This window comes from Eurosta solidaginis, chromosome 2, assembly GCF_040869045.1.
Source record: "Eurosta solidaginis isolate ZX-2024a chromosome 2, ASM4086904v1, whole genome shotgun sequence".
NCBI classification, from domain to species: Eukaryota; Metazoa; Arthropoda; class Insecta; order Diptera; family Tephritidae; genus Eurosta; species Eurosta solidaginis.
Window position 1 is genome coordinate 274,966,640 of NC_090320.1, and position 72,089 is coordinate 275,038,728.

Below are 72,089 nucleotides of genomic sequence, written 5' to 3' on the forward strand. Positions count from 1 at the left end.
TAACCGAACTTTACATACTAAGATGAGAGCTGTGGAGACAAAGTAAGGGAAAATCACTATGTTGTAAAAAGAACCTAGGGAAACCCTGGAATGTGTTTGTATGACATATGTATCAAATGGAAGGTATTAAAGAGTATTTTAAGAGGAAGTGGGCCATAGTTCTATAGGTGGACGCCATTTAGGGATATAGCCATAAAGGTGGATCAGGGTTGACTCTAGAATGCGTTTGTACGATATGGGTATCAAATGAAAGGTATTAATGAGTATTTTAAAAGGGAGTGGGCCTTAGTTCTATAGGTGGACGCCTTTTCGGAATATCGTAATAAAAGTGGACCAGGGTTGACTCTAGAATGCGTTTGTACTATATGGGTATCAAATGAAATGTGTTAATGAGTATTTTAAAAAGGAGTGGGCCTTAGTTCTATAGGTGGACGCCTTTTCGGAATATCGTAATAAAAGTGGACCAGGGTTGACTCTAGAATGCGTTTGTACTATATGGGTATCAAATGAAAGGTGTTAATGAGTATTTTAAAAGGGAGTGGGCCTTAGTTCTATAGGTGGACGCCTTTTCGGAATATCGTAATAAAAGTGGACCAGGGTTGACTCTAGAATGCGTTTGTACTATATGGGTATCAAATGAAATGTGTTAATGAGTATTTTAAAAAGGGGTGGGCCTTAGTTCTATATGCGGACGCCTTTTCGAGATATCGCCATAAACGTGGACCAGGGGTGACTATAGAATGTGTTTGTGCGATATGGGTATCAAATTGAAGGTATTAATGAAGGTTTTAAAAGGGAGTGACCTTTAGTTATATATGTGAAGGCGTTTTCGAGATATCGACCAAAATGTGGACCAGGGTGATCCAGAACATCATCGGGTACACGAACAGTATTCCTTCCAAGATTCCAATGGCTTTTGGTTTCGCCCTGCAAAACTTTTTCATTTTCTTTTACTCAATATGGTAGGTGTCACACCCATTTTACCAAGTTTTTTTTCCAAAGTTATATTTTGCGTCAATAGACCAATACAATTACCATGTTTCATCCCTTTTTTCGAATCTGGTATATAACTATGGCATTTTTTTCATTTTTCGTAATTTTCGATATCGAAAAAGTGGGCGTGGTCATAGTCGGATTTCGGCCATTTTTTACACCAATACAAGGTGAGTTCAGATAAGTACGTGAACTGAGTTTAGTAAAGATATATCGATTTTTGCTCCAGTTATCGTGTTAAAGGCCGAGCGGAAGGACAGACGGTCGACTGTGTATAAAAACTGGGCGTGGCTTCAACCGGTTTCGCCCTTTTTCACAGAAAACAGTTATCGTCCTAGAATCTAAGCCTCTACCAAATTTCACAAGGATTGGTAAATTTTTGTTCGACTTATGGCATTAAAAGTATCCTAGACAAATTAAATGAAAAAGGGCGGAGCCACGCCCATTTTGAAATTTTCTTTCATTTTTGTATTTTGTTGCAACATATCATTACTGGAGTTGAATGTTGACATAATTTACTTATATACTGTAAAGATATTAACTTTTCTTTTAAAATTTGAATTTAAAAAAAAAAAAAATTTAAAAAGTGGACGTGGTCGTTCTCCGATTTTGCTAATTTTTATTAAGCAGACATATAGTAATAAGAGTAACGTTCCCGCCAAATTTCATCATGATATCTTCAACAACTGCCAAATTACAGTTTGCAAAACTTCTAAATTACCTTCTTTTAAAAGTGGGCGGTGCCACGCCCATTGTCTAAAATTTTACTAGTTTTCTATTCTGCGTCATAAGTTCAACTCACCTACCAAGTTTCATCGCTTAATCCGAATTTGGTAATGAATTATCGCACTTTTTCGATTTTTGAAATTTTCGATATCGAAAAAGTGGGCGTGGTTATTATCCGATATTGTTCATTTTAAATAGCGATCTGAGATGAGTGCCCAGAAACCTACATACCAAATTTCATCAAGATACCTCAAAATTTACTCAAGTTATCGTGTTAACGGGCAGACTGACGGACGGACGGACGGACGGACATGGCTCAATCGAATTTTTTTTCGATACTCATGATTTTGATATATGGAAGTCTATATCTATCTCGATTCCTTTATACCTGTACAACCAACCGTTATCCAATCAAAGTTAATATACTCTGTGAGCTCTGCTCAACTGAGTATAATAAATGTATGGCGCGATAACCTCCGAAGAGATCTAAGGCCGAGCTTCTCTTCCAATTTGCGTCGTGCTCCTCTTGATTTTCCCTACAAATTGGCCGGACGGGACCAACATGTTTTATGCCGACTCCGAACGGCATCTGCAAGATGAGTTTTCACTGAGAGCTTTTCATGGCAAAAATACACCCGGAGCGCTTGCCAACCACTGTCGATGGGCGACCCAGCTTAGAAAAATTTTCTTCTAATTGAAAAGCCTTATTTCTAAAATTTTGGTGTTGCTCTGCCCGGGGTGTGAACCCTGGATATACGGTGTGGTAGGCGGAGTACGCTACCATCACACCACGTTGGTAGCATACAGAATTAGTATGTACCTAAATGGTGAATAAAAGGAACAGCAACAAAAAGGTAATATTTAGGGACCATCTGCAAAGCGAGCAGCGGGACATTCATTTGGTTGAGTGGTCAAAGGCCTTTACACTAGAATAAAGTATGAATGTTGGAGATTTCGAGTTCCATACTCAGCTCACGAGAAGCTAGCTGATGAAGAAGTGAAATTTAGAAACATGTCCTAGTAACCATCGCCGTTTGTAAACTTTGCAATTTTTCTCTAATATCAATGACAAAAACAATTGTATAAAGCAATATGAGCAAGTCTCGCTAATTAAATACAGATAAATAAATATTGTTTAAAATAAGCTAAAACAGACGATTTTAAATTATATCAAACTAAAAAGTTAAAAATAGTTTTCAGAATAAGTTTAAAACCATAATGAAGGAAAAATACTAGTTTTACTGTGAAAAAGCGTCAGGCGCTCGATTTCCGAAAAATATGACACGAAGCGCCAAATAAGTGATATGTTTTTTATTTTAAGAGAAGGCTTCACTCACTCACAGCTACATATATGCATACCTAGAGTTTCCAAATTAAAACCACATGGATAAATAAACGCTGCGCATTGCGAATAAAAAACAAACAAACGATTCTTCCCTTAGATCTGAGGAATAAGAATGCTTTTTAATAAAGGTTAAATGAATTGAAGTAAATGCTAAGTACTTTATTCACTCCGCCCATCATGGCTTCAGGAAGTTTTTGGGCAAATTACCTCATACAATTTCAGGCATAACAAAAATTGAACAAACAGCTTTTGTTAAATCAAACTATGTAGAGATAATTTCCTTGTAGTTGTTTATTTTTATATACGTAAGCGTTTGCATAATTGAATAGATTTATTAATTTGAGAACGATTATGTCATATGTGTACAATGACTGTATTTTTAAGTAACAAATAGAGGAAAGTACAATGCGTATAGATACTTAATTAGTTCTATCTGTTTTCAAATTGCTAATTAGTCCTATTGTATTCTCCAGCTACAAAACCTTAGTTGGGGGCAGTGCACTAAATTTTGAGCAACAACACTGCTCGAAGCTAAGTGGGTTAACATAATTAAGATCCTGTTAACGGGACGTTAATTTAATCCGATTTAACCGTCTGTTCATTTTTAACATATTCGTTAAATTTATTGAGCTTAAGACGGCATCTATAGGAATATAGTAATTGAATTTACATCGTTACAAATAAATAAATATACGTAGCTTAAAAAAAATAAAAGACACGCTTTTAAATAATATCGTACTAAAAGGGGTGTGTGTACTGATGTACGCGCGTGAGAAGTTATACTTCTTTGTCATCTTTAAAAAAATATCTTTTCATTGCATGCAAATAATTAATTTCAATAAGATAATAGGAGGACTAGGAAAAAAGTGTCAACAAACTCAATAAAGTTCAGTTTAAGTTCAAAAAATTTAATTATAAAAGTTTTGGTTTCTTAAATTAAGTGTAGCATAAATTCGCGAATTAATCAAATGTTATTATTTTTAATCATGTCCACTGCCGTAGCATATTCGAGTAATGACTGAATACTTCAGTTTTCTATTAGTGGCTTATGATAAAAAATGGCTACCAATATAACAAATTTCAGGCAAATCAAATCATGAATAGAATTTGTTGGAATAGACCGGTCCTAGGCCAATTCCCGAAAAAAAGATTGTTAGTACTTATCTAGATAAAAGGCTACCTACAACCTAAAGTTCAGGCAAATCGAACAGTGAATTGTATTTGATCTAATAGATCGGTCCCTGGTCCACTTCTCAGAAAGAAGCTTGACAGGAACATTCTCAGGGTTCGCACAATAAATGCGATTTATTAAAATAGATCAGACCCTGGTCAACTTTCCGAAAAGAAAGGAAGTGCCCCTATACCAAATATCAATCAAATCACACGATAAACTATTTTATGTAGAATAGGCCGGTCTTGGTCCATTTCCTGACTAAATTGTGAATCAAAAGCATCCTTAAGCCCCCTTTTACACACAATTTTTTTAATCAAAATCGGTCCAGTCGATTAGGAGGAGTTCAGTCACAAAAACACGTACAGAAGAAGTATAAAATATGTAGCTATGAAGTCTATGAAGGCCAAACAAATACTTAATGACACTAGTAAGCGATCTTCATCATACAATTATTGGAATAAATCTTGATGCCGTGGTGTGGTGGAACACCGCGCCCCGCCTACCACACCGAAGGTCTTGGGTTCAAATCAAGGGCATGAAAAATTTTGAAAACGTTTTTTCAATTAGGACAAATTTTTTGTCGTCCTTCATCAGCGGCACCCCTTTTGTTGTTAAGTTTTTCTACCGTCGCAGCATACCAATTTGGTATCACCATTTTTCACATTTTTTTGTTTTTAGTTTTTTTGTGTTGTTTTTTATATTTGTATAAGTTTTGTCAAAAAATGTATATTAAAAATAGTTTTTGTTTTTATTTATTTATTAAAATAACACAAAAATTTTACAAATTGTTCTCCGCTTTGAGTATGTCGGTGAGAAAAAACGGTGAAGAACGAGTTGAACGGTGAACTTCACTGTCTTCTTAGTTTCCACATAATTACTTTTACATTGCAACACTTTGGACAACCGCAAACAATGTCATGATCTTTAAAATACTTTCGGTTAGTAAAAGAAATAACTTCATAGCTCAAAATGACATTAAAAGCAAAAATTCAGATTTCCAAGAACAAAATAATGATGTCTCAATTAGAAAATCGGATGTCAAGTATCCAAGCAGAAAAACAACTTTGGCTGTATTTCGAAAGATTTAAATAAATTTAAAAACCCTCTCAACATAAGCTTCAAGTTTAGGGGCGCACTTCACTCCTTTTTTTTGTTTTTTTAATGGGGACCAACCCGATCTAATGTACATCCCATTCAAAACAGTTCTGCGCGTAGAATTCACAGCGAACATACACACAAACTCACTTTTGTGTCACACCTTTTAAAATTGCACTCTCAACAATTTTTTATAATGTGTATAAAGAAGTATAACTTCAACTTCAACGATGTAATAACTTATTAAAAATAGAAAATTCAAAAAAACTGACCACTAGCTACACAATCAATAACTTACATAGTTAGCTAAAACATTTCAGAACAAAAAATAATAAGCCCCGCTTAATTCATACAAATAGACAACATTGGTTAATTCTTTGCAGTTCTATAAATAGAACAAAAGCAAAAATACGAGTTTCTTTGAAACCGCCACAACAACAAGCATATCTTTAACTCTTGATTACATACAAAGTATGTACTGTGCAAAAAGAATAAAATATGTAAGGAAGGAATTTGGGATAAAGGTTACAACAACTAAGGCATGACGTGGCTGAAGCGTTTGTAATACTTCAACCATCGTAAGAGCGCGGGCTCAAATCCCACTCCCGGGAGAAAAGGCTTTGAAGAGATTTACAACAGCTGTCGTCCTGATGTCACGTTGTTTAAATTTTTCCCAAATTATTAAACAAATAAAAAATAATAATAACGCCAAAATGTGAATAAGCAAAAATTATAGATTATGGATATGGCTGACAACCAAAAGCTAATTAATTGGCTATGGTAAGGTTATGGCAAAGGCGGTATGCTATCTTAAACCAATAACCAGATCCCGCATTAAAAAATGAGAGAGCAAAAAAATCACAGTTAGCTGGGAAATAAATTTTATCGGCGTAACGTCACGCTTTTGACAACATGTTTCTTTGCTGACCCAGTGTTCAGACTTTATTCCAATCGGAGTATTTTGCTGCGCTATTACCTCCTACTACATTTTTTATCTCAAAGGTTTATATGGGTCGAGTTGAAAACTAAATAGTATCATTACATAAATAGTATACTACTAATACGTAGGAAAAGCTGATTGTTTATAAGTGACGATTGGATGAAATGACGTGAATTCATTGTTTGTGTCTTAAGACATATTTGTTCACATTTTACTCACAGTTTTTGTACTTTTTTCGTACGGAATGATAATAGAAGGAGTAAAATGTAAACAAAAAATATGTCTGGAAGCGATCTGTAAATCCTTCCAAAATTCAACATACAGCACTTCTTGAAGTTTTATATAAGAATGATGACTGCCGGAGCGTATTAGTTCATCCGCATAACATGACCTAGCTAGCGAAGCTTTCTGTTTTTATTCCCTGCACTATCGTCATATCCGCGAAAAGCTCATATAGTTCATCATTATACCTCCTTCGATGCCCGCCGTCGCGGATATGATTATAAATCTTCCGGAGAATCTTTCTCTCCAATATTCCAAGAGCCATCTCATCTTCTCTCGACACCTTCCATGATTCCGAGCTATACACCAGGACAGGTATGATGGGTGACTTGTAGAGCACGAATTTTGTTCGTCGAGATAGGACTTTACTTTTCAATTGCCTAAAGAAGCACTTGTTGGCAGGAGTTATTCTCCATTCGATTTCTAGGCCGACATTGTTTTTATTTTAATGCTGCTTCCCAAATTGACGAAATCCTTCACAGTCTCGAATTTATATCCGTCAACAGTGTCGTGACTACAAAGGCCACGATGACAGCAAGTAATTCGTCTTGTCCACATTTACTGCAAGACCCACTTGTTTTGCTTCTTTATTTTATACCAACTCTTCGCCTCCATGTTTGAACAGCCCGGCGGGCATCCCGTCATTACTTGGCACCTTGTGATTTTTTAGCCGTGATATTGCTATTCTCACTTCACCATAGTCGGATGTCGGAGCGTATTTTTCATCATCGGCGATCGGGGTATCGGGTTCCTCTACCCCCACACTCTGTACGTCAGTTATCATGTCGCCATTATCATTCCTACAGCAATCTGCCCCGGTCTTGAAACCGACTCCATGTGCACCTGATAAGGCAGATAACTTTTTTGCTGAGAAACATTTCATGGTAAAAACACAATCGAAGGGTTTGTCAAGCCACCAAATCAATTTGATGCTAGTTGTTCGCCCGCTTTCAAAATGGAAAAAAATATACCCCGAAAATTAAATTTTTACTCCGGCGTAGTCGTTCGTTTTAAATACTCCGAACACTGGTAGCGAAATATGAGAGAAATGTAATAAAACGAAAAACTTCAAAAACGCTACGTCACCAAACTTTTTTTCAAATTCGATTACAAATACAACAATTCCGGAATGCGGGACCTTGGCTCATTTGTTTATGGTATGCTATAATATCAATAACAAATACATATGGTTGGTTGGATCAGCTGTTTTATACCGATATGCATCGGTCAATTTGGCCTCACTTATTTCGTTATTTTCTTTTTGTCTCATATTCTATTCATAAACGAGGGAACTTTAAAGCTATGTTTAAAGTTTGATCTCACAACCTAAGGCAAAGTTTTTTTTAAATCGCAATTACATTTTTTATTATTTAATTGTAAATAACACAAAAAGAAGTATTTCCATTTGAACTGCTCAATGAAATATCACCATATCTCAGCTGCCGTTCCGAAAATAAATTCTATGTTTTGACGTGAGCTAGGGTGTTTATGAAAAAAGTTCTGAAATGGGGCGTTCAGCCGAGTTAGGTGAACTCAGCAGTCGATTTGAATTTCATTTCAATTTCATTTTCACCTTGCAATTAAATGCTTTCCGCTATAAAAGCTTGAACATTATTATGGTGGTACATGTTTATTTTACCACTTATCTATAACTAGCAGGGTACCCATCGTTGTTCGGGATGCGTATTTATATTAAAGTGGCCCTTATTTTTTTTAAATATCGATATCTTGGGTCTTTAACTTAACAAATTTTAAAACATTTCTGCTAACCTAAATCACGAAACCATGTGCAGGCTCCGTTTATATAAAAGAATATTTATTTTCAAACATTATCCCTCCTCCCCTTTTATTGCTTGGTCCATCCCACTTACTTTACTCTGTGCCTTTTTCTGGCGATCCCAATCTTCTTATCTCGCGCTTAACCTCTTTTCGGTATTTTCTTCACTCTTCCCCCCCATTTCTATTACCATATCTTATTTTCAGTTCATGCAATAAAATCAGTAAATATTGCTTCAATATAAGCCGTAACTTACATACATATATGGATATACATACACATTCAAAATATAAAACAGAAAATACTTACTGTTGATATGCCAGAGAATAAAAGAAAGTTTTTTTATACATGGGTACGTACATGTTTATTTCGCTTGCAAAATCGTTGAGTTTGACAAAAAAAAAAAACTACGTACACATTTTTAAAATTGTTGGTTTTTACAAATTAGGTTGGAAAAAATAATACTTTTTTGTTGAGTGCATAATTTTAAAAGAATTCATTTTGATAGCTTTTTACGACTTTCTAATTTGTAATTGTTGCATACATTAAGACGAATTATATACAACTGTTATAGAATAACTTATGCCCATACATAGACATATATATAGCATTATGATTGTTATAAAAGTGAATGTTTACATACTTAGCACACATAAAACAAAATTATTCCAAGCTCTTCATTGTGAATGTATGTGTATGTGTGGAGAGTTAACTTGTAATACAAAATTTAACATTTTTAATGCTTATTTAAAAAAAATAATTGTTTTATAATGCTTCCTTATAAACAACGTTTGATGTGGAAGTGTTAGGAACATAGACGATTAATTTGTCTGCTTCACTAACACGTGAGAGCGCCACGTAAAGCTGGCCATGAGAAAAGCAACGCACAGTCAGATCAACGCCCACAACACTCATCGTCTGGCCTTGTGCTTTGTTGATTGTCATAGCATAGCAAAGGCTCACCGGGAATTGAACACGTTTAAATCTAAAGGGAAAGTTGTTTGGTATAAGGGGGATACGTGCGTGGTATAAAGACTCTCCTCTCCTCTGCCACTGCTTGTCAAAATGTCTGCTTCAATTATATTTTGTTTTAGAGAAACAACTTTGAGCCTCGTTCCATTGCACAATTTTGGTGGGCTTAGGTTACGCAACAAAATAATTCGTGCGCCGATTTTCAAAATAATTTTATGGGATGGAAGTCCAGGTGCACCTAAGGCTATTTAAAAACTCCACAGGGAAATTTGTTGAGTTATCTTGCTCCAAAACTCTGTTGATTGAAAAAGTATTCGACCTCCTCTCCCTGAATATCGTTGAGGTATATACGAATTGATTTTCAAAACCTGGTCATTTCGTGGCGTCAAGATAGCCCTCTCGCAAAGCCGAAAGTTATCATGGCAGACTCCTAGATCATTATAAACAGTAGAAATTAGTTCTTGCAAAGAATGTACGGTACGGCACAAATTATCGGGCAGTGTAATTTTGCCCTCTTCTTCGGGGTATGTACCATTTCTAATCTTTAGCAAAGTTTCGGAGAAGTTCTGTGCATTTATGTTGCCTCCGATTCGAGCGCGCATATTTTCTGTTAAATGCATTCTTTTAATGTTACACCATAAATATGAGCTCTTCAAACAAGCTCGTATGTCATCTGCTCTTGTACCGCGTGGTATGACCGGTAGTATCTGCCGAAAATCTCCACAAAAGAGAAAAGTAACACCACCCATAACTTGGTCATTTTTGGCGTATATCCCTCAGCGTTCTGTCCACAGCTTCTACGGCTGTCCGGGTCGCCATGGTGAATTCATCCATATTACCAACACACAGTCACGAATAACGCTGGCTTTTTTCGCAATTTCTTGCTATGCTGCACGTTGGATATTCATTGATATCTAAGTGTATGGGGATTTTGAACATGGAAATGGGGCCGTTTTTACCACCAGGTAATAAAGTTGCAGCTATACCAGATGAAGCCACTGCCAGAGCTATTTTGCCTTGAGCTCGCACCTTTGCCAAAACAATTTTAGTTAGGAAAGTTTTTCCTGTCCCACCAGGGGCATTTAAAAATAAAATCTCACCTACTTCATTATCGACACTATAACAAACGCGTTCGAATACTCCTCTATGCTCATCCGTTAAACGTTGAATGCCATTATGTAGAGTGTCCGCAAGTTCTGTAGGATTATACGAAATTTCGCTTGCGTATTCCCTGTTCACGCGTTCACCGTCTACAGATGGTTCGGGTAAGCCGTATTGGGATAGTAAGTTCCCCCCCCCCCCCCCCCCCATTGACAAAACTGTAATTCTGAAGTTCGATTAAGCATTGATTAACAGCTCTGTCCCGCATTACGCTGTTAATTTCCCCTTCAATATAGTGTCGCATGCTTCTGAGATAGTCTTCTGACAGCTTATCCTTGTGTTTTACCCACATAGCCATAGGATTCGATAGAGAACAAAATACCATTAAAACGCAAAACAAATGTCGCAACCAGCTTGGACTGTCACGAATGCTTGCTTCGGATATAGCATCATCCCAATGCTTGTCATCGTCAAGCAAGTGGCGTTCTCGGCAAGCATCGCGGAAAGTGGGATATTCAACTCCCAAAAAAGTGCGAAGGTCCGAAAAGGAAGTAGGTCCTCGTACTGTATGCAACAACAACCGTAAGTAAAAACACTCGGCATTGTTCGGATGACCCATATATACACGTCCAATGACATGTTCCTTAGAAATGCTGGGCTCCCCATCTACAGATCTGCCCCGTTTCCTGCGGTTAAAAACACCTCTTTGCTTATCATACGTGTAATAAGAGGGAACCTCCTTATACATTAATGTCCTCGCAAACCTGTCTCTTTCGCAAAGCCGAAGGTATGCCAGTAAAGTGGTTTGCCTCGGGTTTCTACTCGATCTGTCACGTTTTCGCAATTGAAGTATATCATTTGCCCTCCTTCTAGATGAACCTCCAAATGCACTACAGGGGGATATCGCTCATGAATGGGAAAGCTTAATATTCTCCAAACGGCCTCTGAAGAGCTTATATAACGCCCTGATTGAAATCTAGTTTTTTCGTCATTCTCATTCCTTAACCCAAACGTTGCCTGGTCACTGCCCTTATTTATATACTTGCATATATATTTAATGGATGAAACACTACCGCACACTTCCACGTTTATGTGGGCCTGAAACGTTTGGGAGAGTACAGGTGAATATGGTACGACCCATCTATTGTCCAAAATTATATCTTCACCACGTAATCTTAAAGTGGCAGTAAACCGACCTTTTTTTGGGGACCGTCGCCGATAAGAGGGATATCCATCTTCTCCCGTTATGGTGTGGTCTATAAGTGCCCGTGGATAATCTTTCGAGCATCGGCCGTCCTGCATGCATGGAGAGTTGCTATTAAATATCCCGCTAGGACCATGGACCATGTGTGTACTTACTATGTCAAATAGTGTGGCATCCGTTTTGCTGCCTGGAAATTCGGCACTTATCACATTATCAATATCGTTAGGGCGTATTTTGTCTTCCAACCAGAGAAGTACATGTGCATGTGGTAGACCTCGTTTTTGCCACTCAACGCTTTACACAAAGCACAAAGCTGACCCAAACAGATTCTCCTATTAGAGCTTTAAGTTTTAAGTGGAACACTCTAGCTATTATGTCGTGCCGATCGTGTGCATTTTGACCAGGCAAAAGTTGCTGTGTAATTTCAGCACACTTCGGATTTGTTGTAATCGTTATAAAGAGATCAGGCTTTTCATATTTTCTAACGTAGCAAAAAGCATCCTGTGTACGTTCGTGCATCTATCGTGGACCTCCCGTAAAACTGGACAGAAGTATTACTAATCTGCCCAAATGTTCTTTACCTCCATCTTGTTGCATAGCATCACGTAAGTGCACATACTCCTCAGCACGCAACCGTCTTTGATTAGTCCGTATGTAAACCAAACGCCCGGTTTCAATTTTAGCATACATATCGACGATAAACTGATTAAATAGTCCAATCTTTAAGTATACAAAACTGTTTGCTCTTATCTGTAGCATGTATGCATAAAATTGTTGTGACGAAGCGCATCGTATGATCGATGTGTCTCGTATATACGATCAAGACGATCGTCATGAGTGCGCAAAACAATATCGCGCCTTTCACACTCTTGGTCAACTAAAATATAAAAGATATGGTATTTTAAAAGGGCGTGGGCCTTAGTTCTATTGGTGGACGCCTTTTCGAGATATCGCCATAAACGTGGACCAGGGGTGACTCTAGAATTTGTTTGTACGATATGGGTATCAAATGAAAGGTGTTAATGAGTATTTTGAAAAGGAGTGATCCTTAGTTCCATAGGTGGACGCCGTTTCGAGATATCGCCATAAAGGTGGGCCAGGGGTGACTCTAGAATGATTGTACGATATGGGTATCGAACGAAAAGTGTTACTGAGAATTTTAAGAGGGAGTCGGCATTAGGTCTATAGGTGGACGCCTTTTCGAAATTTCGCCATTAGGGTGGGCCAGGGGTGACTCTAGAATGTGTTTGTATGATATGGGTATCAAATGAAAGATGGTAATGAGTATTTTAAAAGGGAGTAATCCTTAGTTCTATAGGTGGACGCCTTTTCGAGATATCGCCATAAAGGTGGACCAAGGGTGACTCTAGAATGTTTGTACGATATGGGTATCAAACGAAAGGTGTTACTGAGCATTTTAAGAGGGAGTGGGCATGAGGTGTATAGGTGGACGCCTTTTCGAGATATCGTCATTAGGGTGGGCCAGGGGTGACTCAAGAATGTGTTTGTACGATATGGGTATCAAACGAAAGGTGTTACTGAGCATTTTAAGAGGGAGTGGGCATATGGTCTATAGGTGGACGCCTTTTCGAGATATCGCCATTAGGGTGGGCCAGGGGTGACTCTAGAATGTTACTGAGCAATTTAAGAGGGAGTGGGCATTAGGCCTATAGGTCGACGCCTTTTCGAGATATCGCCATTAGGGTAGGCCAGGGGTGACTCTAGAATGTTTGTACGATATGGGTATCAAACGAAAGGTATTACTGAGCATTTTAAGAGGGAGTGGACATTAGGTCTATAGGTGCACGCCTTTTCGAGATATCGCCATTAGGGTGGGCCAGGGGTGACTCTAGAATGTGTTTGTACGATATGGATATCAAATTAAAGGTATTAATGAGGGTTTTAAAAGCGAGTGGCCCTTAGATGTATATGTGAAGGGGTTCTCGCAATATCGACCAAAATGTGGACCAGGTGATCCAGAAAATCATCTGTCGGGTACTGCTAATTTATTTATATATGTAATAACACTAACAGTATTCCTGGCAAGATTCCAAGGGCTGTTGATTTCGCCTTGTAGAACTTTTTCATTTTCTTCTACTTAATATGGTAGGTGTCACACCCATTTTACAAAGTTTTTTCCAAAGTTATATTTTGCGTCAATAAACCAATCCAGTTACCATGTTTCATCCCTTTTTTCGTATTTGGTATAGAATTATGGCATTTTTTTCATTTTTCGTAGATTTCGATATAGATAAAGTGGGCGTGGTTATAGTCACATTTCGGCCATTTTTTATACCAAGGTAAAGTGAGTTCAGATAAGTACGTGGGCTAAGTTTAGTAAAGATATATCGGTTTTTGCTCAAGTTATTGTGTTAACGGCCGAGCGGAAGGACAGACGGTGGACTGTGTATAAAAACTGGGCGTGGCTTCCACCGATTTCGCCCGTTTTCACAGAGAACAGTTACCGTCATAGAGTCTATGCCCCTACCAAATTTGAGAAGGATTGGTAAATTTTTGTTCGACTTATGGCATTAAAAGTATTCTAGACAAACTAAATGAAAATGGGCGGAGCCACTCCCATTTTGAAATTTTCTTTTATTTTTGTATTTTGTTGCATCATATCATTATTGGTGTTGAATTTTGACTTAATTTACTTATATACAGTATAGATATTAAATTTTTTGTTAAAATTTGAATTAAAAAAATTTTTTTTTTAAAAGTGGGCGTGTTCTTCATCCAATTTTGCTAATTTTTATTTAGGACATATATAGTAATAGTAGTAACGTTCCTGCCAAACTTCATCATGATATCTTCAACGACTGCCAAATTACAGCTTGCAAAACTTTTAAATTACCTTCTTGTAAAAGTGGGCGGTGCCACGTCCATTGTCCAAAATCTTACTAATTTTATATTCTGCGTCGTAACGTCAACCCATCTACCAAGTTTCATCGCTTTAACCGCCTTTGGCAATGAATTATCGCATTTTTTCGGTTTTTCGAAATTTTCGATATCGAAAAAGTGGGCGTGGTTATAGTCCGATATCGTTCATTTTAAACAGCGATCTAAGATGAGTGCCCAGGAATCTACGTACCAAATTTCATCAAGATACTTCAAAATTTACTCAAGTTATCGTGTTAACGGAGGGACGGACGGATGGACGGACATGGCTCAATCAATTTTTTTTCGATACTGATGATTTTGATATATGGAAGTCTATATCTATCTCGATTCCTTTATACCTATACAACCAACCGTTATCCAATCAAAGTTAATATACTCTGTGAGCTCTGCTCAATTGAGTATAAAAAAACACATAACTGTTTTCGTTAGCGCAGCGACGATATGTATCTTGCTGTATTTTCAATTATTTAGTTCATTGTACTAATTTGTTTCAAAGCTTATTTGTATTTATTTTGTTTCATCAATTTGTATGCGTTCTCAGTTAAGAAGAACAATTATTTGTCGTTGAAAATATGTTTAGATCTATGATTTTATTTGTATGCACATTCCCCCCTAATTTTTCTTCTGTAGATAAAAAATTCTTTTAAAAGAGGAGAATATTTTATTTAAACTATTTTAAATTAAATAGAAAAATTGAATAACAATTCTTTACAAATTAAAATATTCAATTGAAAATTTTTTAACACATTTTGAAATTTAAAGATAATATATTGGACATAAATTATTTTTTATAAAAAATACTAGCAGACCCGGCAGACGTTGTTCTGCCCTAAAGTTGGTCTATCTGCATATATATTAATAAGCTTTTTCCGTCTAACTCTGCCCTCGCCCCTCTGCACTTTTTCCTAATCTTTGTATTCACTCCTCCCTCCGTATTTTTCGCTTCATCTATCTCCATCTTCGTCTCATTCTATCTCTTTCTCGGTCTCTTTCTCCTTCTCTCTTTTCTCTTCTCTCAAGTTTTCTCATTCTTCTTCATATCTTATTGCCAGAAAGTGGTATGTATTTTGTTCCAGTCCCATTCCGAGCCTCAGTCCCAGTCCCACTCCGTGTCTCAGACTCAGTCCCTGTCCCAGTCCTAGTCCTAATCCCAGTCCCAGTCCGTCTTTGGTCTACTTCCCGGAAAGAAGCATCGTAAATACTAATATAGGCAAATTTATATACCAAATTTCAGGGAAATCGAATAGGACGTATGTAAATAGGTATGTGGGTATTATTAATTCATGTCTTTATTTCGGCTTCGCAGGCATATTTATCAGTTTTGCCAGGTTGATGCAAATATCACAATGAAAATTACTTTAAAGCTCTCAGCAACAGCTTCCAATTGATATACATAAAAAACACACATTCTAGGGGTATCCGGGTCCATGTTTTGGCCTATATCTCGAGACCCAAGTCACCCAGCGGTGTATGTAATGTAGGTGTATCCGGGTCTCGAGACCCTAGCCACCAAGCGGTGTACAACTTACTCTGTACTAAAGTACACATCAACAGCTTCACTTTGATACCCATAATGTAAAAATACATTCTATGTAGGTGTATCCGGGTCTCGAGACCCTAGTCACCCAGTGGTGTAAAACTACCCTGTACTAAAGCACTCATCAACAGCTTCAATTTGATACGCATAATGTAAAAACACTATCTAGGCGTTCACGGGCCCACGTTTTGGCCTATATCTCGAGACCCTAGTCACTCAGGGGTATGAAAATTACCTTCTACTAAAGCACTCATCAGCAGCTTTCATTTGTTATCCATATTCTATAAACACATTCCAGGGGTACCCGGGTCCACCTTTTGGCCTATATCTCGATACCCTAGTCACCCGGGGGTATGAAAATTACCCTCTACTAAAGCACTCATCAACAGCTTTCATTTGATATCCATATTCTATAAACACATTCTAGCGGGTCCACGTTTTCGCCTATATCTCGAGCCCTGTGCGTCTATCCTGAATTTTCTTTGCTATAAACCTCACGAAGCCTGAGACCTTTCCAACGAATGAAAAACCGTGGAAATCGGTTTGTGCGTTCTGGAGTTATAGCTTCAGGAATGAAAATCCGACTTATTTTTATATCTATACTATAATAAATCTCTAGAAAATCGTGTCTGTACATCCAAGATTTCTAAAAAAAAATGAGTGTACTTGACGTTTGGAATGTCGTAGAATCCATCGGCACCACTTCTGTTTGTCTGTTTGTCTGTATGACATCGATAATCTCGGAAACTGACGAATGGATTTTTATGAGACTTCCACAGATGGATAGCCTGTAATCCAGGACGGAATCTAGAACTTATTTCATTAAAATCGCGTGATAAACAAAAAAGATATAGTTGTTTAAGCTATAATTAAGCTACTTTTGAGGATTTTTTTTTTTTTTGAAAAAAACGAAGGCAAATGCACTTAGTTTCCAAACAAATATCAAAGAATGCCTTTGCAAAGTTTTTTTTTCAATTTCATATAAATTAAAAATCAAATTCATAAATATATACAGTGGCGTAACAAAAAAAATTATTTCACGCTGCCATATTACGATAATCGGTTAAAATGAGGTTACCTAAAACCTCTAAATATGCGTACAATATGGGCTTCAAACAATAGAGGAAGGTCACAGGTTTCATTTGAATTTTGTGATATTTCGATAAACTAATCGATAACTGAGTTATCGGTCAAAATGTATTTGCTCCAAAATCTATAAATTTACCTACAATATGAAATACTTTTAGCTAAGATTTTAAACCTTTTACACGCGTTAATCAGGGAGCCAAACCTTTTGGTGCAATTCGATTTATCTATTCGCTGACAGGTGGCGCAAAGTTTTCGTGTGTACTGCGATGCTTTGGTAGGTTTGCGATTGGTTGTCGTACACATACACTAAATAAAATTTTCGTAAATGCTATAATGCCAAATGTCGGAAAGGTTATTTGTTATGTGCCCATTTAATTTTCATTGCATTATTTTTAGAAACACTATGCCCAAAAAGCATTCAAATTTATCTAAACGCACTAAAGCTGCTAAGAGGTTAAGACTAATGCGATCACAAGAATCGAGTGAAAATTATGAAACGAGGCTTTCGGCAAATAGAGAACGTATAGCATTTATCGGGTCTATGGAAACTCCTTCCGAAAGTGATGCGCGCCGACATATTGATAAGGAACGCCATGCTTTGTCGCGCGAATTGGAAGCACCGCACGAAAGAGAAATTCGTCTTAGTTTGCAGCAAGTTAGGACTAATTTAAATCGATTTTTTGAAAGCAGTGAAGGTCGACATACACGACTCAGCACTGACCGAGAGCACCATGTATTGTCTCGAAATTTTGAACCTGTTGTCGAGAGAGAGTCCCGGCTAAATGATCAGCGTTTCCGCTCCGCAAACTTAAGGTCACAGGAAACAAGTGATCAAAGGGACAATAGGCAGATGGCTGATCGTGAAAGTCACGCGCTGTCTCGCGAATTAGAAACCTCCCCTGAGAGAGAAATTCGTTTAAGTACGCAGCAAGTTAGGACAAATTTAAATCGCTTCTTCGAAAATGAAGAAGAACAACTTATACGACTCAGTAATGACCGAGTGCGCCACATATTGTCTCGAGGTTCTGAACCTGTTGTCGAAAGAGAATGCCGTTTAAATGATCAACGCGTCCGCTCAGCAAACTTAAGGTCACTGGAAAAAAGTGACCAAAGGGCCAATAGGCAATTGGCTGATCGTAAAAGTCACGCGCTGTCGCGCGAATTAGAAACCTCCCCTGAAAGAGAAATTCGTTTAAGTACGCAGCAAATTAGGACAAATTTAAATCGCTTCTTTGGAAATGAAGAAGAACAACTTATACGACTCAGTAATGACCGAGTGCGCCACATATTGTCTCGAGGTTCTGAACCTGTTGTCGAAAGATAATGCCGTTTAAATGATCAACGCGTCCGCTCAGCAAACTTAAGGTCACTGGAAAAAAGTGACCAAAGGGCCAATAGGCAATTGGCTGATCGTAAAAGTCACGCGCTGTCGCGCGAATTAGAAACCTCCCCTGAAAGAGAAATTCGTTTAAGTACGCAGCAAATTAGGACAAATTTAAATCGCTTCTTTGGAAATGAAGAAGAACAACTTATACGACTCAGTAATGACCGAGTGCGCCACATATTGTCTCGAGGTTCTGAACCTGTTGTCGAAAGATAATGCCGTTTAAATGATCAACGCGTCCGCTCAGCAAACTTAAGGTCACTGGAAAAAAGTGACCAAAGGGCCAATAGGCAATTGGCTGATCGTAAAAGTCACGCGCTGTCGCGCGAATTAGAAACCTCCCCTGAAAGAGAAATTCGTTTAAGTACGCAGCAAGTTAGGACAAATTTAAATCGCTTCTTCGAAAATGAAGAAGAACAACTTATACGACTCAGTAATGACCGAGTGCGCCACATATTGTCTCGAGGTTCTGAACCTGTTGTCGAAAGATAATGCCGTTTAAATGATCAACGCGTCCGCTCAGCAAACTTAAGGTCACTGGAAAAAAGTGACCAAAGGGCCAATAGGCAATTGGCTGATCGTAAAAGTCACGCGCTGTCGCGCGAATTAGAAACCTCCCCTGAAAGAGAAATTCGTTTAAGTACGCAGCAAATTAGGACAAATTTAAATCGCTTCTTTGGAAATGAAGAAGAGCAACTTATACGACTCAGCAATGACCGAGAGCGCCACATATTGTCTCGAGGTTCTGAACCTGTTGTCGAAAGAGAATGCCGTTTAAATGATCGACGCATCCGCTCAGCAAACTTAAGGTCATGGGAAACAAGTGACCAAAGGGCCAATAGGCAGATGGCTGATCGTGAAAGTCACGACCTGTCTCGCGAATTGGAAATCTTCCCTGAGAAAGAAATTCATTTAAGTAAGCAGCAAGTTAGGACAAATTTAAATCGCTTCTTCGAAAATGAAGAAGAACAACTTATACGACTCAGTAATGACCGAGTGCGCCACATATTGTCTCGAGGTTCTGAACCTGTTGTCGAAAGAGAATGCCGTTTAAATGATAAACGCGTCCGCTCAGAAAACTTAAGGTCACTGGAAAAAAGTGACCAAAGGGCCAATAGGCAATTGGCTGATCGTAAAAGTCACGCGCTGTCGCGCGAATTAGAAATCTCCCCTGAAACAGAAATTCGTTTAAGTACGCAGCAAATTAGGACAAATTTAAATCGCTTCTTTGAAAATGAAGAAGAACAACATATACAACTCAGCAATAACCGAGAGCGCCACATATTGTCTCGAGGTTCTGAACCTGTTGTCGAAAGGGAGTCCCGGTTAAATGAGCAGCGCATCCGCTCAGCATGTCCAAGCTTATGCCAAACAAGTAATGAAAGGGTCGATATGTTGAACGCCGATTGTGAGCATAGGACATCCGAAACGTTTTCGCATCGTGAGGAACGTTTGATAAATGATCGGCATCGCCATAACATAACTAGCATTGTAAAGTTTACCAAGTAGCGCAACTAACAGCTGATCGGTGAAAATTCGCACATTCACACGCACAGTTCTCGACTCAGTTTCAAAAAAAAACTTTAGATTATTTAATTCAAATTTTAAAGTGAGATAATCCTTATAAATTTATGTATACAGAATATATATGGCGTTTTTGTTGTTATTAAAACAATAGTTTTATTTATATTAATGCTTTTATCATTTTTTTTTTTAACTTTGAAAAAACCCCGAAGACCATTCCTTCATTATATGACATTCGACTGCCTAGTCCACTGCCTTCCACTCTATTCGCAACATAATCTTTACTTAAGCTGCCAAACTATATAGTAAACAATGATTACTAGAATGCTGGAAAATAGCAACCAACAACGCAGCAGTATAGTTATGACTGCAGAAAATTACGAAGGCCTACGTGAAGATCAAGAAACATACAGGGCCAACGAGAGGGAAAGAATACGCGGAATACGGCAGTTGGAGTCAGGGAAAATCGCCAAGTTCGCCTGCATGTTGACCGCGTGCGACATACGCTAAGTAGGGAACCAAATGACTCTGAAGAGCTTCCCCCAAATATTGATGTAGGTAATGGCTTACTCTCCTGGATTACTAAGACAAAAAGTGCTTTTGCATGTAACCCTTTAGTAGATTATGCTAAATACTCATTAATTGGCGAAATGAATTTGAAATGCAGATTTTGTGAAGCCCTTAAATTCCAAAAAGAAACGGTTGGAATGTGTTGTTCCAATGGAAAGGTCAGTTACGACATTTTCCTAAATCCGCCTGAAGTTTCGAAAGCTCTGCTCAACGGTGATCACTCGCAGTCAAAGCACTTCTTAGAAAACATTCGTGCGTATAACAGTGCATTTCAAATGTCATCTTTTGGAGCAAAACAAGTGACGGAAGGACCTTTTATGCCTACCTTCAAAGTCCAAGGGCAGGTTTATCACCTTATTGGTTCATTGTTACCCGAGAATGAGCCAAAGTCCCTGCAAATATATTTCGTAGTGAATTATGAAGATCAGGCGGCTATTAGAAAAGAAAACTTTCCACAACTTAATCGTAGTCTGATATCTATTCTGCGAAATATGCTACATGATGTTCTAGAGTCACCCCTGGTCCACCTTTATGGCGATATCTCGAAAAGGAATCCACCTATAGAACTAAGGGTCACTCCCTTTTAAAATACTCATTAGCACCTTTCATTTGATACCCATATCATACAAACAAATTCTCGAGTCAGCCCTGGTTCACCTTTATGGCTATATCCCTAAATGGCGTCCACCTATAGAACTATGGCCCACTCCCTCACAAAATACTCTTTAATGCCTTTCATTTGATACACATGCCATACAAACACATTCCAAGGTTACCCTAGGTTCATTTTCCTACATGGTTTTTTCCCTTATGTTGTCTCTATAGCTCTCAACTGAGTATGTAATGTTCGGTTACACCCGAACTTAGCCTTCCTTACTTGTTTTATATATCTTTTGGTTTAGAAGTGATCGAAAACAGCTATGTGCTCGCAGTACTAGAAGTACTCTGAAAAACGGTTATGTACTTACTTGCTTATAATTTTTTTTAATTGCTAGCGAAAGTGCTTTGATTTCAATGTTAAAATAATTACAAACCATCTTGCTTCCAAAGGCAGCCGGTTCTATAAACCGGAGCGGCTCGGAATTTTTTCCGACCAAGGGCTGTCATTTCAGTGTAACCCCATTTAACTTGTTGCGTCCCTCCCACAAACGTTCATCCTCCCAGCAGATCCTTGCAGCAGGACTGCGCCGTATTCTCTTGCTCCGGGAAGGTATCGAAACCAATCCGGGACCTGTACCTGACCCCGGTCCAGAGTAATCGTTTTGCTGCGTTGTCCGGAAAATAATCTTTTTAGGACGGTCACACACTTGTCAGTGTGTCACGTGCAAGGGATGATTGCATCGGACAGGATGCTCTGCGCTAGACCCCAAAACCCGACGTCCTGGTATCAGAATTTTGCAGTTAAACTGTAATGGGTTAACTGGGAAGATTACGGATTGCAGTGATCAAAGAGACCAAACACACAGCAAGATCTGCTTTGCAGACTTGCTCTGGACATAACGCCCACAAAAAAGATCGCGAGAGCGGAAATGGAGGCGGTCTCGCGTTTATCACCCACCACTCAGTGCAATAAAATCTATTTAATCCCGATATCGGCATCACGCTACCGACTGCCATACACCCTAAAATCTTGGGTGTGACGTTCGATCAGGATCCACATTGTGGAGAGCATGCAACCGCAATTATATCGAAAATACAGAGCCGTAATAAAATCCTCAAATCTCTTGCCGGTAGTACTTGGGGAAAAGATACCACTTACAAAGCAATTGGCCGGCCGATTACAGGCTACGCGTCCGCGATATGGTCGCCAAGCCTAAAGGTTACTCACTGGAAGAAAACACAGGCCTGCCTCAGAACCGCTACGGGCTGTCTTTTTATGTCCCCAGAACACCACGTGCACCATGAGGCGAGAGTACTCCCTATTAGGGAGAGAAATGAAATGTTAAACAAACAGTTCCTGTTGAATACCCAGAAGCCTGGGCATCCCAACAGACATCTGATTAATGAAGCTACACCTCCCAGTGGCTTAAGAGGTCAGCTCCGTTAGCATTATGAGGAAATACGGCAAAAATTTCATACATTTCCCTACCGCCAGAAGCAAATTTCAATCATGTTTGAAAGCAGCTCTGTGATATGAAACGACACAAATATTTATCACGTCGTAATAGGTTAAAAACCATGACTTTTTCCTTCACACGTCCACAACATACTTTCCATAAAATATTTCAAAAATACGACATTTGCAAAATTTTGCAAATGGACACCAGAAATAAGTTTTTTTGATCTCCTGAAAAGTTACTGAAAAACATATAACTGTTTTTGTGAGCGCAGCGACGATATCGACTATATGAGCACAGTTGTAAAAACTTCTTTAATACAAATCTAAATGAAAAAAAAAAGATGATAAAAATTTTTCGACCCCGTACGAAAGGAGAAAATAAAATATATGGGCTATTCACGTTAGCCTGCTTATCAGGTTATCTGTTCAAAATCTATTTCTGTCTCATGTATTTTCTTTTTGTAATAGAGTAAAAAAAATGAGCTGATAACCTGATAGGATCCCCAAATACCCCCGAAATTATCCAGAAAAGGCCACAAACTGACCCCTAGGGGATCACAGACAGATCCCGAGAACCATCCAGAAATGCCCCCGGAAGGGTTTCCAAATAATCTCGGAATAGCCAGAAATGACAACGCCGCGACCCTAGACGGATCCAGAGAAACACACAGAATACACAGGGTCCCCAAATAATACCCAAAAGTTCCGAATTAATCTTGACGGGCTTTTTGTTTTTTTTTTTTGTTGCGATGTAAACTCAATTTCTATATTCCTATTGGCCATGTCAAGCTAATTAATGTAAAGAATATGTTAAAGATGAACAGACGTTCGGAATAAATTAATATCTCATTAACACTTAATATAAGATCTTAATTATGTCAACCCACTTAGCTTCGGGCAGTGACGTTGCTCAAAATTTAGTGCATTGCCTCCATCTATAGTTTTGTGGCAGAACACAATAGAACATATTAGCAGTTTGAGAACAGGTATAAGTAATTAAGTATGCCTTTGTTCTTTTCTCTATTTATTCATTAAAAATACTGTTATTGTACAAATATCACATAACCGTTCTCAAATTAATAGATCTATTCAATTGTGCAAACACTTGCGTATATAAAAATAAACAACTACAAGGAACTTTCCTCTAATTAGTTTGATAGAACAAAAGCTGTTTTTAAATTTTTATTATACTTGAAATTTTATCAGGTAATTTGGCAAAAAACTTTCTCAAGCTATGTATAATGGGCCGAGTGAATAAAATAATTAGCAATTACTTCAATTCATTTAACCTTGATTAAAAAGTATTCTTATTCCTCCAGAAATGACGCCGGAAAGAGCCTTAAATGATCCCGCAATAGTCCCGAAATTACGCTGACGGGATCCTGCACGGATCATGAAAAATATCCAAAAATTATCCCGAAATAGTCTCCGGAAAAGTACCGAAATGATCCTGACGGAATCCCGGGCGGATCGCTAGAACTGCTTTGGCAGTTGTCTAAATTTTTTCTTTCTTCTATTCTAATTTAATAATTTTTACAATTAAGAAAAAATTTATCATAACAATAATAATGATAAAATAATTATTGTTGGGCCTTGAGCTCGATTCGAACCCGCGATCTTATAAATCAGTATGCCGATATAACAACAAAAAATTGTTAAAATTAATTTTAATTTGAGAATCTTTCAATCCATTTCAATCCCGGTTACCTTGAGACTTGTAACTTAGCACATAGTTCGAGACCCGGTGACAATACAGTTTGCAGAAAACAAAATTCCGCTAGGTGGCGCGCTAAGTGAGATAACTACAAAACCTTGAAAAACGAGTTGAATCTTGCAATCGATTTTTGAGTAACTTCCCGGTGAGCTGGAGATATAAAACTTGAGCCGTAAATCAGAACCCGGTGACAGTGCATTATTTTATCAAAAAAAATTCCGCCAGGTGGCGCATGGATCGAGATATTAGGAAAATTAGTTTTACTTTGGGAAATTTTCAATCCATTTTTAACTAACTTCCCGGTTACCTAGAGACTTGTAACTTTGCACATAGTTCCAGACCCGGTCATAATACAATTCAAAGAAAATAAAGTTCCGCCAGGTCAATCCATTTTTAACTAACTTCCCGGTTACCTAGAGACTTGAAACTTGGCACTTGGTTAGAGGCCTGGTGACAATACAAATTATAGAAAACAAAGTTCCGCTAGGTGGCGCGCTAGTCAAGATAACTGCAAATCCTTTTAAAAATGGGGGGCATCTTGCGATCGATGTTCGAGTAACTTCCCGATGAGCTAGAGACATGAAACTTGGGCCGTAAGTCAGAACGCGATGACAATGCAATATTTTATCAAAAATATTCCGCTAGGTGGCGCATGGATCGAGATATTGAGAAAACTAGTTTTAAATTGGGAATCTTGCAATCGATTTTTAAATAACTTCCTGGATATCTAGAGACTTGAAACCTGAAATATAGTTTAAAACTCGTTGAAAGTGGAATGTTTGATTAAAAAATTTGAGCTACATAACGCACAAGTTGAACTATTTAGAAGATTCGGCCATACCTTCATGGCTAGCCTCCTGAGTGTTGCAGGCATTGTAGAATTCCACCTCGTTGAAGGCCCAACTCAATGCACGTCCTTGCATACTTTTAGGCGTACGTGACTTTCACCCCGATTCTTTTAGACCTTCAGGTGTATGCGAATTTCAACACTATTTTCAGCTGTGCAAATTAAGTAGCTGACAATCGATGTGGAATTCTCTTGTTACGATGGGAGGTGGAATTCTGTTGTTAGCGAAAATTCCACTAATTCTCTTAAATCTTGCTATTTTGAACATATAAATGAAGATAAGCATTTTCATTTAGGAATTACTTAAATTACTAATCAAAGTTGCAATTGCGTTTTTGTAGGCAGTACTAAAAAACTGAAAATAAAAAGATGAAAAAAATGTTAAGGACTACCTTTATATAAATGGACCAAAAAATAGAAGGCAATTTTTCCTTTAATACAGACATAGTCTTGTTGAATTTTGACTAAAAAACTTTAACAATAGCTCTTGTAAAAGAATTTTGGGATTTAAAATTATAAAGGTAGAGTCCGTGTTTAAGTTTTAAATAATCAATTAGTTAGTCCCAAGTACATGGTTTGCCTTAAATTGATAAATTGCGCTCCACCTTTATAGTTTTAAATACCAAAATTATTTTACAGGAGCTATTGCTAAAGTTTTTTAGTCAAAATTCAACAAGACTATGTCTGTATTAAAGGAAAAATTGCCTTCTATTTTTTAGTCCATTTATATAAAGGTAGTCCTTAAAATGTTTTTCATCTTTTTATTTTCAGTTTTTTAGTACTACCTACAAAAAGGCAATTGCAACTTTGATTAGTAATTTAAGTAATTCCTAAATGAAAATGCTTATCTTCATTTATATGTTCAAAATAGCAATATTTAAGAGAATTAGTGAAATTTTCGCTGACAACAGAATTCCACCTCTCATCATAACAAGAGAATTCCACATCGTTCGTCAGCTACTTAATTTGCACAGCTGAAAATAGTGTTGAAATTCGCATACACCTGAAGGTCTAAAAGAATCGTGGTGAAAGTCACGTACGCCTAAATCTATGCGATGACGTGCATTGAGTTGGGCCTTCAACGAGGTGGAATTCTACAATGCCTGCAACACTCAGGAGGCTAGCCATGAAGGTATGGCCTAATCTTCTAAATAGTTCAACTTGTGCGTTACGTAGCTCAAATTTTTTAATCAAACATTCCACTTTCAACGAGTTTTAAACTATATTTCAGGTTTCAAGTCTCTAGATATCCAGGAAGTTAGTTAAAAATCGATTGCGAGATTCCCAATTTAAAATTAGTTTTCTCAATATCTCGATCCATGCGCCACCTAGCGGAATATTTTTGATAAAATATTGCATTGTCATCGCGTTCTGACTTACGGCCCAAGTTTCATGTCTCTAGCTCATCGGGAAGTTACTCGAACATCGATCGCAAGATGCCCCCCATTTTTAAAAGGATTTGCAGTTATCTTGACTAGCGCACCACCTAGCGGAACTTTGTTTTCTATTAGTTGTATTGTCACCAGGCCTCTAACCAAGTGCCAAGTTTCAAGTCTCTAGGTAACCGGGAAGTTAGTTAAAAATGGATTGAAAGATTCCCAAATTTAAATTTGTTTTCTTATTATCTCGATCCACGTGCCACCTAGCGACTTTTTTTTCATCGAATGTTGCATTGACACCGGGTTCTGACCCACGGTCAAGCCTCTAGCTCAGCGGCAAGTTACTCGTTTTTCAGGGATTTGTAGTTATCTCAATTAGCACGCCACCTGGCGGAACTTTATTTTCTATGAATTGTATTATGACCGGGTCTGGAACTATGTGCTAAGTTACAAGTCTCTAGGTAACCGGGAAGTTAGTTAAAAATGGATTGAAAGATTCCCAAATTAAAATTAATTTTAACAATTTTTTGTTGTTATATCGGCATACTGATTTGTAAGATCGCGGGTTCGAATCGAGCTCAAGGCCCAACAATAATTATTTTATCATTATTATTGTTATGATAAATTTTTTCTTAATTGAAAAAATTATTAAATTAGAATAGAATAAAGAAAAAATTTAGACAACTGCCAAAGCAGTTCTAGCGATCCGACCGGGATCCCGTCAGGGTCATTTCGGTACTTTTCCGGAGACTATTTCGGGATAATTTTTGGATATTTTTCATGATCCGTGCAGGATCCCGTCAGCGTAATTTCGGGACTATTGCGGGATCATTTAAGGCTCTTTCCGGCGTCATTTCTGGAGGAATAAGAATACTTTTTAATCAAGGTTAAATGAATTGACGTAATTACTAATTATTTTATTCACTCGGCCCATTATACATAGCTTGAGAAAGTTTTTGGCCAAATTACCTGATAAAATTTCAAGTATAATAAAAATTTAAAAACAGCTTTTGTTCTATCAAACTAATTAGAGGAAAGTTCATTGTAGTTGTTTATTTTTATATGCGCAAGTGTTTGCACAATTGAATAGATCTATTAGTTTGAGAACGGTTATGTGATATTTGTACAATAACAGTATTTTTAGTGAATAAATAGAGAAAAGAACAAAGGCATACTTAATTACTTATACCTGTTCTCAAACTGCTAATATGTTCTATTGTATTCTGCCACAAAACCATAGTTGGGGGCAATGCACTAAATTTTGAGCAACGGCACTGCCCGAAGCTAAGTGTGTTGACATAATTAAGATCTTATATTAAGTGTTAATGAGATATTAATTTATTCCGAACGTCTGTTCATCTTTAACTTATTCTTTACATTAATTAGCTTGAAATGGCATCAATAGGAATATAGAAATTGAGTTTACATCGCAACAAAAAAAAACAAAAAGCCCGTCAGGATTAATTCGGAACTTTTTGGGGATTATTTGGGGACCCTGTGTATTCTGTGTATTTCTCTGGATCCGTCTGGGTCGCGGCGTTGTCATTTCGGGCTATTCCGAGATTATTTGGAAACCCTTCCGGGGGCATTTCTGGATGGTTCTCGGGATCTCTCTGTGATCCCCTCGGGGTCATTTTGTGGCTTTTCTGGATAATTTCGGGAGCATTTGGGGATCCTATCAGGTTATCAGCTCATTTTTTTTACTCTATTACAAAAAGAAAATACATGAGACAGAAATAGATTTTGAACAGATAACCTGATAAGCAGGCTAACGTGAATAGCCCATATATTTTATTTTCTCCTTGCGGACGGGGCCGCAAAATTTTTATCATCTTTTTTTTCATTTGTATTGAAGTTTTTACAACTGTGCTCATATAGTTGATATCGTCGCTGCGCTCACAAAAACAGTTATATGTTTTTCAGTAACTTTTCAGGAGATCAAAAAAACTTATTTCTGGTGTCCATTTGAAAAATTTTGCAAATGTCGTATTTTTGAAATATTTTATGGAAAGTATGTTGTGGATGTGTGAAGGAAAAAGTCATGGTTTTTAACCCATTACGACGTGATAAATATTTGTGCCGTTTCATATCACAGAGCTGCTTTCAAACATGATTGAAATTTGCTTCTGGCGGTAGGGAAATGTATGAAATTTTTGCCGTATTTCCTCATAATGCTAACGGAGATGACCTCTTAAGCCACTGGGAGGTGTAGCTTCATTAATCAGATGTCTGTTGGGATGCCCAGGCTTCTGGGTATTCAACAGGAACTGTTTGTTTAACATTTCATTTCTCTCCCTAATAGGGAGTACTCTCGCCTCATTGTGTACGTGGTGTTCTGGGGACATAAAAAGACAGCCCGTAGCGGTTCTGAGGGCATAATTTTTGCAGGCCTGTGTTTTCTTCCAGTGAGTAACCTTTAGGCTTGGCGACCATATCGGGGACGCGTAGCCTGCAATCGGCCGGCCAATTGCTTTGTAAGTGGTATCTTTTCCCCAAGTACTACCGGCAAGAGATTTGAGGATTTTATTACGGCTCTGTATTTTCGATACAATTGCGGTTGCATGCTCTCCACAATGTGGATCCTGATCGAACGTCACACCCAAGATTTTAGGTTGTATGGCAGTCGGTAGCGTGATGCCGATATCGGGATTAAATAGATTTTATTGCACTGAGTGGTGGGTGATAAACGCGAGACCGCCTCCATTTCCGCTCTCGCGATCTTTTTTGTGGACGTTATGTCCAGAGCAAGTCTGAAAAGCAGATCTTGCTGTGTGTTTGGTCTCTTTGATCACTGCAATCCGTAATCTTCCCAGTTAACCCATTACAGTTTAACTGCAAAATTCTGATACCAGGACGTCGGGTTTTGGGGTCTAGCGCAGAGCATCCCGTCCGATGCAATCATCCCTTGCACGTGACATACTGACAAGAGTGTGACCGTCCTAAAAAGATTATTTTCCGGACAACGTAGCAAAACCATTACTCTGGACCAGGGTCAGGTACAGGTCCTGGATTGGTTTCGATACCTTCCCGGAGCAGGAGAATACGGCGCAGTCCTGCTGCAAGGATATGCTGGGTGGATGAACGTTTGTGGGAGGGACGCAACAAATTAAATGGGGTTACACTGAAATGACAGCCCTTGGTCGGAAAAAATTCCGAGCCGCTCCGGTTTATAGAACCGGCTGCCTTTGGAAGCAAGATGGTTTGTAATTATTTTAACATTGAAATCAAAGCACTTTCGCTAGCAATTAAAAAAAATGATAAGCAAGTAAGTACATAACCGTTTTTCAGAGTACTTTTAGTACTGCGAGCACATAGCTGTTTTCGATCACTTCTAAACCAAAAGAGATATAAAACAAGTAAGGAAGGCTAAGTTCGGGTGTAACCGAACATTACATACTCAGTTGAGAGCTATGGAGACAAAATAAGGGAAAATCACAATGTAGGAAAATGAACCTAGGGTAACCCTGGAATGTGTTTGTATGGCATGTGTATCAAATGGAAGGTATTAAAGAGTATTTTAAAAGGGAGTGGGCCACAGTTCTATAAGTGGACGCCATTTAAGGATATCTCCATAAAGGTAGACCAGGGCTGACTCTAGAATTTGTTTGTACGATATGGGTATCAAATGAAAGGTGTTAATGAGTGCTTTAAAAGGGAGTGTTTAGGCCGACAGCCCAAACTCCAAACATAAAAGGTCGCCCTCGCATTTTTCTTATATCGGTTAACAGTGCCAGTCAAATTGTTTATGTTAACCATACAAATGAACATCGCTGGAATAAATAAACAGTTTGACTGGCAAGCGGTATTGACCTGTTATGTTCTTTTACTTCACTTGTTTTCACACATCAAGGAGAAAGGACGTATCCCGCCACAGTTTCCAGCTTCACCAACTAAAAGGTAACCTGCAAATACATATATATATAAATTGTTTAATCTTTATCTTCAATAAAGACTATTTCTGAATATTAAAATTCTAATACCAAACTTTTTCTTCTTTTCTACATTAAATCTTGACCGGCACCATCCCTGAGCTGTGGCCCGGCCAAGACATTGGTCCTTCGAGCCTTAGTTCTATTTGTGGAAGCCTTTTCGGGATATCTCCATAAAGGTGAACCAGGGGTGCCTCTAGAATTTATTGTACGATATGTGTATCAAATGAAAGGTGTTAATGAGTGTTTTAAAAGGGAGTGAGCCTTAGTTCAATTGGTGGACGCCTTTTCGAGATATCGCCATAAACGTGGACCAGGGGTGACTCTAGAATTTGTTTGTACGATATGGTTATCAAATGAAAGGTGTTAATGAGTGTGTTAAAAGGGAGTGAGCCTTAGTTCTATTGGTGGACGCCTTTTAGAGATATCGCCATAAAGGTGAACCAGGGGTGACTCTAGAATGCGTTTGTACAATATGGGTATCAAACGAAAGGTGTTAATGAGTATTTTAAAAGGCAGTGGGCCTTAGTTCTATGGGTGGACGCCTTTTCGAGATATCGCCATAAAGGTGGACCAGGGGTGACTCTAGAATTTGTTTGTACGATATGGTTATCAAATGAAAGGTGTTAATGAGTGTTTTAAAAGGGAGTGAGCCTTAGTTCTATTGGTGGACGCCTTTTCGAGATATCGCCCTAAAGGTGAACCAGGGGTGACTCTAGAATGCGTTTCTACAATATGGGTATCAAACGAAAGGTGTTAATGAGTATTTTAAAAGGCAGTGAGCCTTAGTTCTATTGGTGGACGCCTTTTGGATATATCGCCATAAACGTGGACCAGGGGTGACTCTAGAATTTGTTTGTACGATATGGTTATCAAATGAAAGGTGTTAATGAGTGTTTTAAAAGGGAGTGAGCCTTAGTTCTATTGGTGGACGCCTTTTCGAGATATCGCCATAAAGGTGAACCAGGGGTGACTCTAGAATTTGTTTCTACGATACGGGTATCAAACGAAAGGTGGTAATGAGTATTTTAAAAAGGAGTGGGCCTTTTCGAGATATCGCCATAAAGGTGGACCAGGGGTGACTCTAGAATTTGTTTCTACGATATGGGTATCAAATGAAAGGTGTTAATGAGTGCTTTAAAAGGGACTGAGCCTTAGTTCTATTGGTGGACGCCTTTTCGGGATATCGCCATAAAGGTGAACCAGGGGTGACTCTAGAATTTGTTTCTACGATACGGGTATCAAACGAAAGGTGTTAATGAGTATTTTAAAAAGGAGTGAGCCTTAGTTCTATTGGTGGACGCCTTTTCGAGATATCGCCATAAAGGTGAACCAGGGGTGACTCTAGAATGCGTTTGTACAATATGGGTATCAAACGAAAGGTGTTAATGAGTATTTTAAAAGGCAGTGAGCCTTAGTTCTATTGGTGGACGCCTTTTGGAGATATCGCCATAAAGATGAACCAGGGGTGACTCTAGAATTTGTTTCTACGATACGGGTATTAAACGAAAGGTGGTAATGAGTATTTTAAAAAGGAGTGGGCCTTTTCGAGATATCGCCATAAAGGTGGACCAGGGGTGACTCTAGAACTTGTTTCTACGATATGGGTATCAAATGAAAGGTGTTAATGAGTGCTTTAAAAGGGACTGAGCCTTAGTTCTATTGGTGGACGCCTTTTCGGGATATCGCCATAAAGGTGGACCAGGGGTGACTCTAGAATTTGTTTGTACGATATGTGTATCAAATGAAAGGTGTTGATGAGTATTTTAAAAGGGAGTGGGCCTTAGTTCTATTGGTGGACGCCTTTTCGAGATATCGCCATAAAGGTGGACCACGGGTGACTCTAGAATTTGTTTGTACGATATGTGTATCAAATGAAAGGTGTTAATGAGTATTTTAAAATGGAGTGGGCCTTAGTTCTATTGGTGGACGCCTTTTCGAGATATCGCCATAAAGGTGGACCAGGGGTGACTCTAGAATTTGGTTATACGATATGTGTATCAAATGAAAGGTGTTAATGAGTATTTTAAAATGGAGTGGGCCTTAGTTCTATTGGTGGACGCCTTTTCGAGATATCGCCATTAAGGTGGACCAGGGGTGACTCTAGAATTTGTTTCTACGATACGGGTATCAAACGAAAGGTGTTAGTGAGTGTTTTAAAAGGGAGTGGGCCTTAGTTCTATAGGTGGACGCCTTTTCGAGATATGTTATAAAGGTGGACCAGGGGTGACTCTAGAATTTGTTTGTACGATATGTGTATCAAACGAAAGGTGTTAATGAGTATTTTAAAAGGGAGTGGGCCTTAGTTCTATTGGTGGACGCCTTTTCGAGATATCGCCATAAAGGTGCACCAGGGGTGACTCTAGAATTTGTTTGTACGATATGTGTATCAAATGAAAGGTGTTCATGAGTATTTTAAATGGGAGTGGGCCTTAGTTCTATAGGTGGACGCCTTTTCGAAATATCGTTATAAAGGTGGACCAGGGTTGACTCTATAATGTGTTTGTACGATATGGGTATGAAATGAATAGTGTTAATGAGTTGTATATGTAAAGGCGTTTTTGAGATATCGACCAAAATGTGGACCAGAGTGACCCAGAACATCATCTGTGGCGTACCGCTAATTTATTTATATATGTAATACCACGGACAGTATTCCTGCCAAGATTCCAAGGGCTTTTGATTTCGCCCTGCAAAACTTTTTCATTTTCTTCTACTTAATATGGTAGGTGTCACACCCATTTTAAAAAGTTTTTCTCTAAAGTTATATTTTGCGTCAATAAACCAATCCAATTACCACGTTTCATCCCTTTTTTCGTATTTGGTATAGAATTATGGCATTTTTTTCATTTTTCGTAATTTTCGATATCGAAAAAGTGGGCGTGGTTATAGTCGGATTTCGGTCATTTTTTATACCAATACAAAGTGAGTTCAGATAAGTACGTGAACTGAGTTTAGTAAAGATATATCGATTTTTGCTCAAGTTATCGTGTTAACGGCCGAGCGGAAGGACAGACGATAAACTCTGTATAAAAGCTGGGCGTGGCTTCAAACCAATTTCGCCTTTTTTCACAGAAAATAATTATCGTCCTAGAATCTAAGCCCCTACTATAATTTCACAAGGATTTGTACATTTTTGTTCGACTTATGAAATTAAAATATCCTAGACAAATTAAATGAAAAAGGGCGGAGCCACGCCCATTTTGAAATTTTCTTTTATTTTTGTATTTTTTTGCACCATATCATTACTGGAGTTGAATGTTGACATAATTTACTTATATACTGTAAATATATTAAATTTTTTGTTAAAATTTCACTTTAAAACAAAAATTTTTTAAAAGTGGGCGTCGTCGTTCTCCGATTTTGATAATTTTTATTAAGCATATATATAGTAATAGGAGTAACGTTCCTGCCAAATTTCATCATGATATCTTCAAAGACTGCCAAATTACAGCTTGCAAAACTTTTAAATTAAAAAAAAAATAAATAAATGAATGTAAGGCGCGATAACCTCCGAAGAGATCTAAGGCCGAGCTTCTCTTCCAATTTGCGTCGTGCTCCTCTTGATTTTCCCTACAAATTGGCCGGACGGGACCTACATGTTTTATGCCGACTCCGAACGGCATCTGCAAGGCAGATGAGTTTTCACTGAGAGCTTTTCATGGCAGAAAACTTTTTAATTACCTTCTTTTAAAAGTGGGCGGTGCCACGCCTATGTCCAAAATTTTACTAACTTTCTATTCTGCGTCATAATTTCAATTCACATACCAAGTTTCATCGCTTTATCCGTCTTTGGCAATGAATTATGGCACTTTTTTGGGTTTTTCGAAATTTTCGATATCGAAAAAGTGGGCGTGGTTATAGTCCGATATCGTTCATTTTAAATAGCAATCTGAAATGAGTGCCCAGGAACCTACATACCAAATTTCATCAAGATACCTCAAAATGTACTCAAGTTATCGTGTTAACGGACGGACGGACGGACGGACGGACATGGCTCAATCAAATTTTTTTTCGATACTGATGATTTTGATATATGGAAGTCTATATCTATCTCGATTCCTTTATGCCTGTACAACCAACCGTTATCCAATCAAAGTTAATATACTCTGTGAGCTCTGCTCAACTGTGTATAAAAACGGCATATGCAGAAATGTGGGCTCTATATAGTGATAATAAAATATGCCATAAAAATAGATTAGAAAAAAAACACATAGCTGTTTTCGTTAGCGCAGCGACAATATGTATCTTGCTGTATTTTCAATTATTTAGTTCATTGTACTAATTTGTTTCAAAGCTTATTTGTATTTATTTGTTTCACCAATTTGTATGCGTTCTCAGTTAACAAGATCAATTATTTGTCGTTGAAAATATGTTTAGAACTATGATTTTATTTGTATGCACATTCCCCCCATATTTATACTCAGTTGAGCAGAGCTCACAGAGTATATTAAGTTTGATTGGATAACGGTTGGTTGTACATATATAAAGGAATCGAGATAGATATAGACTTCCATATATCAAAATAATCAGGATCGAAAAAAAATTTGATTGAGCCATGTCCGTCCGTCCGTCCGTCCGTCCGTCCATCCGTGCGTCCGTCCGTCCATCCGTCCGTCCGTCCGTCCGTCCGTCCGTCCGTTAACACGATAACTTGAGTAAATTTTGAGGTATCTTGATGAAATTTGGTATGTAGGTTTCTGAGCACTCATCTCAGATCGCTATTTAAAATGAACGATATCGGACTATAACCACGTCCACTTTTTCGATATCGAAAATTTCGAAAAACCGAAAAAGTGCGATAATTCATTACAAAAGACCGATGAAGCGACGAAACTTGGTAGATGAGTTGAACTTATGACGCAAAATAGAAAATTAGTAAAATTTTGGACAATGGGCGTGGCACCGCCCACTTTTAAAAGAAGGTAATTTAAAACTTTTGCAAGCTGTAATTTGGCAGTCGTTGAAGATATCATGATGAAATTTGGCAGGAACGTTACTCTTATTACTATATGTACGCTTAATAAAAATTAGCAAAATCGGAGAAGGACCTCGCCCACTTTTAAAAAAAAATGTTTTTTAAAGTAAAATTTTAACAAAAAATTTAATATCTTTACAGTATATAAGTAAATTATGTCAAGATTCAACTCCAGTAATGATATGGTGCAACAAAATACAAAAATAAAAGAAAATTTAAAAATGGGCGTGGCTCCGCCCTTTTTCATTTAATTTGTCTAGGATACTTTTAACGCCATAAGTCGAACAAAAATTAACCAATCCTTTTGAAATTTGGTAGGGGCACAGATTTTATAGCGTTAACTGTTTTCTGTGAAAATGGGCGAAATCGGTTGCTGTCACGCCCAGTTTTTATACACAGTCGTCCGTCTGTCCTTCCGCATGGCCGTTAACACGATAACTTGAGCAAAAATCGATATATCTTTACTAAACTCAGTTCACGTACTTATCTGAACTCACTTTATCTTAGTATGAAAAATGAACGAAATCCGACTATGACCACGCCCACTTTTTCGATATCGAAAATTACGAAAAATGAAAAAAATGCCATAATTCTATACCAAATACGAAAAAAGGGATGAAATATGGTAAGGTAATTGGATTGTTTTATTGACGCGAAATATAACTTTAGAAAAAACTTTATAAAATGGTTGTGACACCTACCATATTAAGTAGAAGAAAATGAAAAAGTTCTGCAGGACGAAATAAAAAACCCTTAAAATCTTGGCAGGTATTACATATATAAATAAAGTAGCGGTATCCAACAGATGATGTTCTGGGTTACCCTGGTCCACATTTTGGTCGATATCTGGAAAACGCATTCACATATACAACTACCACCACTCCCTTTTAAAACTCTCATTAATACCTTTAATTTGATACCCATATCGTACAAACACATTCTAGAGTCACCCCGGTCCACCTTTATGGCGATATCTTGAAAAGGCGTCCACCTATAGAACTAAGGCCCACGCCCTTTTAAAATACTCATTAACACCTTTCATTTGATACCCATATCGTACAAACGCATTCTAGAGTCACCCCTGGTCCACGTTTATGGCGATATCCCGAAAAGGCGTCCACCCATAGAACTAAGGCCCACTCCCTTTTAAAACACTTATTAACATCTTTCGTTTGATATACATATTGTACAAACGCATTCTAGAGTCAACCTTGGTCCACTTTTATAACGATATTCCGAAAAGGCGTCCACCTATAGAACTAAAGCCCACTCCCTTTTAAAATACTCATTAACACCTTTCATTTGATACCCATATAGTACAAACAAATTCTAGAGTCACCCCTGGTCCACCTTTATTGCGATATCTTGAAAAGGCGTCCACCTATAGAACTAAGGCCCACGCCCTTTTAAAATACTCATTAACACCTTTCATTTGATACCCATATCGTACAAACGCTTTCTAGAGTCACCCCTGGTCCACCTTTATGGCGATATCCCGAAAAGGCGTCCTCCCATAGAACTAAGGCCCACTCCCTTTTAAAACACTTATTAACACCTTTCGTTTGATACCCATATTGTACAAACGCATTCTAGAGTCAACCCTGGTCCACTTTTATAACGATATTCCGAAAAAGCGTCCACCTATAGAACTAAAGCCCACTCCCTTTTAAAATACTCATTAACACCTTTCATTTGATACCCATATAGTACAAACAAATTCTAGAGTCAGGCCTGGGCCACCTTTATGGCGATATCCCTAAATGGCGTCCATCTATAGAACTATGGCCCACTTCTTCTTAAAATACTCTTTAATACCTTCCATTTGATACATATGTCATACAAACACATTCCAGGGTTTCCCTAGGTTCTTTTTACAACATGGTGATTTTCCCTTACTTTGTCTCCACAGCTCTCAACTTAGTATGTAAAGTTCGGTTACACCCGAACTTAGCCTTCCTTACTTGTTTTTATTTTATTTAATACTAATTGTGTAGATTGTTTTTTTTTTTTTAATAGGCAGGGGCATTAATATGGCTGAGTGTTTAAAGGCATCTGCCCTTATACCAGTATGAAGTATGAATGTTGGAAATTCGAGTTCAATACTCAGCTCCCAAGAAGCTAGGTGATGAAGAAGTGAAATTCAGAAACATGTCCCAGTAACCATCGCTGTTTGTAAACTTTGCAATTTTTCTCTAATATCAATATATTTATTTATTTGTAGCGATGTAAACTCAATTTCTGTATTCCTATAGATGCCGTCTTAAGCTCAATAAATTTAACGAATATGTTAAAGATGAACAGACGTTTAAATCCGATTAAATTAACGTCCCATTAGCACTTAATACAATATTTTGATTATGTTAACCCATTTAGTTTCGAGCAGTGTTGTTGCTCAAAATTTAGTGCACTGCCCCCAACTATGGTTTTGTAGCAGGAGAATACAATAAAACTAATTAGCAGTTTGTAAACAGATAGGACTAATTAAGTATACCCATTGTACTTTTCTCTATTTGTTCCTTAAAAATACAGTTATTGTACACATATGACATAATCGCTCGCAAATTAATATACCAATTCAATTGTGCAAATAGCTACAGTGATGGAAGAAAGAATAGGGACAATTTACTGCCTAATACTAAATCAATTATCTCAGCAGAACTTCAATATCTTCCTTGGAATAATTCACCCTATAAAAATAGTATTTTAAGATTGTTGGTCAAGTTGTGAGTTGATTTTGTACAGCACTTTTTAAAAATTTTGCACGCTCTATGGTGGATATAAACACATCTTTCCATATATTTACTTTTGCAACTCTTTTCACAGGTATTTTTAAGGTCATAATTTTTGTTTTTGCTTCTTAATAAATTAAGGTTTGTGAAATTTTTACAGGTGAGTATAATTTCCTCCGCAGTTAAGCAGCTTTTCTAAGTGAGTGAGTGTGGTGAGTATAATTGTCTGCAGAGTAAGTTAAATTTTCTTCACAAATATTAATCGTTATTTTTTTGCACTTACTTAAAACCAAAAAAATGGGTTTGAAAAATAAAAATTAATATCTCTCCGCTGGTGGATCCGACTCAAGTTTTCACACTTTCATTTTCGAAAGTAATAGAATAGTGGATTGTTACTCTAAATGTTCAGCAAACCTGATAGGTGATTAAACAGAATTACTTCTTAAGGTAAAAACCCAACAGCTCTAGTATACTCCTGTGCATCCCTTTCCTTATTCCACAAGCTGTCTACAGCTTCGATAGAGCAGAAATATTAAAAATGCTCTGAAACTTTCATTTCGCAAATTATCGACGCCATGCAACTGTTAAGACCCCCTACTAATACACCTCTACGGCGACACCGAAATATTCCACGGTAGTTATGAAGACTGGCCAGCATTTCGAGATATGATTACGGCGGTCTATTGTTATCATCCCCGATTAACTCAAGACTTAACTTTATCACCTGCGACAAAAGGCAAAAGTTTAGGCAGGCCAACTTGTTATACAACACCTCCAAATGTATGACAGCTTCCAGCTATCATGGGACGCCCTCAGAGCTCAGTATGAATGTTGATGAATAACCAGCTGAAGACCCAAAATAAAAAGAATTTACTCTTTGGTTGGTGTTATCCGAAGCACATTGGATAATTTATTCTTTATTAATTTCTACTACTATACGTATTATTTATACGTATACTAGTAGCTACTATTTATACGTATTTTATATAAACAAAACTTATTTCCTATAGTACATATTTACTACAAAGTTGCATACATATGTATATATGTGCTCGTGTTCTTAGACCCGACAGCAAAACGACAAAAGTTCGTGTTGTATTCAGTGCATCTAATACATCCCATGCAGAAAACTTTCTGAATGACGTATTATATACAGCCCTGTTTCTCAAAAACGACTTGAAGTATATAACTCTCAACTGCGCCTCAACAAGTTCGGTTTTTATGGCAACATCGAAAAAATGTATCGCCAAATTGTAGTCAGGGAAGATCAAGATTTCCAAAAAATCATCTTTAGATAAGTCCATCAAAAGCTGATAGATTTTATATAAAAACCGTAACTTTCAGTGCTAACTGCGCTCCATAAATCGCAATTCGTACACTTCGCCAACTCGCTCAGGATTGCAAAGGAAAATCTCGCCACTAACATCATACTACGAGAAACTTATATAGATGATGTCCTTTCTGGCTCTAATATCAGGATTTTCATGCAATGAAAATGAGAGAATTTTCCATATATGTAATTCAGATGTGGGCTGTAGTTAACCTTTCATTTTCAACACGTCTTGCACGCTCATCGGCTGTTCCATTTCTGCGAAACCTAAATTCCGCCTATTTACAGAGGACATTTTTAGCTGGGATTTTTCTTCTGGCATGTCTAAGGGATTATTTTATAAAATGATATACTTATAATTAACTATTTACTTTAAAACTCTACCTTTTAATTTAATTTAATTTAAGAGCAATATTCAGTAACTTCTAGGCAATGTTCTGCAGCATACAATCATAAATACAATGAAGTTTGGAAAAGAGATACGTTCCTTGATTTTCGCGTGCTAACATCCATATGAATGTACATACATCAGCTCGTTGTGTAATGTGCAAATGCACTTGCCCAATTCTTCCCTTTCTTCCAAAAAGCATCATACTTCGCTAATAAATACCAGAATTAAAAATATGGTAAAGGGAGGAAGAAACAGAGAGAGCGCGTTTTTTATTTTCTTAAGCTACATCAATATGTGTTGCTTTATAAAGCAAAACTCATTTTGGTTTTGAATATAATGTGTTTCATATTACAAAAAGAAAGACAAAGCAATGCAAGCGGTATTTGCCAAGAGCGAACTGATGTACTCTCTTTAGTGCAAATACACTTGCTTAACAAACAAAGATTTTTTGTTGGCCCTAGTGATGGCCGATACAGCGATTTTCAAGTATAAGTGAAAATAGTGACGGATATTTTTGAATCGCGGCTATTTTTTATAGCTATAGCTATTTTTATAGCTATATCTATTTTTATAGCTATAGCGATCGCTTCAATTTATTTCTAATAAGCGAATGTGCAATTTGTATACTTGGATATAAAAAAAGGAATGTTTAAGTTTGTTTTCCGTAGTAGATTGAATGTTATATATTAATTTAGTTTAGTATACAGAATATATGAACTAAAATTGGAATAAAAAGAAAAAAATATGTACCTTTTATCGTAAACTGATGTAATGTGAAATTCTAATTTTCTGAGATATTCAGCCCAATTCTAAACGAAAATTCCGTGCGAGTTTTCTCCCTTCTCCCATTCCTCGTATTCTAAATAAAAATTCCTTGTGAGTTTTTTCACTTCTCCCCTTCCTCCTATTCTGAACAATGTTCGAAAAAGCGGAAACCGGTTATGGGAGAAAAGTAGGTATTATGAATGTGAGGGAGAGGGAGATTTCTCTGCCATTTCATAGGAGTTTTTTCACTTGTTAAGTTAAAGGGAATGCATCAAAATAGTTAAAGGAAATTGGTTATTTTAAGAAAGAACACTTATTTGTACAAATTTGTGCTAAAATATGTATTTACATTCTACCACAATATTTCCACTGTTAATACAACAACAACAGCAACCACTATATTCATTATTTTAAGTCGAAAAGTATATCATAAGCAACGGAAGAGCTCTTTGTATATTTAATGCAGCCATCCAGAAATTGCGCAAGGATTTTTTAATAAGCCTTAAATAGATTTTGGCATATGATGGAGGACGAGTTCAAGTCAACTTGGCCGCCAGAAAATTGCTTTGCTGAATGAAAGCAGGCAACTCCGGCAGATTTGTGTTATGCGGCCGTCTTCTTATGTTCCGCTGTTGATGTTGCTGTGGCACCAATTCATTACTCATTTCAGTGAATACCACATGAAATGCAATAAATACTGTGCAATGTTTATATTTTATTTCTTAATTTCCAACAAATTTGCAACAATAATTAAACTTTTCAATTTTTTAAACAAAATAAATATGCAACGAAATTTCAATTAACAAAACAGCTGACTTCGAAAATTCGAAATTCCTATTCCCCAATTATTGTTCTCCCTAGGAGAACAGAATTGGAGGAATTTTTCTGCGGGAATAAAAAAATCCGCGAGAACAAAATTCCGCGAGAATATTTAAAATTGGTCTGATTATGATACAATATTATTAACTGGCTGACGACATTATGTTCAGTCTCGCATTACACTCAATGAGATGAAACTAGCGGAAATAGATGTCTATGCATCTTTGTTTTATAAATTTTGCTAATTGAAAATGCTTTGATTTTTAAATGTAAGATGAATATATATGTATATGTTAGACCATAAAAACATGATTTATTACTATTATTTGTATACCACACCGATGTATTCAGAAATACTGCGTATGAATTTATTCCGAAATTTGCCACCCACTTCAGTGCCCTAGAAATTAGCCGGAGAGTTCAACCATATAATATGACAAAACTTGAATTGCATTCTCCCAAAAAACCTAAATTTTCAGTTAATCTGTTTACAATAAGACGAGTGATATATATTTCTATAATGCTTTTATTTTTCCATCAAAAACATAAATTTTATAAAACTGCTAACGGCTACTGCCTAGAAGTACCTATTAACTTAGGAATTACACAGGCAAGCAATCTTAGACCAAGTCTAAAAACCCAGGTATATTTGGCGTCATTTGTAATTAAAAACAAAAAAATTCAGGCATTTAATCTCTTTATACACTTCATGAAATATTTATATGAACGGGAACTTTTACAATTATCACCGGGCTTTGCATGCGTTTCATTTATGGGCTCACAAAATTGACACATTTCACTGCTTTTTACTATAATTTGCTCTCATCTTTCACTCGGTATTAAAACGGATTTTTAATAAATTAATACAACCAAATTTTCACAGCCAACCAGATCAAAACGTCGAAAAAATCAATTCAAAACAACGTCCCCTGAAAGAGCAAACTAGCTAAAAGTAAAGTGAAGAAATATCGCTTCATGCAGAAATATCGCTATTGGCGAAATGCTGCCAAAATGCCAATCACTGATATATTTGGATAGCTAGTAGTGATGAACGATATTTCGCTATCGGTGATTGCAACGCCGTTATCACTATTAGTATTACAATTTCATGCTGAAGGAAAATCGGCAATCACTGATATTTGGATTGCAATAGCTATCAATAGGTATAGATATTTTTCATTCGCGGCGATGCAAACACCGATAGTGAAATATCGTTACATCACTAGTTGGCCCGCTGTAGCTTGTGTTTGGCCACTGAAAAGTCGTATTCTTGCATTATTTAATGTTTGTAAGGAATTTACTGTTTTAATTTTCAGTGTTTGTCGCAAAACAATATCAAAGCAAAAAACATTTTGGTTTGCGAGCAAAAAATCCGTCCATTTGCCAAGAGCGAAATGACCCACTCTCTTTGGCTGTGAGTATATGCACCTCTTTAGTGCAAATACACTTGGTCTACGTTCACTTCACAAACACAAAGATTTTTTTGTTGGCCCGCTGTAGCTTAGCTTTGGCCATAGAAAATTCTTATGCTTGCATTATTTGGGGGTTTCCATCAACTTTATCCTAAAAATAAAGGGCTTTAGTTTGTGAAAATGGAAAAAAATAAAAATCGTAGGGTGTTTATTTGCGCCAGTAATTTATTAAAAAAAAATCATAAAAATCGGTTTGGTATTTCTTGAGATTAGCCGTTCCAAACATTGCCCATATAAGCATTTTTATATAATTATTATAGATTTAGTATTTCGCACTAAATTGTCCCTATTATTATTTCCATCATTGTATGCGCGATAACTTCCGAAGAGATTTAAGGCCGAGATTCTCTTTCAATTTGCGTAGTGCTTCGTTTCATTTTTTCTAAAAATTGGGGTGGCTGGGCCCATATGTTTTATGCCGACTCCGAGCGGCATCTGTAAGGGCAGATGCATTTTCACTGAGAAGCTTTTCATGGCAAAAAACACACTCGGATTGTTTGACGAATCACTTCCGAGGGGTGACCCCGCTTAGAAAAAATTTGTTTGTAAATTGATTATGTTACTCTGCCCGGAAGTTGAACCCAGAACCCTTGGCGTGATAGGCGGAGCACCTTACCTCCACACCACGGCTCCGATATTGCCACTATAGGCTGGGTACACTCACAAGCATCAGAGTGCCGATAGATGTTTTGTTAGTGTTTTTATACTCAGCTGAGCAGAGCTCACAGAGTATATTAATTTTGTTCGCATAACGGTACCCCGTAACGGCATAAGCTAATCGAGATAGATATAGACTATATATAAAAATGATCTGGGCGAAAAATAAATTAATTTAGCCATGTCCGTCCGTCCGTCCGTCTGTCCGTAAGCATGATAACTTTAGTAAATTTTGAGGTATCTTAATGATATTTCGTAAGTTCCTGGGCACTTACCTCAGATCGATATTTAAAATGAACGAAATAGGACTATACCACGCCCACTTTTTCGATATCGGATAATGCGATGAAGCTTGGTAGGTGTGTTGGCCTTATGACGCAGAATAGAAAATTAGTAAAATTTTAAACAATGGTAATTTAAAAGTTTTGCAAGCTGTAATTTCGCAGCTGAGTGTGTAATGTTCGGTTACACCCGAACTTAGCCATCCGTATTTGTTTTTTTTTTTTTCTTTGTATTCAAAAATCGAATGTACCTAAACTAAATTTTTTCTTGTCACACTTATGCTGCTACAATCACAAAAATTTAGTAGGCTGTCTTTTTCCCAATTCAAAACTCATTTTTATTTACACAACAAAATTTTGTATAAATAGCACCCACAAATTTTAACTTCCTTCACTTTAAACTTAAAAATTGACAGAAAATCTTAAACCAAAAAAAAAAAAAAATGAATTTACGAAATTCTTTCGCAATCCTATTTGTCTTCGTTAGCTATCTTTTGAGTAATACGAATTCGAAATATCGCGTTGCAGGTGGCAGTGATTGGGAGATACAAGTTAGCCCATATTTGGTGTCGATGCGTTATAACGGGTTTCATCATTGCATGGGTGCTTTAATCAGTTTGAAGAGTGTGCTTACATCTGGAACTTGCATGGCAGGTATTGAAGAGTCTCAAATCTCTATTTTAGCGGGTACATCCAACTTATATCAAGGAAAAACAATTCGCTATGTGACGCTTATAATTCGTCCATGTAATTTGGAAATGGAAGACATGGATTTAGCTATGATTATATTGAAAAAAAACCTTAATCAAGAGCAAAAGTATAGAAGAAATATCACTTTGCGATATTAATTTGCCATTAACACCGGGCTTAAAATTGCGAGTTAGTGGATGGGGGTCGAAAGGTGCAAACGTTATGGAACCTTCGTATTATCTCCAATCTTCGGGATTTCAAGTATACCCAAGGGACCATTGTGCGGCTCTTTATGCGGCGGCAGGGAGATATTTGCTAGAAACAGAAATTTGTGTCCTTGGTCAGGATACTGATACATCTTGGGGAGATACTGGTGCACCGGCCGTTGTGGGTGGAAAACTTTGTGCTGTGGTAGGAGATGGGATAAAAAACTATCCGACTATATATACATCTATAAATAATCCTAATGTTCGAGCTTTTATAGCGGCAAGCATTAAAGTGTAAAGTGTTTTTTTGAAATCGGCAGCTGAGTTCACATAATATTTATTTTTGTGTTATTTACAAATAAATAATAAAAAATGTAATTGAAATTTAAAAAAAAACTTTGGTTGTATGCAATTAAGATTTGACGCATGCAAATGCCTTAGGTTGTGAGATCAAACTTTAAACGGTTGAACGGTTAACGATGTTTTAAGTGTTACAAACGCATTCAGCCACGTCATGCGTTAGTTGTTGCAAACTTTATCCCATTTTTATTTATTTTTTAAATTTACACTGAACTTTATTGACTTTATTGACAATTTCTTCCCAATCCTCTTATTATTTTATTGAAATTAATTATTTGCATGCATTGAAAATATATTTTTTTAATGATGACAAAGAAGTATAACTTCTCACGCGCGTACATAAGTACACGCATCCCTTTTAGTACGATATTATTTAAAAGCGTGTTTTTTAGTTTTTTTAAGCTATGTATATTTATTTATTTGTAGCGATGTAAACTCAATTTCTATATTCCTATAGATGCCGTCTTAAGCTCAATAAATTTAAGGAGTATGTTAAAAATGAACAGACGTTTAACTCGGATTAAATTAACGCCCCGTTAACAGGATCTTAATTATGTCAACCCACTTAGCTTCGAGCAGTGTTGTTGCTCAAAATTTAGTGCACTGCCCCCAACTATGATGTTGTAGCAGAAGAATACAATAGAACTAATTAGGAGTTTGAAAACAGATAGAACTAATTAAGTATACCCATTGTACTTTTCTCTATTTGTTCCTTAAAAATACAGTTATTGTACACATATGACATAATCGTTCTCAAATAAATATATTAAGACAACTGCGCAAATACAGTGATGGAAAAAGAATAGGAACATTTTACTGCAAAATACTAAATCAATTATATCAGCAAGTGTTGTTATTTTTTTGTTTTAGTTGTACCATTTATGCAGGTCTATTATTATGTGGATTTGACTTTGCATGCTCTGTGTAGGCATAAACGCAGCCATATATTTGTTTTTCCAACTCTTTTCACAGGGATTTTTAAGGTATTAAATTTTTTTTTTTGGATTTTAATAAATTAAAGTTTGTGAAATTTTCACAGTGGAGCACGATTTCTTTTCTAAACTGGTGAGTATAATTTTCTGCAAGGGTTAGTTTAATTTTCTTCACAAAACCAAAAAATGGAATTGGAAAATAAAAATGAATCTCTCGGCAGGATGGCTATCGCCAATAATGATCTTAGCCAAAACCCTTCTCTAACAGCTCTGGTTAGAAAGAATCGACTGAGGTGAAGAAGTCAAATCGGAATCCTTTTACAAGTGGAACACATTCCTCGAAGCTCAAACTCAATTGCATATGTCACCACACGACTGACGCCCGGGTCAGACTCCTCCGTTGTGGCTAGAAAACCCCCACGTACATGAATAATTATGTGGCAAACAGCAAAGTTTTGCAGAACGTCAGCAACACAACTTTGCGCCACGTACCCAGCGATGGCAACCCCGCCGATTAAGGGCTCGAGGATGCAAACAACAATATTCTTCTTTAAGCCGAAAATATTCTGTCCAAAATACCCTCCAATCCATCTCCTCCGGAGAAACAGCACATTAAGGTCATTTTATCTGTCACATTCAAATCCACCCGATTCCCAATTCGATAGCCTTCACTCACGGGTACGACGCTACAATGAAACTCATAATGTTAATGCAACGCCGTCATTTCCCAGTGGTTAAAAGAGTCAACCCCTTTCACGAGAAAAGCTCCCTGCTGACCCTAAATCCCATGCTAGATGATGGCATCCTCCGAATTGACGGACGTTTAGTTAATGCTGATGAGCTATAAAAAACGCTGTACAATTATTATCCCAGACAACTCGAAGTTCTGCTCCCTAATTCTAGCTTTTCTACATGGCGAAAGCAACTAATGATCTGCATGATACAGAAGGAATACTACATCTCCAGACTCAAGCAAAAAGTAAAAAAATGCATATTCAACTGCAAGGCGTGCACGATATATAAGCAACGAATTCGTTCGCAAATAATGGCCTCTATGCCACAAACGTGTCACTTACTCGGTGTCCTTTTACGAAACCGGCGTTGACTTCGCTGGCCCATATGTGGAGAGGACGTCCCCCTGGCGACGAGCTCCCTAGTCAAAAGCATATGGTTGCGTATTTGTATGTTTCTCTACTAAAACGGTCCATCTCGAATCTTGTGCAAGTTAGACAACTGAGGTCTTCAGAGCAGCCTTCTCCCGCTTCGTTGGACGACGCGGATTACCCCACAAATTAATGTATGATAATGGAATGGTGCTCAACGAGCTATTCAATATACATGGCAGTTTATACCCCCTTATGCCTCACACATAGGCGGCCTATAGGAAGCGGTGCTTAATTCTCGCCCTCTCTCTCCTATGTCACAGGACCCAAGCGATTTATTATTGCACTTCCTTCCAGGATAAACTTAAATTAGAATTCTGTTGTTGTGCGATCGAGAGAAAATGGAAGATTTATTACTTTTGCTATTATTGTGGGAAGATCCTCTGGGGATTTTGGGGGTCATTTCAGGACGGTTTTGGGGACTCCCTCGGGGTCATTTGGGGGAAATTCCAGGATGGTTTTGGGGTTTTCATTGGGTGCTCCCGGGGTCATTTGGAGGTCGTTCCTGTATCGTTTTGGGGACTCCCTCGCGGTCATTTGGGGATCATTCCGGTACAGTTTTGGGGACTCCCTCGGGGTATCTGGGGGTCGTTCCGGGAAGTTTATGGGGACTCCCGCGGGGTCATTTGGGGATCATTCCGGGACGGTTTTGGGGACTCCCTCGGGTCATTTGGGGATAATTCCGGTACAGTTTTGGGGACTCCCTCGGGGTAATTTGGGGTCGTTCCGGGATGTTTATGGGGACTCTCTCGTGGTCGTTTAGGGGTAATTTTGGCATGGCTTTGGGGAGTCCCTCGGGGTCATTTGGGGATCATTCCGGGACGGTTTTGGAGACTCCCTCGGGGGCATTTGGGGGACATTCCGGGATGGTTTTGGGGACTCCATCTGGTCCTCCCGGTATCATTTAGGGGTCGCTCTGGTATCTTTTTGGGAACTCTCCCGAGGTCATTCCGGAATGGTTTTGGGGACTCCCTCGAGGTTATTTGGGGGTTATGCCCCCAAATGAGCCCAGAGAGTCTCCAAAAAGATCTCGGAACAACCCCTGAATGACCCGGGGAGGACCCGATGGAGTCCCCAAAACCATCCCGGAATGGCCCCCAAATGACCCCGAGGGAGTCCCCAAATGGATTCCCGAATGACCCCCAAGTGACCCCGAGAGGACCCCGAAGGAGTCCCCAAAACCATCCCAGAATTCTCCCAAATGATTCCGAGGGAGTCCCCAAAACCATCCCAGAATTCTCCCAAATGACTCCGAGGGAGTCCCTAAAAACATCCCGGCAAGACCCCAATTCACCCTGGGAAGACCCCGAGGGAATCGCCAAAATCACCCCGGAAAGACCCCGAGGGAGTCCCCATAAACATCCCGGAACGACCCCTAAATGACCCCGATGGAGTCCCCAAAATCATCCCGGAAGACACCTAAATTATCCCGAGAGTCCCCAAAAAGTTCCCGGAACGACCCCCAAATGCACCCGATGGGGACCCCAAAACAATCCCGCAATGTCCCCCAAATGACCCCGAGGGAGTCCCCAAACCCGTTCCGGAATGATCCCCAAATGACCCCAAGGGAAACCCCAAATGCCCCAAGGGAGTCCCCAAAGCCATGCCGAAATGACCCCCAAAAAACCCAGCGGATTATTTTTTCCTATTCCAATTTCGGGGTTAGAAGCATAAAATGAGACATATCGCTCCAATTGCTCATGCGTAGCACGTTCCACTTTTGATTACTTTGAAAAAACTATGATTTTAAAATATTTGTTACAAAAAATTAAGAACAATATTTAAATTTTACGTTTTTTCCATTTCGCGATTGTTGCACTAAATCGTTGATTTAAATGAAAATAAAAACAGTCCATTAAAATAATAATTTATAAAATAAAAAAAATAATAAATCTAAAGAATGCTTGCAGTGGGCTTTGAACCCGCAACCCCAAACGTGTGAGTCGGTTACGTCATCCACTGTGTAGCGACTCATACAATTAAAAGTATATCAAATTACTCTCTTATAACTCACATTAAACTGCTCGCCCTCAACTGCCCCACGCTTAGCTAATTTAGTTCACCCCAATATGGTGAAAAGCACAGGTCGTAGAGCTTTTTAGAGTTGTCAAGCTATGCACAGAATAGAAATATTTGTCAACTTGATAAAAATCTTGATTACTTGTCAACTTATTGTCAACGGGGTTATTCTGTGTACTTGACAAATTGTCAATAAGTTGACAAGTAATCAAGATTTTTATCAAGTTGACAAATATTTCTATTCTGTCCATAGCTTGACAACTCTAAAAAGCTCTACGACCTGTGCTTTTCACAATATTGCGGTGAACTAAATTAGCTAAGCGTGGGGCAGTTGAGGGCGAGCAGTTTAATGTGAGTTATAAGGGAGTAATTTGATGTACTTACAATTGTATGAGTCGTGCCACAGTGGATGACGTACCAGACTCACACGTTTGGGGTTGCGGGTTCAAAGCCCACTGCAAACTAGTATTCTTTAGATTTATTATTTTTTTTTTATTTTATAAATTATTATTTTAATGGACTGTTTTTATTTTCATTAAAATCAACGGTTTAGTGCAACAATCGCGAAATGGAAAAAAGCGTAAGAGTTAAATATTGTTCTTAATTTTTTGTAACAAATATTTTAAAATCATAGTTTTTTCAAAGCGGCCACCGTGGTGTGATGGTAGCGTGCTCCGCCTACCACACCGTATGCCCTGGGCTCACACCCCGGGTAAAGCAACAACAAAATTTTAGAAATAAAATTTTTCAATTAGAAGAAAATTTTTCTAAGCGGGGTCGCCCCTCGGCAGTGTTTGGCAAGCGCTCCGGGTGTATTTCTGCCATGAAAAGCTCTCAGTGAAAACTCATCTGCCTTGCAGATGCCGTTCGGAGTCGGCATAAAACATGTAGGTCCCGTCCGGCCGATTTGTAGGGAAAATCAATAGGAGCACGACGCAAATTGGAAGAGAAGCTCGGCTTAGATCTCTTCGGAGGTTATATAGCGCCTTACATTTATTTTGTTTTTTTTAGTTTTTTCAAAGAAAACAAAAGTGGAACGTGCTTCGCATGAGCAATTGGAGCGATATGTCTCATTTTATGCTTCTAACCCCGAAATTGGAATAGGAAAAAATAATCCGCTGGGTTTTTTGGGGGTCATTTCGGTATGGCTTTGGGACTCCCTCGGGGCATTTGGGGTTTCCCTCGGTGTCATTTAGGGATCATTCCGGGACGGGTTTGGGGACTCCCTCGGGGTCATTTGGGGGACATTGCGGGATTGTTTTGGGGTCCCCATCGGGTGCATTTGGGGGTCGTTCCGGGTTCTTTTCGGGGACTGTCGGGATAATTTGGGTGTCTTCCGGGATGATTTTGGGGACTCCATCGGGGTCATTTAGGGGTCGTTCCGGGATGTTTATGGGGACTCCATCGGGGTCTGTCCGGGATGGTTTTGGCGACTCCCTCGGGGTCTTTTCAGGGTGAATTGGGGTCGTGCCGGGATGTTTTTAGGGACTCCCTCGGAGTCATTTGGGAGAATTCTGGAATTATTTTGGGGACTCCCTCGGGGTCACTTGGGGGTCATTCGGGGATCCATTTGGGGACTCCCTCGGGGTCATTTGGGGCCATTCCGGGATGGTTTTGGGGACTCCATCGGGTCCTCCCGGGGTCATTTAGGGGTCGTTCCGGGATCTTTTTGGAGACTCTCTGGGGGTCGTTTGGGGGACATAACATGGCATATTGCTCGTTAGCACCAAATACACAAACAGACACAGTGAAACAGCAGTGCTAGAAACAAAAACAACAATAGCGACAATTGTAGTAGATAATAAGAAAGGACATATGGCTTGAGGGCCTTGATTGCGTACCCTATTTCTTTCCGCATTTTTTTGTTTTTGATTTTTTTATATACCCAGCTGTGCCAGCGAGTGGGTGTTTCTTGAACTGTCTGAATACATAGATGCCATTTATTAGAGTATGAACCCTCAGTGACAAAAAAAAAACTCCCACATCGACACATATAAGAAGTAGACAGAAAATTTGTGTCAGGTAAACTACACTGCTTTAATTCGCTTTCTCATAAGTTCTACAGAAGAATCTCAAAGATCATAACTGTAGATCAGAGGCTGCAATTGTTGCAAACGCAAGAAGAATAATACAAATTCAAAATAATGATCAGTTGCTAACGAACTATGAAACGAGTATGGCCGTGATTTTTGTGTGCATTTGGTGAATGAAACGCTAGTCTTTTGGTTTATTTGCTACTAATTTACTTTGTGTTATTTCGCTATGGTGTTGGTGTGAAAGACTAATAATGCCACAGCCAGTTCGACTAGTAGTACCATGTCAATATGTGCTCTAGCTATATCGAAGAATATACCCATGCAGTGTCGCACGTTTGGTAGTGATTGTTGGATCTATCCCTATCAGCCAGACTATTACAGCGATTTTCACTCTCAATCAACCTTCAAATAAGTTTAGCGCAAAAATGAGTCTTGGGTAGTTTTACTTCTGATCTGAGAGGGAGAATCCTAATAGAAAACATCGCGTACACTCCAGCTTAGTGCTGGTTCTGACTTGGAGCTGCCTTTACAAAGAATTCAAGGGTACTCATATTATTTATTATCTATATGGTGTGGTGTGCTGGTAGCGTGCTCCGCCTACCACACGGTATGCCCCGGGTGCACGCCCCGGGCAAAGCAACATCAAAATTTTAGAAATAAGGTTTTTCAGTTAGAAGAAAATTTTTCTAAGCGGGGTCGCCCCTAGGCAGTGTTTGGCAAGCGCTCCTGGTGTATTTCTGTCATGAAAAGCCCTCAGTGAAAACCCATCTGCCTTGCAGGTGCCGTTCGGAGTCGGCATAAAACATGTAGGTCCCGTCCGGCCAATTTGTAGGGAAAAGCAAGAGGAGCACGACGCAATTTTGGAAGAGAAGCTCGGCCTTAGATCTCTTCGGAGGTTATCGCGCCTTACATTTATTTATTTATTTATATATTTGACCCAACATAAATGAGAGTAGATTTGAAATCCTTCAATTTTATTCTTCCCTGTTTAAGGTATTAAAAAGGAACTGCCTAAATGACTTGTTGCAGCTTTAGGGTCAAAGAAGCGATTGGTTTTTGTTCTACAATGCGGAAGTATATGGTTAACCCATTTACAGTAAAACTCTAAAATCCTTTCTAGGAGTCGGAGCAAGTCTCATACGCTTAAGATTCATTTTGTCGTAACACTGCCAAAGTCCTACCAGCAACCTCGGGGTCAGTGCTAACCAAAATACCTTTTTGCAAACGAAATAAAAATACATTCCTTCTTGGGGCGAGCAATGGGGGCTCTAAGGTATTGGTTGCGTGTTGAGCCACCTTATTTTGCTTTGAAAAACCCCCTTTGGGAAAAAACTATGTCTTTAGAATATTTCACTAACCAGTTGAGAATTACAAGCACACGCATGGCTAATGAAACAAACGAACGAACAATGTTCATAGATTAAGTCACTTAAACACCTTCAGAGTGCCGAAACTGAAGGACAAAGAATTAAGCGAAAGTAAGAATGTAGGGGAAAGATCAAAGAATGCGCCCCGTAAAAGACTTCGTGACGAACGGAAGGCTCACCGTATATAATTCATTAGCTGACTCACTCTGGTGGGATATGAAAGGCAAGAAAAATAATCAAGAGAAAGCTGAGAAGATGTAAAACAGGCGCTCAACCTGCCTAGCGTATAATAGGCGCAGTTAAATGTAAGTAGTAAATGAGTCATATTTATTTTGCCCCTAAAGGTGCCCATTTAAAGTAAGTTAGCCAATTACGTATTCAAAGAAATATTATGGGGACGGGTATAATGAAAAATAATATACACGCCGACTGTATCCAACGTATATGCAGGTGACGCAATATCCACTTCCATACCTTATAATTTTCTACAAAGCTCTGAGGTTTATCATATGGAAAGACTACACAGCTGTTGGATATAGAGTACTTGGGAGAAGGCTTAAAAAATGGCTGAAAAGTCACAATCAACACTCACCACTTAAAAAAGGGCAGTGGGGCTGGGCTATACTAGTTCAGACATACAAATCGGCGTAAGAACTCATGTAGAGTTATTCATTGAGCAGCTTAAAAACTTCTGGAGAACTTACATAGATCAAGCAAGAAACGCAAAACCCTTTATAACTTCTCACTATTCCGTTAATTTAGTTTTTATTTCCGAAACGATGCATAAGTTCTGAGTCTCGTTTTTAGAGTTTACTTATTATTGCTGGATCTAAGGGCAAAGAAATTTCTTAGTGAACACGGTTGCTATTGATATGATCTTAAAGTTTGTGAAATGCGGTATATTGGAAAGGGTTTCCATTGAATTTGAAAAACCGCTTTCGGCATTGTGCAATCTTCAGAGCCACTTTTCGTTTTCTTAGCTAAATGGATGCGACCGTCATGGAAAATTCTGTTTAACCAACGTTGGTAGATCTCCTAAGATAGGTCGAAGAATATCGCATAAGAAATTCTATGCTCAAATCAGACTGAATACAAAGATTATTGTTATCATGTTTGAAAAGGAAACAAATGAGCATTTTTCTAAAACAAGAAATAATCAAAATATGCACTTACAATCTTTGTTGTTGTTATTGTAACATATTGTGTGTATAATCCTTGTCACAAGATACTGTGGCATCACTCCAAAGTTTTTACCAAAGCCTATATCAACCAGTTCTGTTTACAAAAGTTGCCATTATGAAAACAAAAAATTCCTCGGTTTTTTCGGCATCTTGGACTGCATTGGAATTGGGGTTATAAATTCTTCAGGTTAAGCCAAGTCGAAAAAAAAAATAATACATTTAGCCATGTTCGTCCGTCCGTCCGTCTGTGGTGTACACGATAACTTGAATAAATTTTGAGGGATCTTAATGAAAGTGCATGTTCCTGGGCACTCATCTCAGATTGCTATTTAAAATGAACGAAATTGGACTATAACCACGCCCCCTTTTTAGATATCGAAAATTTCGAAAAACAGAAAAAGTGCGATAATTCATTACCCAAGACGGCTAAAGCGATGAAACTTGGTAGGTGGGTTCAATTTATGACGCAGAATAGAACATAAGTAAAATTGTGGACAATGGGCGTGGCACCGCCCCCTTTTAAAGGAAGGTAATTTAAAAGTTTTGCAAGCTGTAAATTGGCAGCTGGGTATGTAATGTTGGGTTACACCCGAAATTAGCCTTCCTTACTTGTTTTTTTATCTTTACTTTAAATTTTTCTCAGCATCCTAATTTGAGGGGGCGGTATTTTTCTACAATATCATGCAGCTTACATTTATTACTTTGTATTTGGGACACACATCCTTGCATACAAACATATGTATGTGTGAGTGGTTATATTCATTCATTTGATTGTACCTTGGAATATTGTCTGCATTCAAGAGAAACACATTATCAATGTCATGCTGCAGGCGTATTTATGATTTGGCACGTTCAACAACCTCAGTCAAAGTCTCACACTACTCAGCTTGCTAGTCAAAGCGATTGCGGGCGAAAAACAAACTTGTATAATTCATCTTAATATGAAATTGGCCCCTTTTCATTGTTTTCATTTCTTCAAACTCCCTCTGCTCTTTTCTCTACAGCCCTGCTCAAATTCAAAATGGAAAACAAAATTTGTGCTAATCCAATGCTAACTAGCTAATGAGGGAAATCGCCTGAAGGTGTTAAATTTAAGTCAGTCAGTCAGACAAAGAAAACAAGGAGTAAGCAAAAAAATAAAAATAAGTAGAAAAACCGTACTTATTCACAAAAGTGTGAGAGATTCATGGTAATTGCAATGTTGACATGTGATATCTTTACACTTGGCGGCGTATGAGCGAATATCTACGTATGTGTGTGTCTGCGCCTAAAAGCTTGCTACATTTGATTTTCTCAACGGAGATTAAGTTGCAAGTCACAACGTTAGCAGTCGCTACTTCCTCGCTTACTCACTCTCTCTTCTTCTTTCTCTCTCCCTCTATTATTCTAGCGCACTCAATCATTCTTCTTCTTGATCTTACTGAAACGCTGCTGTTGCTTCTGCTTATTGCTTCTAATTAAGTCAAAGTTAAATACGAATAAAGCTGGAGTCATTGGTGCCGTATGTCGTATCGCTGTATCCGTATCCCTAACGTAATCAGCTGTTTATCGCTACGACGGTAAACCAAAACCCAATTGGTTGGCTACGATACGGTTACGACTTTAGCGGCACCAATAATCGATTGCATTGATTCTCATAAGGTTGGTCGAATCAGCTGTTAAAAGTTTACCGATACGGTTACCGATAAAGCACCAATGTCTCCAGCTTAACTCATAGCCAAATGGCACGTCATGCCGGCGGCTAAATTATGTGGGTGTGGTAACTCTTGTCGTAGTTACATAAGCAACATTGGTCTGTGTGTGTGGTCATGTGTGGTACAAACGGAAATGTCGCATACATTACGGATGCTTTTACTGTTTCGATTTGCACAAATTGATATGCGCGAGCTAGTAAATATACGATTAAGTTGAGTTTAAGTTGAGCGGACATGGACAGACAAGACAACGTATGGTTTGGCGTGGCTCAAGCAGACAAACGCTTATCAAATTACAGTAAGCATGAGGAAATTTGGTTCACATACACACAAAAATTAGATATATTTAGTATCTTTCATTATACTCTTTTGGTAGACTATAGATTGATTTGAAAGGCTACGTACATTAACCGTTTTGTTTTTTTTCCTGGGATCATTTTGCAGCGAAATCAGTGAATAAATAAACAAATGCAAGGCGTGATAACCGGCTAAAAGATTTTAAGCAGAGGTTATCTTCCAACCTTCGGCGTACTCCCTATAAATTGCTCCTAGAAATTGGCGAAACGGGACCTACTTACATGTATTTGCCGACTCCGAAAGGCATCTGCAAGGGAGATGAATTTTCACTGAGCGGCGACCCCGCATAGAACAAATTTTTTCCAATTGAAAAAACTTTTTTCCTAATATTCGATGTTACTTTGTAGGGGGCTTAAACCTAGGATATTCACTGTGGTAGGCGGAGCACGCCGTGGCCGGCGTATTCAGTGACTTCTTTATAAGTCTACTACTCCCTTAAAGTTTTCTCAAGAGGTTTCATTTTGCTTTGACTGTGCGCTGCCAGGACAATAAAACACAGTAGGTACTTTTGTCCAAGAAGGATTGAAAACGCGAAGTTAGCGTAGCACCTTAGGCGAATCAAAATGCTGACATTTTGTCGCAAATAATAAGTTAATTAGTGCGAAGAGACAAGATTTGCCGCGCTTTTCGAAGCACTTTTTTGGGTGCTTCGCTTAATTCATGTGGACTTAGCAAAGCACCCTAATTAAATCACTTAGAAAAGCGTGAACGATTTTTCTTCTTCGCAACTTATTTGCGAATAATGTGCAGGCAATAATACCGACCCATTAAATTTTTCACCCGCCGAAGGTACTTCGCCAAAATCAGTTTCATGGAAGATTGCATGCCAATTGTGGCTCAAAAACGCAAGAGCGCCTTGACAGATTTAGAATAAGGAACATTATGGAATGATCTAGTTATTAATTTCTCCTAGAGCGTAACATGCCCCTGCGGAATAATTACAGGCGCATCAAATTTTTGATACAATCACGCCAGAATGATCAAACGATTTGGACGAGATTCTGAGCACAGATATCCAATAGTTTGGAAAGACCTACTTTGTAAATATTTTCAGAAAAGGGGAGGGTTCGAAAAGTCGCTTTCAATAGGAAATGTATAGTTTTATTATAACTCCTTTTTGGTATACTTCAGTATAATTTCCGAACTACTTTTGTATACATATTTTGAATTATTTCGTAACTATTTTAGAATTATTGCCAGGTTTAGTCAGAATCATTTCAGGACCGGTATCAATAGGGATTGTTTTAGGAATGAGTTCGAGATCACCTCCGTGTAATTTCGGCATATTGTTTAGCATTGTTTCGATATTTTTAAATATTCATATCTGTACTGACTCGGGATCATTTGGGATTGTTTTCGAGAATATTTCAGCATTTATCTAAGTTAGTTTGAGGATTATTTTTTGGATTCTCTTATTGACCACTTCGAATTAGTTTCAAAGCTTCGGAATCTTTAGACTATTTTAAATTATATTTAAGGATGATTTTCCAAACCGTATCGGGTATATTTGCCTTCGTTTATAAGTATATGAAGTTTATTTCGACACATTGGATGGATATTTTTAGAACGACTTTGAGATTTGTTTGAAATAGCTTCGGCTTTCTTCAGAGGAGTACAAAAAACAACATGCTTCGAATGAAGAATGAAATATATTTCCGTACATACGAACTCAGTTCCGTGCCTATTGTCTGAGACTTTACATGAAAAGTGATACAAATTTTTGAATCATTTTCTGGATCTTGGGCTAAATTTAAGATTTTTTTATAAATATCTATGTATGTATTATGATTTATGGACTCATGCTAAACCAATTCTGTCCTGTTTCCATAATCTGTCGATATTTTCGAGAATTTTTCTATATGCGAGATTACTTGCGATGATTTCGGGATTATTGTGCGATCATTTTGTCTTCGCTTTTGGCAATTATGGCAATATTAAGGCATCATATTTTAATAGTTTTAAATATCTTCTGGCTCAATCTGGGATAACAGGGATAGTTTGATACGATTTTGCCACAGCATTGTGCTTATTTTCTGTGCTTATTTGGCACCATTATAGAAGTACGTTTGAGTTGCTTTTGGAGAACGAGTGCTTATGGAATTTTTTCGCGACTATTTTATAATAATTTCCAATACCTTTTCGTTAATTTCATACTATATACCCGCGGTAGGTATGACTGTCGTAAGAGGGGACTAAAATACCAAATTGATTCAAGGGCTTGTGTAGCGCAACACTCTCAAGGGGTTGCCAACGTAATAAAAAGCTTGTCCAATCCAATTGTCAACCTCACCTATCCGTGGTGAATCCTGTTTCATTAACAGCCGAGGCTCTGGCGACCCCAAGTTCCTCATTGAATTAGGGGGTGGGGAGGGCGGTATGGTCTAGAAGGTTTAATGTGGTCATATAAAAAGTTTCCGAGATGGTTGGGCTAGTACCTTAAAGGTGCTTTGTTTCCGGAACATATAGGATCTATATCCGGCAAATGACCATCAACATCGATAACACTCCCCAAAGCCTTCGGGGAGTGTCTTTATCGTTAATACAACAACAACAGAAACATAATTTCAGAACTATACTTGGGTTGATCTTGTGTTTAGCTTTGTTTTCTTTTTGCACTATTTTGAAACTATTTTTGGAGACAACTCAAAATAATTTTGCAACGTTTTAATATTTTTTTGAGGAAAATTTAGGAATTTTTAAGATCACTATGATTGTTTTCTCACTGGGCAAGTCCACGGTTGAAGTTTTGGGAATTATCCAAAATTTTCAATATCTCTAAATGTTGATTTCTTGTATTCATAATTTTTCAAAATTGGTTGGAAAAATTTTGTTATCTCCTTTTTCATATCTTAAACAAAATTTAATTTGTACTGCATCATGTCGCAGATCTTACATAGCAGTAATGAAAATTATTCGATCATCATCCTGAGGTCTGTTTTATTCTTTAACTTACCTGCAAATAAAAGAGAGAAAACGAAAATTAGCAAAATGAAATGTAAAATAATAATGATGTAAAATAATAAAAAATTTGTAATTACTATAAAAGCAAATTTTTTTATCATAATAAAAAAAAAAACAAAGTTCTACCTTCTTATATCAGAATATTCCATCAAAAAGAAATATTATTAGTAATATTTTGACTACTACGTATGTATTTGTTATCCTTTTACCTCCTGCTGATTTTAATCATATTTTTTCATAATTCAATAGTTTATGTGCCTCATATTTTTCTAGCAAAAGTGATAAATCGAAATTATATTTCAATGCTATAAAAAGCGAACAGATGTTATTGAATGAATGATATTGACGAGCATACGAATTTCAAAGGCAAACACATACTATCGTGTGTATATTCACTAAAATTGAGGGTCAAAGGGCAACAAAACATAAAAAAAAGCAGAAATGCATAACAAAAGCAGAAAAAGATATTGAGATACATTTTACTCAAACAAACTCAAATACATAAGAGATTAGATTTGCACAGGAAAAAAGGTTTCCCCTGCTGGAAATGAGAATGATTTTACAAGGATGCCACCTATATGAAATTTAAACATATTAAATTAGAATGCCAATTTGGATATCAAAAGAAGGGTTACTAACAAGATGAAATTAAAAGAAAATACCACTTTTTCCATTCTCCGCACAAAATTGTACTACAGTCTAACTTCTTCTTCTACTTGTAGCGATAAGGAGACTCGCCTAAGTATTGGGCAGTTTTATTGACGCAGATGCTCCTTTGCCGGATATTAATCCGGTATATTCAGGCAAATAGCACCATTAAGGTACTTGTTCGACAATTTTCGCCCTGCCCTGCCGGATTGGCCGCGGGTAGGTTAGGTTGACAATTTGAGTTAGTAAAGCTATGCATTGCGTTGGCAACATCTTGAAAAATTGCATCCCCTTGAATCCCGATACTATGTTCCTCCACAATAAAAGTAACAAGGAGTAACAGATCTACTAAGGTCACGTCCAACTAGCACACAAACTGTGGTATTTAATGAGCTCCTTTTAAAAACCTGCATATACGTAAAATTTCAACGTGCTCAGCAATAAGGCTTCAGAAGTTCGACTGCTGAAGTACGAGGCTGTACGGGCACAGTTGCACTCTTCGAGTTTGACAAAAACTACCCGATAAAGTTTCACTCAAGTAAGAGTTTTAGTGAACACGGAATGAGCAGTAACGAGGCAATGTTGTTCCCAAGTGCTGCGGTTTCAACAGCAAAAAGTTGACTCAGACGTATATTGAGATAAGTGATGCGAAAGTTGAAAAATGGGGATAGTTAAAACTTAGTTGAAAAGTTTGTGTAAGACTAATAAACAGAGATTTTCTAAAACGGATATCGTGATTCAACGAAGAGGTGGATTCCCAATTTAAGAAACAAAACAGTTGACGGCCAGCAAATAGTAACAGGCACATCAACAAAATATCTTGAGGAGTGGCTAGACAGTAAACCCACCTTTTCGGAATGCACTCGAGGAGCCTGCAGACAGTAAACCCACCTTTTCGGATTACATTCGAGGAGCCTGCAAAATAGATGTGCACACAATAGCAAGCCTGTGCAGATTGATGGCAAATAAAGAAGGTCCCAGGCCAGGACCAAGAAAGATGCTTGTATCAGCCTCGGATTCTATACTCTTGAATGATGCTAAAATTTGAGTACATGAAGCACCGAATCGGCCATACCTCGGTCCAATGCAGATAGGTGCTACCATTTGCGTCAACTTACCGCACGGTCTCCGCAGAAGCCGCAAACAAGATGCCTAGCAAACCGAACACTTAGGCATCTGGCTATTTGCGTCAGAGTAGCCGTGCAGCTTACGTTATGCGGTCCCAGTGACAACACTTTTCATTTCGTAATTTCTTAGCGACTTATACGCAAAAAAACACCAGTTAACTGGCCGATTCTGAGCGTTACCGGTAAAATAGTCCCCAGAACATTATGTAACCGAAAATCGTTTCCAGTTCTTTTATTCGCGATTCTGGCCAAAGTGGTAACGCTGTCATCATCGAAAAACTCACCAATGTCTGTGGTGAAATTTAAAAGTTGGTTTTCTTCGCTTTATCCATGGCGGACGATACAAAGTGGCAGCATGCGACAGCTGAATATAAACTTTTTTATTTGATTTGATACATCAACTTCCGGCGCAGTTCGATTTTGACATTCGTCTATCGAATTTACTAAAACAAAGTACATGGAATTTTTATTTATGTTTGTAGGTATGTCACCATGCAGCCACCTTTTATGGTTCCACCATGGCTTTACCGAAAATGTGTCACTCGTAGATACGAGGTTAACAAATAAACGAAACGATGTGTATATATGTATGCATAAGATTTTACATAGTTATATTGTAATTTATTCTGTGAAAGTACATAATGTAAACAAATATATAATATATAGCAAGAGGCAACACTATTATAAGCTTTTATTTAGTTTCACTTTTGTTGTCTGTAATGGAATCTTGCAAGTTAAATTTAATACACTTCCCGGTGTCCGATTGAGCTGAAATTTTGCACACATGTATAACTCCGATGACAATGCAATATTACTTTGTTAGAATTCGATAAACTAATCGATAAAACAGTTATCGGTAAAGATTTGTATTTACTTTGGCATAACAGCCTAAATCCCATACAAACCCGCCGGTACCTATGTATCCGTGGATTGTGATATTTGGACGTGGTGAATCACGCGTTTCACGCGTGGTGAATCTCAACGCTTACGAAAAGCGGAGACACAACCCTCTGTTGTATTTCTGTGTATAACCAATATAGCTGAATTTTTAAGGCTGTTTAACTCTGTAATCTTTTCTGTAATTAATTTGCTTTTGGAAAAATTACCTATTTGAAAAAAGCTGGCTGAAAAATATTGGCATAACAGCTTAAGTTAAATCAAGAATGGAAAAACTTTGAAAATTTGAGTAGATGTGGCAATTACGCGTGTCCGTTGAACGAAATATTGACAATCTATTGATCATCGCTAGGAAATTAGCGACATTCCATCAACTTAGCAGCACTTTAGCAATACTACTGTTATTATTTGACAATTAGAACTGTGATATAAACTGTAAGGTTTAATAATTTAGGTGTAAAGTTTTAATGTTAAAAATATATAATTATGTACAATATAGAATTCTTTTGTCGCAGACGAAAAAGCCTAATTATCGTTAAAGCTTACAATGAACTTATAAAGTGTTATATTTCTTTAGAGTCAATTTATTGTTTACTTTTTAGTTAATTTTATTAACCAATAATAAAAGCTTATTTTTAAAAAAGTTTTTTTCTTTAATTTTTTTACTATTTTCTTTACTTATTTCCGTTTACAATTTTTATACTCAGTTGAGCAGAACTCACAGAGTATATTAAGTTTGATTGGATAACGGTTGGTTGTACATATATAAAGGAATCGAGATAGATATAGACTTCCATATATCAAAATAATCAGGATCGAAAAAAAAATTTGATTGAGCTATGTCCGTCCGTCCGTCCGTCCGCCCGTCCGTCCGTCCGTCCGTTAACACGATAACTTGAGTAAATTTTGAGGTATCTTAAGGAAATTTGTAGATTCCTGAGTACTCATCTCAGATCGCTATTTAAAATGAACGATATCGGACTATAACCACGCCCACTTTTTCGATATCGAAAATTTCGAAAAACCGAAAAAGTGCGATAATTCATTACAAAAGACTGATAAAGCGACGAAACTTGGTAGATGAGTTGAACTTATGACGCAGAATAGAAAATTAGTAAAATTTTGGACAATGGGCGTGGCACCGCCCACTTTTAAAAGAAGGTAATTTAGAAGTTTTGCAAGCTGTAATTTGGCAGTCGTTGAAGATATCATGATGAACTCTTGTCAGGAACGTTACTGCTATTACTATATGTACGCTTAATAAAAATTAGCAAAATCGGAGATGGACCACGCCTACTTTAAAAAAAAAAAATTTTTTAAAGTAAAATTTTAACAAAAAATTTAATATCTTTACAGTATATAAGTAAATTATGTTAACATTCAACTCCAGTAATGATATGGTGTAACAAAATACAAAAATAAAAGAAAATTTCAAAATGGGCGTGGCTCCGCCCTTTTTCCTTTAATTTGTCTAGGATACTTTTTACGCCATAATTCGAACAAAAATTAACCAATCCTTTTGAAATTTGGTAGGGGTATAGATTTTATGACGTTAACTGTTTTCAGTGAAAATGAGCGAAATCGGTTGATGACACGCCCAGTTTTTATACACAGTCGTCCGTCTGTCCTTCCGCATGGCCGTTAACACGATAACTTGAGCAAAAATCGGCATATCTTTAATGAACTTAGTTCACGTGCTTACTTGAACTCACTTTATCTTGGTATGAAAAATGAACGAAATCCGACTAGGACCACGCCCACTTTTTCGATATCGAAAATTACGAAAAATGAAAAAAATGCCATAATTCTATACCAAATACGAAAAAAGGGATGAAACATGGTAAGGTAATTGGATTGTTTTATTGACGCTAAATATAACTTTAGAAAAAACTTTATAAAATGGTTGTGACACCTACCATATTAAGTAGAAAAAATGAAAAAAGTTCTGCAGGGCGAAATAAAAAAACCCTTAAAATCTTGGCAGGTACTACATATATAAATAAATTAGCGGTATCCAACAGATGATGTTCTGGGTCACCCTGGTCCACATTTTGGTCGACATCTGGAAAATGCCTTCACATATACAACTACCACCACTCCCTTTTAAAACTCTCATTAATACCTTTAATTTGATACCCATATTGTACAAACATATTCTAAAGTCACCCCTGGTCCACCTTTATGGCGATATCTCGAAAAGGCGAACACCTATAGACCGAAGGCCCACTCCCTTTTAAAAATACTCATTAACACCTTTCATTTGATACCCATATTGTTACAAACAAATTCTCGGGTCACCCCTGGTCCACCTTTATGGCGATATCTCGAAAAGGCGACCACCTATACAACAACCACCACTCCCTTTTAAAACCCTCATTAATACCTTTAATTTGATACCCATATCGTACAAACACATTCTAGAGTCACCCCTGGTCCACCTTTATGGCGATATTTCGAAACGGCATCCACCTATAGAACTAAGGCCCACTCCCTTTTAAAATACTCATTAACACCTTTCTTTTGATACCCATATTGTTACAAACAAATTCTAGGGTCACCCCTGGTCCACCTTTATGGCAATATCTCGAAACGGCGTCCACCTATGGTACTAAGGATTACTCCCTTTTAAAATACTCATTAGCACCTTTCTTTGATACCCATATTGTACAAACAAATTCTCGGGTCACCTCTGGTCCACCTTTATGGCGATATCTCGAAAAGGCGACCACCTATACAACAACCACCACTCCCTTTTAAAACCCTCATTAATACCTTTAATTTGATACCCATATCGTACAAACACATTCTAGAGTCAACCCTGATCCACCTTTATGGCTATATCCCTAAATGGCGTCCACCTATAGAACTATGGCCCACTCCCTCATAAAATACTCTTTAATGCCTTTCATTTGATACCCATATCGTACAAACACATTCTAAAGTCACCCCTGGTCCATCTTTATGGCGATATCTCGAAAAGGCGAACACCTATAGAACGAAGGCCCACTCCCTTTTAAAAATACTCATTAACACCTTTCATTTGATACCCATATCGCACAAACAAAGTCTAGAGTCACCCCTGGTCCACCTTTATTGCGATACTTCGAAAAGGCGTACACCTATAGAACTAAGGCCCACTCCCTTTTAAAATACTCATTAATACCTTTCATTTGATACCCATATCGTACAAACGCATTCTAGAGTCAACCCTGATCCACCTTTATGGCTATATACCTAAATGGCGTCCACCTATAGAACTATGGCCCACTCCCTCATAAAATACTCTTTAATGCCTTTCATTTGATACCCATATCGTACAAACACATTCTAAAGTCACCCCTGGTCCATCTTTATGGCGATATCTCGAAAAGGCGAACACCTATAGAACGAAGGCCCACTCCCTTTTAAAAATACTCATTAACACCTTTCATTTGATACCCATATCGCACAAACAAAGTCTAGAGTCACCCCTGGTCCACCTTTATTGCGATACTTCGAAAAGGCGTACACCTATAGAACTAAGGCCCACTCCCTTTTAAAATACTCATTAGCACCTTTCTTTTGATACCCATATTGTTACAAACAAATTCTAGGGTCACCCCTGGTCCACCTTTATGGCGATATCCCGAAACAGCGTCCACCTATGGAACTAAGGATTACTCCCTTTTAAAATACTCATTAACACCTTTCTTTGATACCCATATTGTACAAACAAATTCTCGGGTCACCCCTGGTCCACCTTTATGGCGATATCTCGAAAAGGCGACCACCTATACAACAACCACCACTCCCTTTTAAAACCCTCATTAATACCTTTAATTTGATACCCATATCGTACAAACACATTCTAGAGTCACCCCTGGTGCACCTTTATGGCGATATTTCGAAACGGCATCCACCTATAGAACTAAGGCCCACTCCCTTTTAAAATACTTACTAACACCTTTCATTTGATACCCATATCGTACAAACGCATTCTATAGTCACCCCTGGTTCACCTTTATGGCGATATCTCGAAAATGCGACCACCTATACAACAACCACCACTCCCTTTTAAAACCCTCATTAATACCTATAATTTGATACCCATATCGTACAAACACATTCTAGAGTCACCCCTGGTCCACCTTTGTGGCGATATCTCGAAACGGCGTCCACCTATGGAACTAAGGATTACTCCCTTTTAAAATACTCATTAACACCTTTCATTTGATACCCATATCGTACAAACGCATTCTAGAGTCAACCCTGATCCACCTTTATGGCTATATCCCTTAATGGCGTCCATCTATAGAACTATGGCCCACTCTCTCATAAAATACTCTTTAATGCCTTTCATTTGATACCCATATCGTACAAACGCATTCTAGAGTCAACCCTGGTCCACCTTTATGGCTATATCCCTAAATGGCGTCCACCTATAGAACTATGGCCCACTCCCTCTTAAAATACTCTTTAATACCTTTCATTTGATACACATGTCATACAAACATATTCCAGGGTTTCCCTCGGTTCATTTTCCTACATGGTTATTTTCCCTTATGTTGTCACCATAGCTCTCAACTGAGTATGTAATGTTCAGTTACACCCGAACTTAACCTTCCTTACTTGTTTATTTTTCAGTTTTGCCTGTTTCTAAACAACAGCTGTTGTTTGGTTATTTCGATGTAACCACCTACTTTTGTGGGTAAAAAATTATCCGGCTACTTTCGCGGATAGAATACCAAAAGAGTGTAAAAGTTTCCACATGATTTCGTTACCGTGGTAAAGAATGTTGTTACCACACTAGAATTGGGGCATAAGTGACATTTCGAGCAGCGTAGTATAAGTCAGTTTTTGGGTAGGTGCCTCTCTTACGTCACGTGAGCTTGGAAAAGCAGCCAAAAAAAAAAAAAGAAATTAGAAAATCGTGAAAAATTGTTTCTCATCGCACCTAATTAGCGCATTAGCGGCAAAGTACAGTCCTATTAATTTTTTGATCCGCCGAAAATTCTTCGGTAACTTTACGTTTATGATCCTCTGTGACAATTACATAAAACCTTTTTATGTTCTCAACTCACGGCGTTCGAGGCAATCGAAATGAAGTCCTTAGGGCTCACTCACACTCACCCTAATATTAAAAGATACAAAGCCAAAACAATTCTACAAATCGTATATAGAGTAAAAATTTTAACTCGCGTGCAACTCAAAAGCCAGTAGCTAAGCAATGCAATTCAGTTATTTATGATTATTGTACTCATATGTATTTTTTTTCAAACCCACACATTCAATCATAAATGTAAAGAGCCCCTCTCGAACACAATAAGTCAAGAAGCATAGAATGGGAACTAAATATAACCAAAAATGGGAAATACTGAACTTAAAAGCAGATAACATAAATATATGAAGCCCTGCCGCGAAAAATGTTGTAGAGTAACTTTTGGGTAGACTTGAATTTCCACTCAGCCTTATGAATTTTGTATAAGGTTATTTTGGAAAAAATGCTCCTTACAGCGGTTTTGGCGGCTATGTTTGATATGTACAATCTATATACGTTTGTTGCCTCTGTGGTATTTATTGCAACACTGCAGCAATAAAAGAGCTTGTATACATATATATATATATATATGTTTTTATGTTTTCATATCTGTCCAATGTCTGATGATTGATTTCATGCCAAAGAGATTTCAATCACAAAACCATAGTCAATGACAGGGTTGCATTTCCTTCAGTAAACGGCAGAGATGAACGACGATAAACTCCCTCATATTGAAATATTTATGCTCATATGTCTGAGGTCTGTTGGGGTTTTTGTTATAGTTTGTCCAGAATACGATAGAAAATAAAACAAAGAGTTTTTGTTGAGGGTAGTTGAGGGTCTTATGTTTATTATAGATTTGCGCAATAGGATTTAATTTTTTTGCTTTTACTCAAATGTATGAGCTTTTTGCCCTTGCGTTGCTAAAGGCTACTTATAGTAAGATAATAATATTAATGGAATTATGGTATTAAGTGCGTTGCTGTCAAAATTAACGAAGGAATTTTATGACATATCAACCGGAAAAACAGTTAATGATAAATTACGTTTGGTTGATAGACTTGGTGAATAGGAGCTAAACATTCAAACCACCTGGGGCTTCTGTCCTCAAAACATCTACTCGTATATAAATCGCGTGATTGTTGTTTTAGTTTCCATACCCGATGATGCTAAACAATGTTGCCTCCTTTATGGCTCTATTGGCTCTCTAAGACACACAAAAATTTGATTTCGGCTCTCTTAGATTCACAACAACATTAAGTTGGCTCTTTTTGACTCCCAATAAGTAACAAACGGTTTTCGGTAAAATAACACGAAAAATTTCCTTGGCTCTGCTATTTCGCAATCTTCAAGCACACGGCACAACCAATCAATTCTCGTTTTCTGATGGCTGGCCAATTGCAACATACTTACATCTCGCACAGATTCACCAATAGGAGCTAAGTCGAATCTGAAATTTTGCGATTTTTTTTTTGTAAAATTGACTTGGTCAGTTAAATTTTTTGAAGGACGAACTCTAAATGAGAACAAATATCATAGCAAGTAGTTTGCCTTTAGTCTCATTCCAAAGCAGTTTCTTTGTTGTAAATTTAAACATATCTTCGGTTGCACACGGGTTCAGAACAAAAGCGTAAGTTAGGTGTAAGCGAGAGCGTGGTGTTTGGAAGTGTATGATATATGGGGAATATAGTTTGGGGTTCATATGCTGTATGGGGGAAGTTGTCATAGTTGCGTAGTTAAGGAAGGCAAGGAAGGGGAAGAAAACCATAGGAAACTAAAAGAAAGGTTTTGTGATACGTGTGTTATGGACGAAATATCGATTTGTTATCGCTATTTATTGATGAATTATCAGCTTGTTATCGAAAAGGTATCGATTTGGAATCAAAAAGTATTGATTTGCTGTGGAGAAGGGATGGATTTGTTATCGGAGTGTTATCAATTTGTTATTCGTGTGTTATGGATCTAGTATAAAAATGTATCGATTTGTTATCGGTTTGCCATCAGTCTAGTATAAAAAAAGATTTTTTATCGAAAAGTTATCGATATTTAATGTAAAAGTGATTGATTTCTTTATTTTTTTTAACGGTGTGTAATCAAATATTTCTCCGTGTTTTATCACCGATTTGATAACGATAACAATGTAAGTTCAATATCAAATTGATGAACCGATAAGAAACAAATAAGAAGCCGATGACTCGGCGATAACAAAATTTTACAAGGAATGACGGAAAATCGTTCCAATATACATCAACTAAAATGTTTACTTTCGAAAATAAACCGATATTAAAACAATAACTTGTCAATATCGATTGTTACCGCTAAGAAACCGACAAAGATTTTCTGAGAAAGCCTGAAATTATTTGGTTTGCGTAAAGTTTTTTTATACAAATCTTTTAAAAACAAAATATGATTGATTTGTAAGAGCAAATAAATATTTATAATTTTTCGACAATTGTTTTCTATTTTCTGTCGAAATCGGTTACTCCCAACAAAACGAGCGGAATTGGACTAACCATCGATTTGCTAGTAACATACATATATATATAAAATCATTATTCAAAGCAACTAAAGCTTTACCAAATACGCTTTTAATTACGTAATCGAAATCAATTAGATGCACTTGCCAATTAAGAGTACACTGAAATTTTATGTTCGATTATATTAAGAACAGAGATCATACGTTTGTTGCAGTGGTGACCAAACCACCGTATATTCTATACTAGCCTTTACCCGCGGCCCCGTCCGCAAGGAGAAAATAAAATATATGTGCTATTCACGTTAGCCTGCTTATCAAGTTGTCTGTTTACAAATTTTTTCTGTCAATGTATTTTATTTTTTAATACAGTGGTGTGATGGTAGCGTGCTCCGCCTATCACACCGTATGCCCTGGGTTCAACTCCCGGGCAAAGCAACATCAAAATTTTAGAAATAAGATTTTTCAATTAGAAGAAAATTTTTCTAAGCGGGGTCGCCCCTCGGCAGTGTCTGGCAAGCGCTCCGATTGTATTTCTGCCATGAAAAGCTCTCAGTGAAAACTCATCTGCCTTGCAGATGCCGTTCGGAGTCGGCATAAAACATGTAGGTCCCGTCCGGCCAATTTGTAGGGAAAAATCAAGAGGAGCACGACGCAAATTGGAAGAGAAGCTCGGCCTTAGATCTCTTCGGAGGTTATCGCGCCTTACATTTATTTTTATTTTTAAAAAAAAAAAGAACTAACTGAACTGATGGGCACGCTTACATGAATAGTACAATACACTTTTTTCGAATTAAAAAAAATACATTTTGTTTCTAAGTTAAATTAATTGATATGACAGGGGTGAAAGAATTACTACTCATAGAACAAAGGAGTGAAACTACAATTAGCTAAAACCAAAAAGAAGTTTTTAAATGAAAGCAGTGTTGCTTTTTCGGGTATTTAGTTGGTTAAAATATTACAAAAATTTTAATTATAGTTGTAATAGTTCGTTACAGGTTTCATTTAAAAATAGAACGAAAAAGCTGTGATATATTAAAGATAAAACATACCGAATTTTAATTACGAATAATTTGCCGTAAATCCACGGCCATATGTGCTGAATTACCGGTTTCGAAGAGACCTAAAATGATCCCGGAAATGTCCCTAAATGACACCAAATAGTCACGAAATGATGCCGACGGGATCCTGGACAAATCTCGAAAACTATCCAGAAATGATGCAGGAAGGGTCCCAAAATAATCCCGAAGTAGTCACGAAAAGTCCCGAAATGACCCTGACGGGATCCCGGACGGATCCCGAAAACCATCCAGATTTGATTCCTGAACGGTCCGCAAATGATCCCGATATAGTCCGAAAAAGTCCCGAAAAAACTTTGACGGGATCCCGGACAAATCCCGAAAATCGCCCAGAAATTATCCCGGAGGAGTTCCAAAATGATTCCGAAATAGTAGTCACGAAAAAGGCCCGAAATGACCCTGACGGGATCCCGAAAACCATCCAGAAATGACTCTGGAGGGATCCCCAAATGATCCCGGAAAAGTCCACAAACCATCCAGAATTGATCTCTGAAGGTTCCGCAAATGATCCCGAAATAGTCCCGAAAGTCACGAAAAACTCAGACCCATCCCGAAAATCATGAAGAATGTATCCTGGAAGGGTCCCAAAATTACCCCGAAATAACTCTGACGGGATCCCGGACAGATCCCGAAAATCATCCAGAACTGAGCTCTGAAACGTCCCCAAATAATCCAGAAATAGTCCGGAAAAAGTCCCGAAAAAACTCCGTCGGGATCCCGGACAGATCCCGAAAATCACCCAGAAATTATGCCGGAGGGGTCCCAAAATGATTCCGAAATAGTCCCGAAAAAGTCCCGAAATGAACTTGAGGGGATCCCAGACCGATACCGAAAGCCATCCAGAATTGATCTCTAAAGGGTCCGCAATTTATCCCAGATAAAGTCGCGAAAAAACTACGAAGGGATCCCGAACAGATCCCGAAAATCATAGAGAAATTATCCCGGAAGGGTCCCAAAATGATCCCGAAATAGTCCCGAAAAGGCGCGAAATAACCCTGACGGGATCCCGGATGGATCCCGAAAACCACCCAGAAATGATCTTTAAGGGCAACTGACCCCGAAATAGTCGTGAAAAATTCCCGAAATTACCCCGACGGGATCCCGAAAACCATCCAGAAATTATCCCTGAAGGATCCCCAAATGATCCAAGAACAGTCTCGAAACTCCCTGACATTTTCCCGAAAAAGTAAAAAAATAAACCCGACGGGATCTCGGACGGATCCCGAAAACGATCCAGAAATGATGCCGGAAGGGACCCCAAATGATCCCGAAAAATTCCCGAAATTCCCCCGATGGGATCCCGGACGGATCCCGGACCATCCAGAAATGATGCCGGTTGGTACCCCAAAATGATCCCGAAATAGGCCAGAAATGACCCCGTCGGGATCCCGGACGGATCCCCAAAAGTATACAAAAATGATGCTGGAAGGTGAAATGATCCCCTTAAAGAAAGATGAAAAATGAAATGATCCCCTTATAGTTCCGAAATGATCCTGACGGGATTCAGGGACGGATCCCGTAAACCATCCAGAAATGATGCCGGAAGAGACACCAAATGATCTCGCAAAAGTTCCAAAATGACTCCGACAGGATCCCGGACGGATCCCGAAAACCATCCAGAAATGATGCCGGAATGGACCCCAAATGGTCCCGAAATGACACCGACGGGATCCCGGACGGATACTGAAAACCATCCAGAAATGATGCCGGCAGGTACCCCAAATTATCCCGAAATAGTCCCGAAATGACCCTGACGGGATCGCGGACGGATTCCGAAAACCATCCAGAAATGATGCCGATAAGGTCCCCAAATGATCCTGTATTAGTCGAGAAAAAATTCCGAAATGACTCCGACGGGATCCCGGACGGATCCCGAAAACCATCTAGAATTGATACCGGAAGGTACCCCAAATGATGC